Genomic DNA, 72,089 nt, shown 5'->3' on the forward strand with positions numbered 1-72,089 from the left:
AAATTGTATGTTCACCATTTTTTAATCCTAAAAATCAATGAGAGGAATAGCTGCAACCCACTTGACTTATTTAAGAATGCTGTGGGCATTCTTATATTCATTCCCACATTGATTGCCCGTAGCCCAGGGGTACACAGAAAAGGTAATAAAGACAGGAACACTGAGATAACATTTTCAACAACCAGTCCACATGCACACTCTTTATTGTACAGGTCCAAAGGGACAGATGGGGAAAATGATGCAAATCAGACTCATCTTGTCACATTCATCATCAAGGATCCTCATGTTTGCAAGTCCTACAATAACATCTATAATTCAAACAACACTGAAATTCAGTTAAAACCAAATGCATATCCCACTGGTATCTAGGGGTTGAACCTATCTCCTCTCATAGAACTATAGAATTTAATGGCAGATAAGAACCACTTGCTCTGCCCATTTTTTAACCTATGGTAATCTCAAATCGTATTTGATCCTTCAATCTTTGTAAGGATATCCTTATGTCTATTCCAAGCATGTTTAAATTACAATACTGTATTAGCTTCTACTACCTCTGATGGAAGGCTGTTCTCATGTACCTTGTTAAAACTCTTGATATATTTAAAAGTTTCCATCATGTCCCCTCTTTCCCTTCCTTGTTCTAAACAGGGTTGGATTAAGGGAATGGAGGCCCCTGGGCTAAGGCCCCCCCCCCCCGCCCCGTGATCCGAGCCGCCCCCAATGCACTTACCTTCTTCTCCTGGCATTGCAGTCCTTCCCCGGCGCGCTGTATGCTCTTTACTGAGGAGATCTCGTGAGAATGAGACTCACAAGATCTCCTCAGTAAGGAGACTACAGCGTGCCGGGGAAGGACTGCAATGAAAGGGCTCAGCAGCATTGATCGCGCCGGGGGCACCCCAGCCCGATCAATACTGCTGCTGAGCACTTTCAATGGCCCCCTGGATGCCCGAGGCCCCTGGGCTGTAGCCCAGTTAGCCCTATGGTTAATCCGGCCCTGGTTTTACTTATTTTTACTTATTTCTTCTGCTACTGATTCCTCTCCCTATAAAACCAAGCATCTGACTTGCCTTTTTTATTGATTTATTACATTACTTACCTGCCTTCAAGTCACCTGAAATAGTAACTCCTAGATCCCTTTCTTTCTCAGTAGTTTCCATTATACTGCAATTAATACAATATTTAGCCTTTGAGTCTTTGAGACCAAAGTGCATGATTTTGCATGTTTGGGCATTAAACTGTAGTTGCCATGCTCTTGACCATTCCTTTAGTCTACCTAGATCATTAATCATTTGTTTTACTTCTCCTGGTCTGTCTACCCTGTTGCATATTGGTGTCATCTGCAAAAATGCATACTTTCCCTTCAATACCATTTGCAATGTCACCAATAAAGATACTAATAAGCACTGGTCCAAGTACAGATCCCTGAGGTACTGTATTGGTAATCTTCCCCTCCTGTGAATGCACTCTATTTACTACAATTCTTTGTTTTCTATCCTGCAACCAAGATCTTATCCATTCAACCATCCAACCATCCAACCATCTCACCTCCTCTAAACCCTTTCTCCTAATGCTTGCTCCCACATCAGTCACCTCATCAACCTGTCCCTCTCCTCTGGTACCTTTTACTCCTCCGTCAAACATGCCCTGGTCTCCCCCATTCAAATGAATGCCCTCCTTTGATTCTGCCTCTCTCTCTCTTTCTAAATACTGCCCCATCTCCCTCTTCCCTTATGCCACTGAAACAGGCCTCAACATTTCCTCAACAATCTCCTTACTGTCAAATCAAATGGTAATTCCTACCTACTTATCCCTCTTGCACTCTCTGAGGCATTTGACACCAATTGACCACTTTCTCCTCTTCAAACCCTCTGCTCCCTTGGCCTCCATGGAATTGCACTCTCATGGTTCACATCCTACCTTACTAACCACTCCATCTCTGACTTCACCCCTTACCATCATCTCCCCTCCCCCTTCCTGTCAGCATCCCAAAGGGTCTGTCCACTGCCCACTAGACTTCTCCCTCTACACTTCTTCTCCCAGTGATCTTATCAGTTTCTTTGGCCTCCAATACCATCTCGATGTTGACCCAAACTACCTCTCCTTTCCAGTCCTCTCTCATTCGATCCTCCCTTGCATCACTTATTTTACATCAGACATCTCCTCTAAGTTGCCTCAGCGCTTTATTAAATTGAACATTGTCTTGCCCCCTTCCAAGTTTCTCTCTCCGCCACCCTTTCCTTTTTTCATTGACAATACCACCCTCTCCACTCTCCCTTAAGTAACCGGCTAGGGTGAAATCTTTAACTCCTCCCTCTATTTCACCCCCAACATTCAGTAGCATTCCTAGTCCTACTGATTCCATTTTCGTAATATCTCCAGAATCAGGTCAATTCTCACCTTGGAAGCAACTAACACTTTCATCCATATGTTTTATTAAGTCAGGCACTGAGAGATAAGATGCAATGTATAGAGATAAAAAAAATATTCATACTCAAATATAGATATCACACTAAAGACAATTGAAAAATATATCTAAACCTTTAATTATCCACAATATACATTAAAACACAGATATTCCTACCCTTATAAATACAATATAATATTATATGTTCATTAGTTACTTAAAACCCAAATCTATGCTAAAGTCCAACTTAGCGGCTATTAAATTATAGTAATTCATAATTATATCACACTACTGTTGCAAAGTCTCAATGTTCCTCTCAGATTATCCCAGGTATAGCATATGATTACGTTGCCCCACGTGCCTCCTTAAATATGTTCAAAGCACTCTCGGTTTGTATCTTTAGGCACAACTAGGTCCCAATTGCAGGCAAGTGGATTTAAAACTACTTATTCATATTTACCCACTCCATGGGAACCTACCTTGAGAACTTTGAAGGTGAATCCTGATAATCCACATCTGATGTAGAGGAGAGAGAACTTTCTAAGGTGGCCACCAATGTGCAATATTTTCCAAGTAGCTTACTGAGTATATCCTTAGAAGTAAAAGCCACTACAACTCAATGGATTGTTCTCTAGACTGAAGCTAACCAGCATAGCTCCAGGAGACATAGGGCTCCAGCTGATGCGTGTCATTCTGAATAGAACTTTCTCAAAGCATCACTTCAATCCATCCTCATTGCTGGTGCCCATCTCATTTTCCCCAATCGTCTCTCTACCGCTGCTGCCCCACTCTGTACCTTACAAAATCCACTTCAAACTCCTCATACTCACCTACAAAGCCCTCAACCAATTCTCTGCACCCTACATATCCAACCTTATTTATACCCACAGTCCCTCCTGCCCACTCCGCTCTGACAATGGCCGCCATCTCACCTCCCCACTTATTAGCTTTCCCACTCCTGCATTCAGGAGTTCTCCCATGCTGCTCCCAACTTTTGGAGAACAACCGCGTCCAATTAGACTACCCACCTTCTTCATTCAAGCCTACCAACTCTCCCCCACAGCACCAACCTGGGCATGTCTCCTTATTTTTTCTGCCCTTCCCCACTAGAATGCAAGCTCTCACAGGCAGAGCCCTCTCTCTTAGTATTTTCTTTATGCTATTATGTAATTTTGCAGACTGTAATTTTGTGTTGATATTTGCAGTTATATCATTTTGTTGTTTTTGTATCTATGTCATTTTGTTGTTTGTTCAAACCCCTATGTACGTGCTGCAGATCCCTTGTGGCACTTTATAAATAAAAGATTATTTTCTAATTCTAACATTACATGTGTTACTTAAATACTCGAAAGACACTGAAAGAGAACATTATGGAGGAGGTTGAAATCTTATATTTTACTGGGAATACTTACTGCGTGATAGAGATATCTTTATTTCCTAGAGTTCTGGGGGCACTCATAAAAGTGTGAGAGTGCATTTCCATTTGAAAACTGTCCAATATGTAATTATGAGAAGGAAAAAAGTATTAGAAGATGCACTCACAGTACTCCTGAATCTGTGAATTAACCAATTCCTGAAATACAAAAAAAAAATTTAATTTACAAAAATTTCCACTACTGGGAATATGATCTTAAAGAAACACCCTAAAATAGCCTATTAACCGAGTCACTAAAACTGTTTTTAATATTGTGCAGTACTAATTACAAAATAGTTTTGCCAATAAGTTTATTATAAAAAAAATATTTTTCACTATATTTATTGTTTTATGATGAGTCATTAGAATAATCATAACATAATAAACATATAGCACAACCTACAGTTATTACAAGGTACTGCACCCTTGTAGATTAAAATGCATATAATACACAATGCTAAAATAAATAAACTATTGTAAATAATAACTCTATAAATTGTGAGTTCCGAAGTGACCAACTGAAATGTGAGTGTTCTGATGTCATCATGTCAGTGTTCGATAGGTAAGCTTGTTTATTATAAGAATTAATGTAGCGCTTACTATAAATTACAAGTCACCTCAAATGTCCATTGAACTCCACAGTGACTTATAATATCCTTATACATTACAGTAGGGGGTACAGTGTCCTATATATTATTTCTACAATAACTTTTCAATATTGTATTTCTTCACAAAGTTGTCTCTCTAATAGCAGTTAGAAAACGGGATCCTCAAAAATAAAAATATTTTTCCCCAACCTTAGCAAAATTATGTGTGTTTTTTTTCTGTTCTTTGACAGAAAGTAGTGATAGAAGTGGTAACAAGGAAAAAAAAAATATGTAATTAAAAAAAAACAAAAAAAAAAACAGTAATTGTATGCATGTATTAACACTATACACCAGTCTACAAAGATGTTTTGAGATCAAAGGAGTGAATTTCAGAAGAGCTGTTAGCAAAATCGTTTTTTTTAAATGTTTTGTCAGAGTAAAGTGGAATAAAAATGAACCCTTTATATATGACCGAGAGACAAAGATATTACCTGCAAGTGTCAGCAAGTGAATATAACTTTAATGTGGAATAGGTGCATCCTAATATGCTCTGCTGCAGTGATGGGCACCAGGAGGCTCTAGGGCCACATGTCGCCCTTCGAGACTTTATCTATGGCCCTCAACTCCCTCCTATTTTATTGTTTGTTATAGATTGTAACACTTATTTAAAATGCCCACTGATATGTTATTGCAGAAAGGTGTCTCTTTCTGTTGTAAAATGCATTGTTTTAATTACTTGTATCAGGTTGTCTATCACTGCTCTACTGCATACTTGCCAACTTCTGCTCATTGGTTTCCGGGAGATCCAGGGGGAGGTGGGCGTTTGGGAGCGGGGCTTTACAAATTGCATCAATTTGGCTCCACCCCCTAAGCAAATGTCACCATTTTGGCCAATAACAACAGGGGGCGGGGCCACAATGATGTGAGCTTGATCCAGGAGGTTGCCTTACTTTCCCGGGATTCCGGAAGGACTCACAGAAATTCATGAGTCTCCCGAACATTCCGAGAGAGTAGGCAACTATGCTCTACTGCGTGCCACTATCAGAGTTATAATGCCTATGTTTGCCCAAACAAGACATGGCTGCTAAATGTGATCTTGATACAATCATTACGATAATCTGAAAAAACATAGAGGTCTTTTCATAGACTAGCAAACTTCGTCTAGTATATTATATTTTTCCATTGCTGTTAAACATTGGTAACAATAGTGCAGATGTATCAGCCATTTTATGTAAGAAAAAAAGATACTTTAACTGAAAACCTTGCTTTAGCACATGTGCAAAAACCTTGACAAATCTATACTTTTGCTTAAAAGTATCATTTACTTACAACTGTTGCAGTCATTTACTTTTAATTTATTTTATTTAATACGGCATTGATCTAGCATTTATTTCTATGTAGTTTAATGCCATCGTTTTTGTCACTCTAGAGGTTATTTATAGTTGAACATAAAAGTTGTCCTTTGCATATATGCTAAATATGTGTTTGTACACTTGTGTGAATGCATCTTAAGCTAATAAACATTAATCATCATCATCATAAACTCTGAAATTGCACCAGTCCTGTGTGGAAAATACACTTGGTAAGGAACGTATTTGAAAGATAGGCGTGTGCCTAACTTGTGTCTGCATGACCACCCTGTGCTGCTTTTTTAAGTGAAAGCCCCTGATTTGCCTCTCGATGTATACATGGACGTACGTTTTAGATGCATGGAGTCCAAAATACAGGCGCAAGTTGTGCACATACACAGTGCAAAAAACTCTATGCGACTCGTAAAATTATAAAATGCTGATGCACTTGCGTCCAGCTCTAAATCAACCACCATTTGTTCAGTTGTTCAGTCCAACTCTATGAGACCTATGGACATTAGCATACCAGGTCTGTCTGTCATTGAATGTCCTACCATCCTCCTGCAAAGTCATATTCACAGGATCAGTGATAATGTCTAACCATCTTCACTTCTGTCCACCTCTTTTCATGTGGATAAAGCTTACATCACATGCAGGCAATATTAACCCATAGCTTGCCACTTTGTACTCGAGTCATTACTTCTTCTCATGATTTTAAACCAATTATTTTATTAAATAATTTGGGTAAACTCTGAACTAAAGCCACCAATCTGAAGATATATCGGCGCCTGAGTGAGGAGATTGAGGACAACATCGTGTTGACCCTTGATTTGTCTGAAGTTGCCTCTCCAACACTGCAACAAGCTAAAAGACAAACAGGTGATGAGCCTCAGCAGCAGCCAATACAATCCCGCCAAGAGATCCCGGGCGTGAGATGGCTGATTCAGTTGCTCAATTCCTGGTCAGAATATCTGGTTTTATGGAGATCCAAACACGGCATATGGGCCACATAATGCATCAAATTAACACTAATAATGTAACAATGCCTTAAATAGAATGGCTAATGAAATGAGCAATTGACTGCAGCATTGAACAAACTCTGTTAGGGAGAGGAGCTCCAATATAATCTCAATGGGAGCACAAATTCAGCACGAAATAATAACATGCTTACCTGTTCCATCTTCATCTGGTAAAGCAAGTACTCCCAGTGCACCAGCAAGTTCAGGACCCACAATTCCTCAGGGACCATTTTGAAGAAAGTGCATGGGGAAAAATATCTAAAATAAGAATATATAAATAAGGCGATCTTTAGGTGCCTTATTTATACGGCAGGTTGGCCATTCTTCTCCTCTCCCCTCCCACCTTCCCTTTCCTATTTTAGTTCTTCCGCTTTGACTTGATCTTACTCTAACCCAGCCTTCATACAGACCTTTTTCTTTTAGGCTTTAAGCCGGCTTATATCCAGCCAGGTCAGATTCTCTTGCAGGCACATTTCTCGGCCCTCCCACCTCGAAAAGCTAAGTTGCTCACAAGCTCAGTTCACGCACCCACACACTGAGGACCTGATTTTGAGTTAGGAGCAAAGCAAAGGAGCAAATTTACACCTTGGCAACACCATGTTGCATTGGAGGGGGGTAATTTTAAAATGTGGGGGCAGATTTATAGTTGAGGTACAGCATGTCATAGATCAACTTTAATTTCAGTGTAAAAATAAAGCTATCAAGTTTTATCAGTCCACTCACATTTGTATTACTTTTATTATCAGTCACAATTTTAGATTTATGCCTTTGTGATGCGTTTGACGCAATACATGTTTTATATAAAAGCAACACTTTGAAGTGCTCATTAAACAGCTGAACGAAGACGCCTCCTTTGCAAACATGGACAATATCTTTTGTTGCAGACCAACCTTGGTCTTGAAAATACAAAACCAAGGTTGTTGCTACCAGGCATCTGTCCTGCAACTGCCACTCTTAAAGCCGTCCAATAAATTGCCAGGAGTCACTAAAAGGCTCTCAAAATTCATAAGGGCCGATTCAATTCCTCTATGTTACGCTGCATTTACAGTAAAAAAAAATCTGCACGGGATTTACAAAGAAGCCGCGGACGTTTTTATTTTCCATTGTCTAAAAAATCGTGCTATTCAATCATCATCGTCATCATCATCATCATTTATTCTGCAGAGCTTTACAATTGGGAACAAACATTTATAAGACAATACTGGGTAATACATACTGGCAGAAAGGTAAGAGGGCCCTGCTCGCAAGCTTACAATCTATGGGACAATGGGAGTTTGAATCACAGGGCCACGTGCTACATCATATTGCACATTAGACCAGCTACAATGCAAAGATAAAAAGTATTCAGTGGGCTGTGTGATCAGTCACACAGCAATGTTGGTCAGAGGGTGGTTGTCTTGTGTTAGCTGTGTAGAGGGTGGTAATAGGGTAACCTAGGGAGACTAAGATACTGGTTGAGGAATATTATAAACTTGTCTGAAGAGGTGGGTTTTCAGAGAACGCTTGAAGGTTTGAAGACTAGAAGAAAGTCTTACTGTGCGAGGGAGGGATTTCCACGAAGTGGGTGCAGGCCAGAAATGTCCTGTAACTGGGAATGGGAGGATGTGATGAGAGTGAGAGACGTAGATCTTGTGCAGAACGGAGGTGTCGAGTCAGGAGATATTTTGAGACAAGTGAGGAGATGTATGTTGGTGTAATTTTGTTGATGTTAGTAGAAGAATTTTATATTGGATTCGTTGAAATACAGGCAACCAATGTAGAGACTGACAGAGTGGCTCAGCAGAGGAAGAATGGTTTGCAAGGAAAATCAATCTAGCCGCTGAGTGCAAAATAGATTGTAGGGGTTCAAGTCTGATTTTGGGAAGACCAGTAAGGAGGGAATTGCAATAGTCAATGCAGGAGATGATGATTGCATGAATTAAGGTTATTGCAGTGTCTTTTGTGAGATATGTGCGTATTCTGGAAATGTTCTTTAAAAGTATGTAACATGATTTAGATATAGAGTCGATGTGGGGAAAAAAATGATAGTTGTGAGTCATGGATTACACCTAGGCAGTAAGCTTACGGGGTGGGATTTATGGTCATGTTATCAACAGAAATATAAATGTCAGGCAGGAAGCTACTTTTTTTGGGTTGGCATATTATTAATTCAGTGTTTTGAAAGATTGAGTTTGAGTTGGCAAGAAGACATCCAAGATGAAATGGCAGAAAGACAGTCAGTAACGCGAGACAACACAGATGGTGAAAGATCAGGAGAGGATAGATTGATTTGTGTATCATCGGCATAAAGATGATACTGAAATCCAAAGGAGCTTATTAGTTTTCCAAGAGAAGTGGTGTAGATAGAGAATAGCAGAGGAACTAGGGCTGAGCCTTGTGGAACTCCAACTGATAAAGGAAGCAGAGCAGAGGTGGATCCAGAGAAATTAACACTGAAAGAGCGAATATATAGGTTGGATGAGAACCAGGATAGGACAGTGCCTTCAAAACCTAATGATTGTAGCGTTTGTATGAGGAGAGAGTCGTCATCAGTGTCAAATGCAGCAAAAAGATCATTGACAACCTTAGTCAGCGCAGTCTCTGTGGATCAAAAGCCTGACTGAGGAGAATCCAGTAGGTTGTTTGCTGTAAGAAAGTGTGTGAGGCGAGTGTAGGCAATTCTCTCAAGAAGCTTGGAGGGGCACGGGAGCTGAGAGATGGGGTGGTAATTTGAGAGAGAGTTTGGGTCAGAATTTTGCATTTTTAAAATGGGAGTAATCACTGCATGCTTGAATAGTGATGGAAAAATACCAGTAGAGAGAGATAGATTACAGATTTTAGTTAGAGGTGGAATAAGCACAGGAGACAGGAACCTATCAATTTGTGAAGGAATGGGATCAAGAGTACAGGAGGTAGAGTAGGAAGATGAGAAGAGAGTAGAAACTTCCTCTTCATTTGTGGGATCAAATAAAGAGAGGGTGTCAGAGGTGCTACAAAGAAATTGAGCTGTTTGCTTGTCGAGGAAGATGATACCATTTCAAGTATGATCTTATCTATTTTGTCCTTGAAATAGGCACTGATGGTAGTTGGAGGGTTTGGGGTGGGAGTATTGAGAAGAGATTTGAATGTGTTAAAAAGGCATTTGGGATTAGAAGCCTGAGCATAGATGAGAGAATGGAAGTATGTTTGTTTTGCAGTGTCCAGAGAATTTCTATAGGAGTGGTAGATATCAGTATATGTGATGAAATCATTAGAGGTACAAGATTTACACTAGCGAGTTCTGCTTTCCGAGAAATTTTTTCTAGAGTTCGTGTTACTGTAGTGTGCCACGGTTGGCAACAAAGTCTACGCGGAGTATGTAGTGTCGCTGGAGCCACTTGATCAAGGGCAGTTGCTAGGATTTGGTGAAAATGGGCTACTGCCGATAAGGGGAGGAGAATGTAGAAATTGGGGAGAGAAGGTGTTGGAGAGAGGTGGAAAACTGTAGAGTTGATATTCCTGTAGTTGTGAGGAGTCTTGGGGAGGGTAAAGAACTGGGAGTGAGCGAGTAGCTAATAAGGTGATGATCCGAGAGGGGGAAAAGAGTGTTAAGGAAATCAGAAACTGAGCATAGTCTAGAGAAAGCAAGATCAAGGTAGTGGCCATCCTGATGAGTAACGGATTCAATCCACTGGGAGAGGTCAAGTGAGGATGTTAGAGAGAGTAGTTTGGAAGCAGCATTGGAATGTGGATTAGCAATAGGGATGTTGAAGTCACCCATGATGATGGTGGGGATGTCAGAGGATAAGAAAAGAGGGAGCCATACAGAGAAGTGTTCAAGAAATTGTTGGTGTGGTTCAGGGGGGCATTCAATTTTAAATCATTAAACATCACCCCTGTGCGTTAATAATAGGTGAATGCGAATTTGATGAGAGAGGAGGGGAGGGTTTTACCGGCCATTTTGAAGGTGTAATAAAAATCGCTGACGAAAGCAACTGTCATTAGCAGTTGTCTCCTGGCTTCCTGGTGACTCCATCAGATCTGTGACTACTTGTCAGTTGTGTAAAACGTTCTATTACATTACAGTACACTATACACCTTATACTTTCGTCATTGCACTACACAAATCATTTTAATCTATACCAAAGTACCACAAAAATCACATTACTACATACATACATACTATTCATACACAAAACACACATACATACATACATACATACATACATACATTCATACATACACACGTAATAAGTCATTTGCACTTTACATAGTTGAAGAAGTTTTCTTTCCATAGTTGTTACATACATATATACACACACACACATTTATTAAATTGGAATAGATACTGTAGTTTATTTTTAATAAATTTAGCATTTGTATATAGGTTTATTTACTATGTTTATTGTTTGTTGCATAGTGTAGTTCTAGTATTGCATAGTTTCCAAAGTTTAATTAGATTATCTGTTCGGGATTATTGTAGATAGTGAGAAAGCTTTAACCAGGTTATCTTTTCTAGTATTTTCTTTTTAATTTTGCTTCGGTTTATAAATTGTCTCCTCTTTGAATGTTTTTTTTTTACAAAATCATTTAATAATATGATTTTAAAAATAATTTGTTGGCACAGTCTTCCTCACCGCATTAACATATAACTGATGCCCCCTTTAGCTTTTCCCTATATTTTAATAGGAGCCTCAAACCTGTCTGTACTAGTTTTGGCAAAGAAATACGAAGTGTAACATTTGAATTAAATTGCGGGTTACATTATCTCGCTCCTAAATTAGCACAAATAACGGCAACAATGGGTAACACAGTCTTAAAAAAATAATTGAATCGCCCCATAGGATTTCATAGAAATATTTTTAGCCTCTCTTATGAATTGGGACATTAGGGGCCTCATTTAGAGTCGGACGCAATGTGCGTCTCAGACGTGTAGGAGTGGGAGTGTGCCGCAGCTTGGTAGGGTATTACGAGTAGTAAGCAACCCCAGTTACATCCCACCCGTAATACCCTATCGAGCTGTGAGCAGTTCCTGCAGCTAGCTAACTACTTGCGCCACCTTAGGTTAAGCCCTTTTTTGACGTGTGTTCCGTCTGCGCCTCACTGCGTCTAGGATTTACTTACGGGTCACACCTTCACAATTCCGCGATACGCCCTTTCTCTCGTAGTTAGCCGCAAGCTGTCGCAAGTGTTAATTGCGTCCAAGATGCAGTCGGAGATGGTGCTTGCTGCACATACGTGATGGTGGTTTTTTGGTCGATGCGCCCTAAAACGGACTTTGCGTCCGACTCTAAATCAGACGCAAAGTTCACATCCCAAAATTCCATGACATCACCATTTAGCATACCATTAACATAGATGTATTTGCACAATGATAGATAGAAAGATAGATAGATAGATAGACATATATAAACATGTATGTATCTATCTCACTGTGTGTGTGTGTGTGTGTGTGTGTGTGTGTGTGTGTGTGTGTGTGTGTGTGTGTGTGTGTGTGTGTGTGTGTGTGTGATTATTTATATGGTGCCACAAAATGTACACAAAGCTTACATGACGTACAAATTGGAAAGAACAGCTGCTTCAAATATTAGAATACAATAGAAAAGAGGCTGCTGGTCCAAGGGCCTTACAATCTAATTAGGTAGCTGGAGACATACACAGACAGATGGGTAAGTAGAATGTGCTAAACATATCAAACAGTTCTGATTGAGCTTGGTACTAATGTCAACCACCGACAATGTAAGATTTCATTTTAGATTTAAATACAGTTGGTGATAGAGTTTGATGCAGGGCCAGAGGGATGGAATTCCTGAGGTAAGGAGCAGTTATAGAGGAAAAGGGTTTATGAAGATATAAAGGCTGATTTGTAGTCAGGTGCTGTTAAGTGTATTGCTTTAACCCTTTTATTGTCAGTGGTCCAGAGCAAGAGCTTCTCAATTGGCGCTACCATTTTTTGTATTTTAACGCTGCTTTGAATTCACCCGATTAAGTTTTACCTTCTACTCCTGTCAAACAAACGTTTTATTTCCATGTTCTAGTACAGATAGGATTTTATTTATTGATTCCATTGCCGAGTTAATAAACTATTTTTATCTTTTATGAACTAGAGGGGAACATTGTTTAAAATGCACTTTTGCATGATTGATGACTATTTAGACCCTTTTACAAAATTAGTTCAGCCCACCAAATACCATATACGTGCACTTTATTTGAGGCTTGGTTTATATTTTTGGTAGTGATCAAAAAAAATTAAATATATATATATATATATATATATATATATATATATATATATATATCTATGGCAATTGGTCGTTTGTAATAAAAGTGGAGGTGTTGCCTGCAACAACCAGTCAGATTCTAGCTATCATTCTCTGGATTGTAGTAAATGATAGCTAGAATCTGATTGGTTGCTATGGGCAACACCTCCACTTCCTTTTTAGAGGGCTTTATACATCTGCCCCTAAATCTGATACTGACATATAAATATATATATCATCTTTGCCACATAGGTAAGTGATCAAAATTAAAATTTTCAGCAAACCTTATTCCTACTGCTGTAATATAAGCAATATAACGACAGCAAGCCTTGTTTTACCAAACAGTTTTACTAAAATTAATTTCATTTCATAATTGCATATTTTGAAAACATCCATTTCTTAATTACAGCTAAAGAGACTACCGATATCTGCTGAAGAAAGTTATAGGAGCATAATTACCATGCAGATTCCAAAAAAAAATCGGAAAATGTTCAGGTTGCTATAAAGCTGAATTGCTCTTAAGTACGGCCACATGCAGAGAACAGCTCATTGTATTATTTCAATGAACTTGTATGTGGGAAATCTTGAATTGGCTATAATAATCTGCCAAGTGTGAGTCTGTGCGCAGAGGTCAATTTTAGATAATATCTTCATATTCTACGTACTCGCAGTGTGTTCGGATTGTCTAAGGGCACCTGCCTGTTCTGGAGCCCATACGGTTCATCATATTAGCTTCTTTCTCTGCAAAAGCTCAATTAAATGTATTCACATTGTAGCCTAGATTTGGCCTAGCTAGTGCATGCAGCGTAGCACTGATGAATAGCGGTATAATTTACATACCAAACCACCATCATCCACATGAAAGAGAAAGCACCGTGGGCAACTTTACTGCAGCACCTTAATTGCTGTAGCAATTCAAACCAAAATATTAAGAGCTGTAACGTACAGGTCCGACGTCACCGGTGAGCAGCTGTCTCTAGTCACTTGTGTGCTCTGGTTTACTGACCAGGTTTACAAATATAGATACATGCTCCAACCCCATTGTGTTCAAAGCTACGAGTTGTCTGCGCTGTCTGTATTGTCTATAAATGTCCTCCCACATACTTACATCACTCTGTAGGTCTCTACACTGGCTACCTGTTTTCTATTGAATCCAATATAAAATACTTTTACTAACCTACAAGGCCATCAACAAAGCTGCATCAACATACATCTCCTCTCTTGTCTCAAAATATCTCATAACTCGGCAACTCCATTCTGCACATGACTCTATGGAATTCTCTCCCTCGCACAATAAGACTCTCCTCTGGTCTACAAACTTTCAAGCGTTCTCTGAAAACCTACCTCTTCAGACAAGCTTATAATATTCCTCAACCACCATCTTAACCTCACCACCTTAGCCTATTAACACCAGTTACACAATTTCACACAAGACAACTACCCCCTGACCAACATGGTTGTGTGACAGGATCATTTAGCCTATGAGTCACTTTTACCTTTGCAGCCTGGCTGGGCCAAAATGCAAAATATAGACTTAGCCTTAGCCTCATGTGTCAAACTCCCATTGTCCCATAGATTGTAAGCTTGCGAGCAGGGCCTTCTCACCTCTTTGTCTGTTTTACCCAGTTTGTTTATTAGTTTACTATGTTTGTCCCCAATTGTAAAGCGCTACGGAATATGTTGGCGCTATATAAATAAATGATGATGATGATGATGATGCGTACAGCCAGAGGGTGGCTGCATCCGCAACCACTACTGAGGTCATTTATCTGCCATCAATAGATAGGCCAATGATCACTATATAACTCTCCAATCAAAATAAAATAAAAGTCAAAATCCCCATCACAATGTGTATTTGTGAATGGGACAATGACCAGCATACAATTTACCTCAAGCAGAGCGAAAAGGAACTTTAACATATTGTAAGGTGAAGTTTTCATCATCATCATCATCAACAATTATTTATATAGCGGCAGCAAATTCCGCAGCGCTTTACAATTTGGGTAAAACAGTAATAAACAATACTGGGTAAAACAGACAGAAGTGAGAAGGCCCTGCTCACAAGCTTACAATCTATGGATCAATGGGAGACAGATACATGAGGTTAAATCTACATATTGCATAGTAGTCTGATACTGATATGTTTGTAACCACCACATAAGTATCACAGCATTTTAAAGAACAAATATGTAGATACCTGGCTATAATATATGAATGATATTTTTTGCGCAAACATAAAATGCAACCTACGAAGAAAGCCCTGCTCCAGAAGCTTACAATCTAAAAAATGATGCAAGACAAAGAGGGTGTTATTGAAGAGCATATATTGCAGGGCAAAGGTCACTGTTTTCTGTTATGCATTGGGTTTTTTTGTTTGTTTTAGCACGTAAAATGCTGGCGCTTGGCAAGTCACAGTGGCGATGGTGTAAGTGTGAATGATTTCTGTGGGCGAGTGGATCTTGGCCTTCCATCAGGCTGTTTCAGAAGGAGCAATTATTTGGCAACACAGTAAAAAAAATTGCAAAAAGAAGTTTTGTTACCGCACAAAAGTGATTTAAAACAGTTACAAAGGGTGGTGACAAGGCAAACGTAAAGGCATTGCCCAACTATCAAAGTGGCATAAAGTATTTGTACTAAGCCAAAGACTGCAAGTGGAAAATATTATTATCTGTTGCCAGACACTTTGTGTAAACTTTTATAATTATTTGGCAGAGTTATTAGAAGGTATATAAGTTATCTTGTGTTTCAGTAGTCCTTTAAGACAGTTAAACCTGTCACTCTCAACCTGTTAACATGACAAGTGGGTCCAGAATGTGGCTTTGGGGTCCCTTGATTGTCAGATATACAATCAATTTTATTGGGAACTGCTATTTTTGTGGTCCAAAAACAATGACACACTGTCAATTGGGGTCCCAGCTAAAAGTAATATGTGCATCAGTGGTTTAAGACATGAGTAGGTGACGGGAGAGGACAGGGTCTAAGAACCTTAACACAAAAAGGTGATACATTGAAACCCATCTTGTCACATGATTTACTTTATTACTAAAGGAATAGGATACATAGATAGATAGATAGATAGATAGATAGATAGATAGATAGATAGATAGATAGATGAGAGAGAGAAGGAAATGGGTAGATACATATGAGAGAGAGAGAGAGAGAGAGAGAGAGAGAGAGAGAGAGAGAGAGAGAGAGAGAGAGAGAAAGAAAGAAAGAAAGAAAGAAAAAGATATATATATATATATATATATATATATATATATATATATATATATATATATGTATGAGATAGATTGATAAATAGATAGATAGATAGATAGATAGATAGATAGATAGATAGATAGATAGATAGATAAAAAGAAATGGTTAGATACATATGAGATAGATAGATAGATAGATAGATAGATAGATAGATAGATAGATAGATAGATAGATAAGAGAGAGAGATTGATAGATTAGATGCACTGCAAAAATTATACGTAGACCAGTAGAATAACTGAGCTCTGTTCTCTGTGTAGCACAGCAGATGTTTCTCACTGCACCCCACGGTCTTACTAGCTGTAAGTTATGCTCCAAGCCCAATAATACGCTGTTTTATTTCCTTTCAACGTATGCTTTTAATGTACACCGTGTCTGGAGCTTTTGTGGCTGCCTGCTCTACCCTCCACGCTTCCTGTACTGAATACACACACTCTACCGACATAGGATATTTTATAGAGAAATATCATTGTAATTATTTTGTAATATAACATTTGCAGTCTGTATACTTGTAAAACGGGACAATCCACCTCCCTAAGACTGGTAGAGACTGATATAGTGAGAACAATAGTTTATTGTGGGCTGTTCTGAGTTATATTACGGGAAGTGACATATGTGAGTATTAGATGCTTTCATTCAGTCTCTTCTTTTTAAATAATAACATATACTGCATGTGATAACTATTGAAGTGAAAATAATTAAATGTGGGTAATATATTAATATATTTTGTAGTTATGTTTCGGTTCATTTCATCATAGATTGACCATTTACCAAGAACTACACACTTTGAAATCAGTTACTTAAGGATCTGGTATCTAGCAATTAGCAATGTATGATAATTTGATTATATAATGGATGGGGGTGGGGAGTTATCACATATGGAATATAAAATATATTTCATTGTGACTGTGATTGAGAGCAGGGTGCTGTTGAACTTGAAAGAGAAGAGGTACAAATTGCAGAAGCATTTATCCTGGGGTCCTCGGTCCTAGATCTAATCCTGTCAGATGCTTGTACTGAGAGCAGGATTCGGTTCTCCTAAGTAGTAGCGCAATTTAATAAAGAGCACGGCCCCTATGACACTCTTTGTGATGCCGTGATATATATAGTGCTGATGTGGTCTATTTCTCTGAACATTCATGAGTCAGGACTTGAAGGTTAGAGATCGAACACCTTCTCACACCCATAGTCACTCTCCTGAATAATAACCCCTGTGATTAATCACAGTCTTCTTTACAAATTGATCGCCAGTGCACTATGGGTATGTGTGAAGTCCGATAATTTTATATATATATATATATATATATATATATATATATATATATATATATATATATATATATATATATATTTATATATATGTATACATATATATATATATATATATATATATATACATATATATATATATATATATATATATATATATATATACGTTTACATATATATGCTTTATATATATATATATATATATATACTACATGTATATTTATATAACAAATATATATTTATATGTATGTCCTTTCATTTTCTGCTCTCATGACTATTTTACTATTTCTCTCTCTCTGTCCCTTCATTCCTCTCCCTCCCTCTCTCTCTCTCTCTCTCTCTCTCTCTCTTTCTCTCTCACACACACTCTATTTTTCAGTCTCTCTCATTCGCTTTGATATTTTAAAGCAAATTTTATTTAAAACTAACTCCAGCGTCGAATAAGTATCAACAGTCTCTGCACAGACAGTTGCACAATACAAGAGAACAGTAATCCGCTGGCACGTTGGAAAAAGCATTGACTTTAAATTCCAATTTGAAGGAGAGGGGGCTTGGATTGTGTCTATTTTTTTGGCAAATAATATCTGCAGTGTGATACATTGATTGATGGTGTATCCACACACTCCCTGAGACAGAAGTCCTCCCTGCAGAAATGGGGGGGGGGAGGATCTCCCGCAAATAATTAGCTAAACACGCCAAAAAACAAATCCCGTTTTATGTCCAATTATTCAACTGTATAGTGATATCATAAAACAGAGGTAATCCAAATGGTCGTCTTGCTATCTAAATACCTTAATCATTGAAACTGGCAGTGGCTCTCATTATTCACTCCCTCTAACCGGTTACCGGTTGAAATACATTGCTTCGCCTTCCCAGCAACGAGGATCCAGGACACAGTAAGGAGAATTAGTGGTTCAGTTCAGACCTCTTGTGAGCCCTCCTTTCCTCCCCAATAAAACCAGTCTGGGCGGAGACAAATCTCTCTCTTTTTCTTATTCATTTGCAAACACCATCACCAATGCCAACCCTATTCAAAAAGTTGCCCTCCTGAACCAGACTCTGCAAACATTTTTCCTTCCTACCAAAGACATAAATTAAACCAATTGCAGAGCGTTCTGGATGAAAATAATGTGCATAAAAATGTTTGTTTTGCATTCTGTCTATCCATGTATTATCTACTGATTAGTATTATTACTGTTAATGAATCTTTTATGCTGGCAGTGAGTTATAAAAGAAAAAAAACTCAAAACACCGTGTATATGTAATAAATGTGTATGTGGTGTACAGAATGTAATAAGAGCATTCAAAGCGATTGAACTAATCAAATTAATTGATTTGTCCTATGAGCTCAGGTATTATATTAGCAAACTTTACAGTGTCGCTATTTGCCACATAGGTAATATTCAAGGAAATTTATTTTGCTGTTCTCGCTAATGTGTATGAGTGTTTGGAAGATGCTCTTGTATGTAAAACAGCATAAAATAAACGATATTTGTCTGCAAAATAAATGAAACGGTGAAAGAAGGAAATTACCAGCTTTGTGCGCAATACAGAGCAGCCATAGACAACTTCGGGCTATTAATCTGCTGTGGAACCACAAATCTCAGTAGGCTCTACCAGCTAGAGGCTGCAAAGTAATGCTGTGACTTGTAGTTCTGCACAGTGGTGGAAATACACGTTACCCAACCCTGACTTAGGGCATTATTTTGTTTTAGATCTTGAAACGGGTGAAGATTTTCATACAAAGTCCCTAAAAGCTTTGATGATAGTGAAACAATGTTTCCAAAGACAACACAGAACACAAAGGCCAGCGTGTCTGCATTATCATAATTGGCTCTTTTCCAATGTGAACGCAAGAGGTCGCTGTTGTGACCCAATCCTGAAAATATTGTCTAAATTGTTAATCACCGGTTGATGTATGCAACAATCACAATTTCAAGTGGGTTTAAAATAAAACACACACATATGGCAATAGATGCACAGTGCAGTAGCAGGAATATCCTGAGCAATACGAATTGCTCATTGAAATATTGTATTATTACTTAAACATTATTTACAAGAGCAATAATGTGGTCATTATTCTATAATATTTATTATAAAGCTACAGATTGTTTATTTTCAAAACGAGTGAAGCAACATATTTTAATTTTTAGATTGATTTTATAAAATACTGTATTGTGTATTTTAAAGCAGTAGTCACAGCTCATTGATAGCGATCATTAAATTGATCATGGGCTTTTGTCAACTAGGGTAAAACCTTTGTAACTGCCCTAATCATCTATATACATATCTATTGGCTACTGAACCGCAGACCTTATGATATCTCATACATCATTCAATCTGCAAGGTATGTATTTCTAGCTGAAAATATGTCACACAGATATATCACTGATAAAATACTACAATGTGTGTATTATATAATAACAGTCTAATCACTGAGCGAACTTTCCCTTTCTGCAGTGAATTCCTAATGCAAAGTATCAGAACAAAAAAATATCCTGGGTAGGCCTCACAGTGAGACATTTACTGAATATTATTTTGATACCTATAAGTATATTCACGTGAGATACTGCTGTCTTCTTTTAATCTGCCAACAATAGATTGCCATCTTTATTTTAAACTTTTTTCCTCTTGTTCTTCTACATTTTATTAGGATTATTATTTTAGCCCATGAGCTCGCGCAATAATCGACTGTGAAAATCTTAAGCAAACAAATACTTTAGGAGGTCACCTCTATTGTCTATGGGACAAGTAAGACGGAAGCAGTTAGTGGCCTAAAACCCACAATGACTGTCAGGGGGTCTGCATTTAACACATATATTGAAACAGTGTGTTTGTTTAGACTCCTGGAGCAGACAGAATTACAAGGCACCAACACATGGGATAGCAAATACAAAAAAAACCAAACGTATGGCGATTACAAAATCACATTATCTAAAAACGTCTATCTATCTATCCATCTATCTACCTATATGTATTACATATAGGTGGTTTGAATTTGCAATTTTACTTCTAAATTGAATTACTAAACTGGGCATGCTGCTGCCTGATATATATATATATATATATATATATATATATATATATATATATATATATATATATATATATATATATGTGTGTATATATATATGAATGTATTAATATATATATGTATATATATATATATATATATATATATATATATATATATATATATATATATATATATATATATACATGTGTATATATATATATATATATGTATATATATATATATATATATATATATATATATATATATATATATATATATATATATATATATATATATATATATGTGTGTGTGTGTGATTGTCTGTGCTGAGCTGCCACTTTAACACTTTCAGGAGGCAGCAGCATGCACCACTTGCAATGCAGAGAGCTGCACTGGGAGTGATCTGAAGGCAATAGATAGCAGTGGAGGTGAGAGCCAGTTACATATTAATCCGTGTGCTGGGGGGTGTTGCAGGAGGGATAGATAGTGGCACACACAGGACTACAGGACTTGAAATGTGATAATAAGCACAGCTGCTGGGTGCGCGGCTCAGCCAATCACCTGGGGGGGAGCGCTGACGTCGCCGCGCTCTGCGTCACACCAATGGAGATTGAGCTGAGTTGGAGCAGAGAAGTTTGAGTAAGAGATAAGGAAGAGAGTGCCCGATCAGCATTGACTCCGACACTGCAGCGTCTCCTCCACTGAGGAAACTGGACTGATCAGGCAGCCAGAGGCAGGAGTGCAGCACAGAGCAAGCACCACATCCTCTTCTGGGCAAACATTGCACCCTGCATAACTGTTTCACGCTGTCTGTGGATACACTAAGCTGACACCATTTCACTGTGGACATTACACCCTCTTTCAGACATGGGAGACATGGGAGACCCTCCAAAAAGTAAGCAGCCTTTTTTTTTTTTTTTTTTTATTCCTATCTGGAATTGTCTTCTCCTTGTCCAAGACTTCTACATGGTCATTGCTGAACTTCAGAGCACAACTTGCCCTGGTGTCCCTGTCTGTGTCTGTGTCACTGCAGACTCTCTCCTCTGCTGTGGCTGCACAGCCTAATTATTGGGCATGGGGGGTTGCATTTCATAATACAACACATGTCTCCATCAAAAGGGGGTCTGTTTTGCATGGAAGTTGCAGCCATTGATTGAACTGAAGGCAAATGACAAATGAAACGGTGTGTGTGTGTGTGTGTGTGTGTGTGTGTGTGTGTGTGTGTGTGTGTGTGGGTTTTTTTTAAGCTGCCAATGTCTTTGCTCCTGTGTTTTATCTGACAGCAGTCAGTACACAGAGAGAGAGAGAATGCTTAATTTGAACATCCCTCTCCTAAATTCTATAATTTCCACCCTTAAACACTGTCATGCAGGGGCAGATCACTTACCTGATTTCAGTATATAGATATATATATATGATTTTGTACAGTGCACACTGACAATCCCAGGTCTCAATTTAACACATGAACCGCCTCCTCTTAAATGAGTCAAGGATTTTGATGGCACACATCAATTATCATCTAAAAAGTGAGATATAGTTTTGTTTTGTTTTTTGTCCTTAAAACCAAACACACACACACACACAAAAACACACAGCCTCCCAGTCACGCCCTGTAAGAGAACGACACTAAAAGTGTGTTTATCTCTGTAGGAGAGTAAACGTTAAGTCAATCATGTTATTTATTTGCCTTGCAGAAAAACGACTGATTTCACTATGTGTTGGCTGCGGTAATCAGATTCACGATCAGTTTATTCTGAGGGTTTCCCCGGACCTGGAATGGCATGCAGCTTGTCTCAAGTGTGCAGAATGTAATCAGTATTTGGATGAAACGTGTACTTGCTTTGTTAGGGATGGCAAAACGTACTGTAAAAGAGACTATATCAGGTATGCACTTTAAACCATTTTTTTTAAAACTATCATATACATTTTTAAATCGGGTTTTTACCAATTAAAAAAAAAACTTCTTTCTTACTATTTTTAGATTATTATGAATACATATATTTTTTTTATTTTTGCTTTCTCTTATTTAATTTTTCACTTTTCTCTGTTTGCTTTGACTAGGGCTTTGGCCTTTTATAATATTTATAAATTTGGTATTTAGATTTGACTGCTGCCGTGGGACTCTGCATTTGCAATGCAGATTTGCATAGAATTGATACTTAAACGTGTTTTGTTATTTTATTAAATTATAGGCATGGATAATTGGGATCCCCATTTAGTGATAAATATACCCCACGCATGGGCACAGCTTGATGCTGTCGTATAAATATTAAAACAATTCTGATCATATCTAGCATGAAATCTTGAATAAAATTATAAATACCAAAAAATAGCTTGTAGGTCTGTATGAGTGTCTACTTCTCTTATCTTATCTCTGCTGATGAATTAGAACAGATCAAATTGCCCATCATCTGGTCCCAGACAATTGGGATATTTAGATAATGGGAACTGCTTCCTTCCGAACATTAAAATCTGGAAACTGATAAAGTGCTTTAGATACCAATTGTCACACAACAGACACCCAGGATAAAGTTTGGATGCTGTTTATCCTGCATTCTTTGATAACTCCTTCATGTAAATCCCCCTTTTTTTAGTTGGAGTTTTGAATATAAATAACAATTCAAATAATATTAAATAAATGTGATCAAACCAATAGAACACAATACAGGACATAAAATAGCTTCAAATTTTAATCGATAAATCTAACACTAGATTTAAACATTTTAGATTAACTAAAATATTATATAGGTCGAATAAAATCGTTTCACAAATAATGTTATAGTTGAGGTGTGTTGAGAGTGAGGTGTTTATTTTGTATTTAGCACAAATAAATAAAATAAAATAAATAAAATAGATCGAACAGTGTAATAGTATTTTGCCAATCAATATCTGTGCGGATAACGCGTTTATAGGATAATATTAACTATACGGCAGGGCAACAAAATATAATTTAATATAATAATATCATTTATAAGGTGGTTACTTTTTAGATTGTATCATTTATTGTGATGTTAGGTAAAGATTGAATTAATATGATGTAAAGATCACATAGTGTGTGGGGGGGGGGATAAAAACAAACTTTTGTAGACGTTTTATTTTTATAAAACAAGTTTTTTGTTTAGATTCTAGGCCTGAACTAGATCACAGGGGTAAAGGGACTTTTCTTTGTAAATAAACGATTGCCTGCCATGGCAGGTTAGTATATTAGCCTGAAGCCTTATCATTAATAGAAGAAAGAGTGACCATATAGTACTTTTTATCCTAGTTATACAAGTGCAACACTAAACGTGAGGCATTGCCTTGTATATTAAATGTGTGATTTGGGTTATTATTTTTTTTCCTTGAAGGAGTAGATTTGGCTTTAGTGTCTGGAGCAGATTATATGCACAGAAAAAATAGCTAAATAAATAGAGATATGGGCAGTCCAGATAAGAGCAAGGACTTTCAAGGAGCCACTTGTATAATGTGCCCGGAGTGTGTGACCTGACACTGAGTATTTCCTTGTGTGTGTTCTCTCCCCATTGTCACCGGCCTCGCCGTGCAGGTTGTATGGGATCAAGTGTGCCAAGTGCAATATCGGCTTCAGTAAGAATGACTTTGTGATGAGGGCCCGCTCCAAGGTCTATCATATCGAGTGTTTCCGATGCGTGGCCTGCAGCCGCCAGCTCATCCCGGGAGACGAGTTCGCTCTGCGGGAGGATGGCCTCTTCTGTCGGGCGGACCACGATGTGGTGGAACGGGCCAGCCTGGGGGCCAGCGACCCTCTCAGCCCCCTGCACCCTGCAAGACCCCTGCAGATGGCAGGTACTTCTTCAGCCATTGGCTTAGCATGTGTGTGCTGCTGTCATTGTACCTGGGTATCTCAATGTGTTGCAGGATCGCTGTGGATGTTCAGAAATCTCCCACTGGTTACCCCACGCAGATATATATTTTTTTCCTGTGGGAAAATAAGCCCCCATGTCAATAGTTTACAGGCTCACCCCTTCCTAATTACCCCCCCTCCCCCTCCTATACAGGAAGAAAAATGCTAAAAATATATTCATTAAACAAATTCTAGATGTGTGTGTGTGTGTGTGTGTGTGTGTGTGTGTGTATATATATATATATATATATATATATATATATATATATGTGTGTGTGTGTGTGTTTGCACGTTTAAACATATACACTCCTTACTCACACACACACACACACATATATATATATATATATATATATATATATATATATATATATACATCTAGAATTTGTTTAGTGGATAGATTTTCAGAATTGTTCTTTCTGTATAGGAGGTGGAGGGGGGTAAATAGGAAGGGGTGAGCCTGTAAACTATATACATATATATATATATCTATCATGTCCCGCTATCACTCCAACAGTAGCTGGTGGGTTAACTTTTTTATTTTAAAGAAGTGCTCATGTACAATATGTTAGATTACTCACTTAGACAATGCACCAGTATGCCTACCTGTGTTTATTGTTTTTCACATTACACAGGTTAACATTCATCTTTTTCTCTATTGGGGCCTTTTATTTTTCGGGGTGGGATTTCTCTCTCTCTCTCTCCCCCCTCACCTCACCCCCCCCCCCCCCCCCTACCCCCAAGTACCCTCCTCAGCAGTATGTAAGGGTAGACTTGAGGAATGAATGCAGATACTTAGACTGTAATTTTAAACTGTCAACAAGCTAATCTTCAGTAATTGCCAGCTGAAGTGATCCTGCCGTTTTCAAACCTATCTTGTGATTTGAGGAGAATTATATTTTAGATTCGGGTGCTGTAACTCCACACTACATCTAAGAGAGGATGTGAAATCCTCGGCAGGGAGAGGCAACTGTTTGGCCTTTCTTCCTTCTGCAGCTTCCTTGTAAGCAGTGCACAAAACCGCAAGGATCATATAGCACAGTTTGGATAAACTAGTTGTTATAATCGAAAAGGAAATTTTCCACTCCATTTCTGACTAATTGAACGGAGATTGGATACATTTAACCAAGTCAACAAAATACCTCAGGGGGGACGAGAGGGGACACCAAATCTGTTTCATACCTCACCTGAGCCTGCTAGACACACAAAAACATTATTTACCAGAGTTGAAAGGCATATACAGTGTTTTGGGTATCTTTTTGCAAACAGTGAGGATTATAGTGTAACCACACACCTAGGAACCAAAGCGTTTATTCTACATGTGCCGATTTTTTATTGTTGTGCCTTATCAGCTTAACACAATATTTAAGGAGAAGCAGTGTTTACCCTTTGTATTGTTTTTTTTTATATCTCGTTTTAGCAACTCTGAATAGCTCCTCTTTATTGCAGTTTTTCCAGGCAGCTTAGGAGTCTCTTATTTATTTAGCAAATGATCATTTTCTAAAACTACTGAGGCATTTGTGTGAAAGTATTCTCAGTTTTGTAGATAATCACAATTATTTAACCATGGCAGTGCCGAGGGGGGCTTGTAACGCATCCCCAAAAAATAATAAATAAGAGGGGGGTGGGGGTGTGGTACTCCCGGAAAGGGCTGGGTAGTTGTATGGGTTTAGGAAGTGTAATCTATATTTAAAATATGGTTGATTTTAGGATTTGCTGATTAGAGCTAGTGGCGATCACTTTGAGGACTTATTTTATGATTCGTTCATTAATTTTACAGCAGAACCCATTTCTGCCCGGCAGCCCGCCCTCAGGCCTCATGTCCACAAGCAACCAGAGAAGACCACCCGGGTCCGAACAGTTCTTAATGAGAAACAGCTTCATACCTTGCGGACCTGCTACGCTGCCAACCCCAGGCCCGACGCTCTCATGAAAGAACAGCTAGTGGAAATGACTGGCCTCAGTCCCAGGGTCATCAGGGTCTGGTTCCAAAATAAAAGGTGTAAAGACAAAAAGAGAAGCATTCTGATGAAACAGCTTCAGCAGCAGCAGCCCAACGATAAAACAGTAAGTGGGATCCGCTGCGGGTGTATTCACCAGAGCTGGTGTATACAGTAACACAGAGCTCAGCTATTAAACGTGTTCATAGTACGCTTCCCTTACATGGCGCGTATCATACGTCTGCTTCACTGCAAATAGGCGTAGGCAGGTCTCCTAAATGAAAGGCTAAGTAATAATGTAATAATAAGACCGGCAGAAAATACACTGATGCTCTATAGATTTGGAGTCCTATCAAGGGCTAGGTGGATGGTTTTGCCAATATTTGATTAATAAAATAAAATGTATGAATATCAAAGTCCTTAATAAGTATCCATCTTTATCAATGCATTAATATATATATAGTATAGAGTATGTGAATTATATATCTATGTCTATCTATATATATATATATATATATATAAATATATATATATATCTATGTCTATATATATATATATATATATATATATATATATATATAATCCACTATTTCTTTGTACTATATTTACTCTGTAATTCTTCATTCAACTTCCAAATTGTGGCTTTAGAAAAACTATTCCGGATTTTCAACATTTTCCCCATCAATCCTCACGAACATGTCTGCTGTTTTAATTCCACGGTGTTCTTTACAATAGCTGGGAGCTATATGTCATACGCATAGGGGCAGATGAGTGATCTGTCAGGCTGTACCTCACCTTGTAGGTAGTCAGCCTTTTTTTTAATTTACCTATTGCGCTGAAGTGAGCTCCTTAATTAATATTGTCACCTGTAGCCATGATGGGAACACACAAAAGTGATCCCTGGTCTTAAGTGTGGCTATAATCTTGTCATAAGAACTTGCCTGTTTTCTGCCAATTTGTACCATATTTTAAGTCATAAATCACGATAGGATCTGCAAAGAAAATGATGGCTTCTATTAATAGTGTACGCTTGCCTTAATCGTGTTTATTACATCCTTCTGCAGCAACGTGACATAGGTTTAGGATTAATCTAGTTTGCTAGTAGATTACAGCATCATGTTATATATTACAAAGCATATTAATATTATACATGTTATATTGTATTACTAAGGGCCAGAGGAATGTAGTTTGTTTTATTATAATTTTTGGGGATAGTATCGTAAATGAAAAAATGTTTTATTTATAAATTCTTCTTCTTCTAATATTTTCTAATATTTTATTCTACTGTATTATTGCCTAGCATAGTAATGTTTTGCATTATAATATTGTATTGAATGATTAGATAGCATAGTATAATTCGTGTCATAGTATTGCACTAGTACTAGTATGTGATATTGTATTATTAGGTAGTATTGTATCACTAATTATTATAGATTAGCATGAGTTAGGTTATGCAAGAGATGGGATCTAGTTTTTTTTTGGATATACGTCGTGTGTTGTTGCATTTAGTAAATACTACGCGTTGTTATTTGTGTACTGTGTCATTACAGCACATTGACCTGCCATGCTTTACATTGCAGAATATTCAAGGGATGACAGGAACCCCTATGGTGGCTTCTAGTCCCGAGAGACACGACGGCGGATTGCAAGCAAACCCGGTAGAAGTGCAAAGTTACCAGCCCCCGTGGAAAGTCCTCAGTGACTTTGCCCTGCAGAGTGACATCGATCAGCCGGCCTTCCAGCAACTGGTGAGTTGTCACTTATCAGGCAGCCTGGCCGAGGGGAGAGTGGGACTAGCTGGGGGAATTGTTCTATTTTATCAAATTAAACAGGAGAAAAAAAAAACTGCGTTGAAAAAATATTTAGTAAAACATTATTCCTCCAAGATGAGTTGTGACTATGGCAAGTCAATATAAATACATATTGTGCCAAGATGCTTTAAACATAATAACGTATATGTATTGTCAGAATAGATGTTAGATACTAGGTTTCGTTTTACTGAGGTATGCGGCTTGTGTATTCTGAGCTGCAGTGGAGGTACAAGACATGCTGGTACTTGTAGTTCCCAAGCGGCTGGAGAGCCACAACCTGGCTTTAGTTGAAGTTAATGAATTCTAAGGGGAATATGATTGCACATTAATTAAGTGGAATATGATTGCACATTAATTATGTATTGTAGCATAACAATATTGTGGTGTAGATGACCTTTTCAATAGTATGTTGCGTTCTGTTTGTCTAGAAATTCCTTTCACACTCTTTCTCTTTTGTTCTGCTTCTAATATGAAGACCTGTTTCTCACAGGTTAATTTTTCAGAAGGGGGTCCAGGTTCCAATTCCACCGGCAGTGAAGTGGCCTCGATGTCCTCTCAACTCCCAGACACCCCTAACAGCATGGTAGCAAGTCCCATCGAGGCATGAGGAGAATGAACTCTATGGTCTCCCACCCCATTTGTATTGGGGGAAAAAAAAGCGGGACATCTATTGGCTCGGACTTCAACAAAGTATTTGACGCACCAGAGCACCCAGGATAGTCCATCTGATGCATGGAGGCCATCTGGAGAAGATGGCATGGTAGCAACACTGTGAAGACAATCATTGGGATCTTACTAGGATTGAACAATATCCAAAAATGGTCGTAGGAGCATTATCGGTCCAGGACAAACAAAAAGGGCATAGAGGATTTATATCTGTGGATCTCCAAAATAAGCATTAATATATTTCCCTTATCACATCTCACAGCACCAGACCAAGATGGAGAGATAGTAGAGGTGATCTGAATCCGAATGGTGCTGTTTATCTATGTAACATCACTTAATCATTGCCTTGCCAAACAGGAGCTCCACTGAGTCTGAGACTGTAGACCAGCTAAATGGACAATGACTGCAGGGATCATAGAGGATTACAGGTGGAGCTGTTTTACATTGGTTAGCAATGTTTTAAATTGACTCTAACAAGGGGAGCTGTTAAAAAAAGAAAATCCAGGTCTCACTTAGCATGTAACTGTTTCTGAGATCCCCCTCCTCATTACACGAAGTCCAAAAATTACAACTAAAACATTGCTTTATTTTTTAATTTTTTTATCTGCCTTTTATTATTTGGGTTTTTGTTTTGTTGTTTTTCCAAAAAGACAACTCTAGAAAGCATCGCAACAACAAGGTATACCTCTATTTTGCCACAGGCTCTCTCTGGATTGTGTGTGATTCTTGACAAAGAACTTTTATTTCCCCCCCCCAAAGATGTGTATAGTTTTTGGTTCAAACGACTGTTCTCTCTCTGGAAATAAGGAGAAAGGGAATCATTTTGTTTGCTATTGCATTGCAAAAATTATAAAGTAATTTATTATTTATTGTCGAAAGACTCGCCACTTTTCATGTTATTTGACTATATTTTTTTTGTTTGCTGAAGTAAAAGAAAAAAAAAATCAAGAAAAAAAAAAGTCTGTATCGTGGTCTCTGAATTAAATGTCGTGTTGTGTGTTCGTTGTCTCTTCCTATCCAACGTTCTGTAAAATAAATGTAACGTCTGGAATTGACCCGACAAGAAACGCTGCAATCTCTAAGTAATCAGATCTGCACCTCATTCTACCTGTAACACAGTACAACATGCCCCCCTCCACAGTACAGTGCCTAGAGACACACCACACACCCCAATACACGCTGTGTGCGTGTGTATCCTCTTACCCTGCTACAATACAGGCCGATATCTCCAATACAAGGCAACTCAATAGAATCATCCAACCTCTGTTTATTTTAGATATTTTTTTAGAAAAGAGAAAAAAATGCCATTGAAATGTTATTTGTTTTAGCAATCGTGAGGGCTTTGGTTACTTACAAAGTCAGGTGTAGTCAATGTTTGTCTTTTGGTCTGTTATCAGGGTCATTGGCAAATCCTCATTTATTTACATTTAACTGATAGTAGAGAAATATTTTTGCTCTGCGGTGCTGTTTAAATTTCCTCTTGCCTTTGTTGTCTAGGACGTGTGTATTTAGGTTACTATGACCTATATTAGACAACCTGTTGCTCTATAATTATTTGAGAACCAGAAGTTCCAGCATGCAATGTCAGAGGTAGGCTAGCAGTCTATGCTGGAGTTTGTAGTTCTACCTCTCTTATAGACTCTAATGAAAGGGTAGGACGACAGTTCAGTAAATAGGTGGATTTTCGTCTTAATGTGAAGTTGTACTTGTACAAGATGTAATCAGTGAGTTTTAAAATTCCTTCTAAATCCACCTGCTTCACATTGTCCAGACCTTATATGAATACATTGTGGGAGAGATTCTATTGTTTGTAAACAATCTTGAAAACGGATCTAAAAGAATATGAGAGATGTAATTATGTTCTGTTTCAGTCCTCGCATACACAGGCTCATTTAAGTGTTTGTTACGTTATAGAAATGTATTTTGCAAGCCCATTCAACCACGTGCACATACAGAAACAATGAGCGATACAGTTGATACATTGTATCGCTTGTTTAATAAACGTTCTGACGCTGCAATGATTGAACGCTTGAAAACCTCAAACATTCTCCATTGAAAGGGGATCTACAATAATGGATTGCAATGCAGTTATATTGTTTGATTTAAAATGAGTGAATTAATTTCAAAATCAGCAGGTTTGAGAGGAGGATGAGAAATTGAAAATGTAACCTATTCTGTTGGGTTGATTTTACTGTATTATTCCAGATTTTTACATTTTGAATATGATATACCTAACGTAGCACCTTTTAGTTTGCATTTGCTTTAAGAGACGTATTTCCTAGTGCTATACTATATTCAGATAGTGAGAGTGATGCAGATATGAGCGGCAATCTATGCAATTAGTATTTATAATTCTTGTTACATTATATATGTATGCATTAATGCAGGTGACATTTCGTATATCATTCATTTGTTTTCTAATTACAGTGTTTTATTAGAAACTTAGGTAATGGTTTACACATGTATGATTATTTATTATTATTCTTATTATTATTGATCTGAATTGATTGATTTTCCTTTTAAATATATTTGTATTTGCAACAAACGATTTTTTTGCACTTGGGCCATTCTGTGGCTCTCCAGCTGCTCCGGAACTACAAGTCCCAGCATGACCACCGATCTGTGACCGTATAGAGAAGCATGCTGGCTCTTTTGGTTCCACAGAAGCTATGACTAGGTTAGAGTATTCAGCAGTAGATGAAGACTCGTTTATTAAGTTTAAACCACCAACTGCTGTCTATTTATCTGATAGGTTACAATGGCGAAAGCCACATACAAAATGTAATCTAATTTTCCACTATGGTGTTGATCTTAACATTGCAAATGTCCACATACAATTCTTTTTAAGTTTAGATATTTTGTACAATAGGCAGTGATGTGCTTACAGCTACATTTAACGGGTTGTACCTAATCTGCCGTTGTTTTTAGCATAAATAAATAACAGGTATTAGGCGAAGTCGAGGGCGATTTTTGGAAAGCTCTGACCCCCTGGGCTGTCTGAGGGGCTCCAGGAGGGGATGGGTTAAGCCGGATTGCCAGAAAATTGGTGGCGGGGCTGGAAGTAAATCCTGTTTACTGATTGTGGCAGATTGTTGTTTTCTAGATAAAAGTGCAAGCCACTGAATGACAGTGTGTGAGCGGAGGCGCCACAAACATAAATTTAGCTGCTAACATTGTCCCAGACCCTAATGGGGGATCTCTCGGCACCTCCCAGGGACTTCACAAGTGTAGACAGAGGAGGAGAAGGGAGAAGGAAGGAGCTTGATATGTGATGATTATGGAGTCGGGGTGGCTGCTTTTCCTGCTTAAAATGGTGTAAAGTTTGCATTTACTCCCTGCCCAGTGCGATAGTTCTATAGTTACTGTTTTAAAATACCTTGGTGACAATAGAAACTACAATACGGTACCGTGTACTAGTGTAACAGACCTTGGGCTTGGCCATTGCATTCAACATTAACACACGCGCACACACACACACACACACACACACACACATATATATATATATGCTCTCCGTTTGAAACACAATATATTTACATACTTAAGAACAATAATGTATTTATTTAATGCAGCACGTGATTCTGATTATTATATATTTTGACTGTTCTTATATTGAGAGGGTCACATAAATCTTCCTTGATAAGTAGCCTAGTATATGTTTTATGTCACGTCTCTTCATTCAGCTAACTGCTTCATTTCTGTATAAGTGTAATATAGGCTCACTGTTCCAGGAAATTCATCTAATATGTTATTCAGGTTCGCTGGTCTAATACTGTGCTCTATAACTAAAGAACCAGGCTCACTACTCTAGTTATACTCTAAAACGCAAATTCAGCTCACTGCATGAGTAGTGTAAATATAATCCAGGCTCACTGCTCCGGTAATGTACTATGCAATGCAATGCAGGCTCACTGTTACAGTACATTACTGTATACATCTGATGCAGTGTGACTGCACCAACAATATATTCTAAAATGTAATTCTGGCTCACTGCTCCAGTACTGATATATATATATATATATATATATATAATTCAGGTACACTGCTTCAAATTTATATCATGTCTAACAAAAATCAGACTTACTGCTCCAGTACTGTATTGTATAAATGTATTTCAGATTCACTGCTCCAGTACTGTATTGTATAAATGTATTTCAGATTCACTGCACCAATTCTGTATTGTATAAATGAAACTCAGACTCAATGATCCAGCCATACACTGTATAAATGTATTTTAGAATCACTGCTCCAATTCTGCACTGTATGAATATAGCTTAGACTCACTGATCCACTAACACACTGTATAAATGTATATCAGACTCACTGCTCCAGTACAGTACTGTATAAATGTAATTCAAACTCACAGCTCCAGTACTGTACTGTATAAACATAACTCAGACTCACTGCTCCAGTACTGTACTGTGAAAATGTATTTCATACTCACTGCTCCAGTACTGTACTTTATAAATAAAACTCAGATTCACTGATCCAGCCATACACTGTATAAATGTATTTTAGAATCACTGCTCCAATTCTGCACTGTATGAATAGAACTCAGACTCACTGATCCAGAATTACACTGTACTGAATAAATATCTCAGACTTACTGATCCACTAACACACTGTATAAATGTATATCAGACTCACTGCTCCAGTACTGTATGAATATAACTCAGGCTCACTGATCCAGCATTATACTGTAATGTATGAATATAACTCAGACTCACTGATCCAGTAACACACTGTATAAACGTATATCAGACTCACTGCTCTAGTACTGTACTGTATGAGTAGAACTCAGACTCACTGATCCAGCAGTACACAGTACTGTATGAATATAACTCAGACTCACTGATCCAGCATTATACTGTAATGTATGAATAGAACTCAGACTCACTGATCCAGCAGTACACAGTACTGTATGAATATAACTCAGACTCACTGATCCAGCAGTACACAGTACTGTATGAATATAACTCAGACTCACTGATCCAGCATTATTCTGTAATGTATGAATAGAACTCAGACTCACTGATCCAGCAGTACACTGTACTGTATGAATATAACTCAGACTCACTGATCCAGCAGTACACAGTACTGTATAAATATAACTCAGACTCACTGATCCAGCAGTACACAGTATAAATAAAACTGCTCGCTACTCCAGTACTGTATAATATAATCCCAGCTCACTGTAGCTAGTGTCAGCTGGTGCTGATTCCCACACATGAGACGCCTTCATCCTAAATCTTCGAAGCTCAGGATTTGTACTAGTAATTCAGTCCCTCGGGAGAGGAAAATAGGGTGTCAGTGTGTGTCTTCTCCCTTCCTACAGGAGGCCGATCAGTTGGGAGATCTTGAAGGCTAATCCAAACAAGTTTGACTTGTGAGGTCCGCAGTCTAGACAGAGCTGGGGACTCGGCGGCTCCTTATCTGTCTTTGGGATCAGCCTAAAGAGACTCTCTTTAATGCCCACAGCTATGAGATCTGCCTGTAAGAGAAGGCCTGGAGACACCACTCCTGGATAACACCACAATACAGGCACAAAATCATCTCTGTGAAACCCACACTTATATAAAGCACCCGGCGTTAATAAGATTGTGCAAACAGTAGCCCTATCTGGATTCCTTCAAAATCTATGACACCCTAAATGAGGTGTTCATTATAATAGTTAACAATTACAGGAAAGCAGCCCTTAATCTTCCACAATTAACACCACCTCAAGATACATCATCTTGAGTCTACTGGGTAGAAAAAAGGCGATTAAATGCAGTATCAGTTTAATAATAGTAAATCAGACTAACGGTAAACTGGGGTATCACTAACCAATTAGTGCATAGCCTAATGCTTGTGTCTTAACATCTGATCCTTACTTCCAGCCCATACCTATAAATCAAATTCACTTATAGAACCATCTGCCTAATGTGTTTCTGCAAAATTGCCTTTACCCATTACAGCCCTTGCACTAGAGTTTACCTGCATAATAATTGCTATATTTACACTATCCTCTCTCCCCTCCCCCATCACTTAGAATCCCCAGTGATAAATTAATATCATAAACATTTTTATAGCCGTGGCATTTGTATACATTTGAGCACCGTGGCTTTGAAATGCTTTTAACTGCTTTTATATATAATTAATACGCACATTGATATAATTGCTGCAAAGTTAGAACCCCTATATACACATACAGGTTCTGAGTTTCAAACGAGGCAACACTTGATTGATGATCATAGAAAGTCTTAAGCTTTTTTTTTTTTTTTTGTGTTTTCCGAAGAAATCTTTGTAAATCTAAAGTTTACTTTTTTAAAGTCGCGGTCACGATTAAAATATGTTGTTTATTTAGTTCTGTCACAATTACACGGTGTTGTTTGAAAAGCTGCGCGCCCAGTATGTATGGAGAATAGTCATTGCGAATAACTGAGATGACCCACTTTAAAAAAAATTAAATACCCCCCCCAAAAAATCAGCGGGTGTGTTAATATATAAGATATATCGTACCATTTTTGCAAACGAGGTTTTTTTTAAAAAAAAATATTCCACAAGATCATAGCAACATTCTTTACTTAAAACCACACACATTGTAAAAATGATATATATTTATATTTGTCATATCTCCTTAGATTTATTTGTTAAGCTTTGCGATACAGACTAAGATGTAAGTTCATCGTAAGATAGCAATGTATAAAATAATGAAGTCTGGCACAAATAATAGCTTTAAAACGATAATTTTGCTTTAATTAGCAAATAAAATTAAAAGGAACTGATCTCGATTTAAAATTTGTAGGAAACAGGCACACTTACTTACATCGTTCTATACATATAAATATAATACACATAGTAATGTACATAGCAATATAAAAAAAAATTAAAAAATTCTGAAGATTTAGATTAAATCATATAATTAATTTTAAAGAATTCCACATAAACCACTGTCTAGTATTAATTTAGCATGTGATCAAGATTGGAACTATGTCTGTTTAAAACGTGTCTTTTAAATAATAAATTGGGATAAAGTCAATTGTAAACATTTATCTAGCAAATATTATGCACCACGTCTATTCGCAGTTGTTTAATATTACCTCTGGCACAAGGGGCACCTTAATATGCAGTGACAGAAGTCCCTTTCACAAGATGTTTATATACACAGTGGGCTAAAATAACCATAGAAATTGAGTAGTGCCATTAATGACACGTGTACAAGCGCATATACATTGGTGCAAAAATACAAAGGATTAAAAAAAATAAATGCTGAATTGTTATGGAAAAAAAAAAGCATAAAGGGTAGTCCATTTACCGTTCATAGCTAGGGCAAAAGATCTACACTAACGTAATGTTTCTTAGAAGGATAATAGAAAAGAGATGCGCCTATTCCTCTCTTAATTCACTAGATGTGTTAGAAATGCGTTTTATTCTGCAGTTTGTAAGACACTCTTTTTTTTTTGCCGAGATGATGGATTTAGTAGCACATGACACCTAAGAAAAGTAAATGTATTTATATGTCATATATCAAAAAGGTCACAAACAGAGAGCAGATTATTATCTAGCTACCAATTTTTTACTTTGCTTTAGAAAGGATCAAGGCTACATTACCCTCGATTGTATTATTATCATTCACAAGTTATTAAAACTGTACCACGATAGAACAGAAACTGTGTTAACGCTTTCCTCACCAGACTATTCCATTTTTTTGTTTAAGAAAACAGCAACAGGCCACCCATGGCTCTGCAGTTGTCGTAGGACTACAAGTCCCAGCTTGGCTGGATGGAATTCTGGGATTTGTAGTTCCTCGACAGCCGGAGAGCCATATATTGCTCTCTTTCTGCTTTAGGGTTTAGGCTCAGTGTCTATAGCTTGTTGTTCTCTTTTCTATGTATCAATTGTTGGGGGGGGGGGGGGGGGGTCTATAGTAATGTGAGAGATAGACAGATATTATAGTAGATTGGAATCAGGAATAAAAGATTTACATCGTCTGATTATTTATTGACAAAGGAGTAGTCAAAGCATTTAAAATAAATATTAAACCGCATTTCCACATTTGCATAACAAACAGTTTAAACAGTGATGCAGTTTGTATTTGCTTTTTAAACACAGGATTGTGTACTGAAGAAATCACACAGGTCATACTGTTCCTGAGAGCAGTAGAGTACATTCCATGGCTGGAAGACAATAAAATAAAACATATTATTATTATTATTATTATTATTATTATTATTATTATTATTATTATTAATAATAATAATAATAATAATAATAATACTTGTTTTTACAAGATAAATACATACTTCACCTTCTTCTGCAAAAATTAGAGATAACAATTAAAATACCCAAAAAATCATAACCATATGATAAAGAATAGATAGAATTTATCAAAATATTTCACGTTTAATTGGCATAGATGGTGAGACAATCCCCATCATTTATTTTTCAAATGCAAATAAAGATAATTTTGTATTCGGGGACTATTTATTTCTTGTGAGATTGATTTTCTATGGAAAGATAGGTGAGGGTCTATAATAAAACAATATTTTCAAAATGACTGTAAGGTACATGGGGTGGATAAGACGGGTAGTTAGGTTTACTATTTTAAATGCCTGCCTTGACTATATCACACAGCAGCACAGTGGAGTGTGGGATTGTTACACTAAATACATTGGGCCTGATGCTGAGTTAGGAGCAAAACAAAGAAAAGGAGCAGATTTGCACCCTGAGAAAACCATGTTGCATTGGAGGGGGAGCTAAATTTAAAACGTAGGGGCAGATATATAGTTGGAATATGGCATGTCATAGATCAACTTTAATTTCATTATAAAAATAAAGCTATGAAGTATTTGTGTATTACATGCAAAAACAGCCAGTATTTACTTGCGTGGAAAACAAGAAATCAATTTGCACCCCTTGTATTGTAACATGGTTTATCCATGTGCAAATTTGCTCCTTTTTTTTGTGTTTTGCTCCTAACTCAGCATAAGGCCCATATTGTTTATGAGTGATAGGCAGATATGGTAGTGTGAGAACCAATATACCCAGTTTAATTAGATTGTAAGCTCTCAAGAGCAGGGCCATCTCTCCTCTTGTCTTCTTGTCTAGTACACCATCCACATGTGCATTCTTGTATCATGCCTCTTGCTTGATCCGTACAGTACTTTTTTGTTATATACACTTTACCTATCACATCCTATGTCAAGTACTATGCTTAATTTCTTGCTATTCTTGCTTTTTGATCGTCATGTATTTTGTCTTTGAATTGTATTTTGCCTGTGTGTCCTCTATGTCTCTGTACTATGCTCTGTATCTCCAGTCTACTGCACTGCAGACATTTGTGGTGCCCTATGAATAAATGAATAATGATGATAATAATTTAATGCACATATACTGTACTATGCATTTAAAACTTTCAAAAGGATTGCACATGGTAAAATCACTACTGTGTATATATATGTCTAAAATTCTGCCAATTCTATGCTATGGTTTAAGTTTCATCCAGTTTTAATTAAATTATTTATGAAATAAAATGTGTCGGTGCAATTTAAGAAGTTGGCCATACATAGATATTGAAAAATTGGGCACATTTTATAAATGGTGCTTCCAAAATGATCAACATGCCTGAATATGAACTGATCGAAATTAATAGGATCATTTTTTTGCATGACCCAATATCCGGCCAGTAGATGTTTGTCGACCTTCATCACATTTAGCAGTAGAACATAGATATTAATTTTAAAAATTAAATAAATTGTAAAATAAACAGAAATACTATAGTAAGTTGGAGATATATCTTATGTGTCAGCTTGATTGGTAAATTTTCCCATGGGAACCAAAGTATTGAGAATTTTGTATAAGGATCTAGGTCAGTTTCTATCCTACATTCCATTAGATATATTTTTTTTAATTTTATTTTAAATCCTCTGAGAAGGTTGTTATATGGCAGGATGACGAGATTGCATGTTGAGTGGCCACACAAATCATTTTATAAATTTGGTAAAGGATTTGCTTACTCCAGGATTTGAGCAGCCCAGTAAAAGTACTGGGCCTGACTCATGTTTCGGTAGCAACTTGCACTCGTTTTAAGAAAGCGCACAGAACTTGTGCAGAGTTCTGAGTGTGTTCAAATCCAAATGTATCTCATGATGCGTTTTGATTTGAATCTGGTGTAAGTTCTGTCTAACTGTTACTTGGTGTATGTAGACACACAGAACTGACTACAGTATACGCTCTGTTCACATCAGAATACATAAAAAAAAAAATAATTACAAAATAAATGAACAACTCTTAGCAGTATAATAATTAATAAAAATATGTAATATTTTTTTTTTTTTCTTAGACATTAAGGGCTTAATTTAGAGTCATACGTAAGTCCTTCTGTTGAGTGCAAAAAGCACTTTTGGACAAAGATCCATCTCTCCTTGCACTCCGACGGAGGCGGATCTCCCCTTGCACCTCTCTGTACTTAGAGAGGTGGAACGGGAAAGGCAGTGGGCGACCCCAGCAATGTAAAGGCGTGTTCACGCTCTTTACATGCTATTTGGAGTTCAAAGCAGCTGCAGATAGGTCTCTGGGAGACATTTCTTTTGAAGGTGCTTTCAGCTGGTTCAATATGCAAAAACAAAGTAAAAAAAAAAAAAAAGCATAACAATTTCCTTTTTATACACTTTTTTTTTTAAATGATCTGCCTTACAGGGCGCTGTGCATTATACACTTGGACGCCGGTCCAAAAGGTGTGTTTGTGCAATTTGCACAATATTCTAAGTCACACGGATCTAAAGATCTGTACCACTTTAAAAACGGTGTAAATTCCGGGATGCAATATACACGTACGATTTCAGTGTAAATGGCGTCCCACTATAACCGAGGCCCTAAATACCTAAATCAAGATGTTTTAATGCCTACTGTACATACAATGCACTTATATAGTCAATGTTACGTGCATACAAAAGTTCTGTGCTAGCCAGTGGCACATATATGTGTAGTGTATAAAACAAAGACTATGCCGTGTCAGTCATCATGATCAGTTGGCACTTACACCTAGCCTGTAGCTGATGCAAGTGATATGGGTAATAAAAGAGAATTTACAAGACACCCAGGACTTGAATTGGCTGCATCTGTGCACACCCCCAGCATGCCTTGCTATACATGCCTTACCCCGCTTTCACGGTCTGTATTCATACTGAAAATCAAGATCCAGCGAGCTTTTGCCCTTCTGCTCCACAGGAGCTTTCTGTCCTCCCTAAGCTCACCTTAGGACACCTGCGTTACAGTTTGACAGGTGTACCGCCCCAGTCAAACCCCCCACCTGCAGCTGTCCTCGGAGCGGGTCCTGCAGTTTGGCCTATCGCTCCTCCGTGTAGTCGTCTCTGGAATCAATCATCCAGCTGTATTTTTCCCTCTAAACTGCATTATTTGGATTTTTTTATTGTCATAAATATGAGTTGTTAAGGAAACAACTCATTATGTAGGTGTGTAATGAATGCAGCCCTTCAGCAGTGGTGGAACAAGTGAGGGCCTCTTCTGCCCATGTGCGGTGAAGTCATGAGCAGTTCTTAACTGCATGAGCTGGACCTGCGCATGCACAGAAGAGGCCCCTGCTCTGCTATTCAAAGATATAGTCTGTTTGCGGGGCACTCCCCTAAAATTTTGCTATAGAGACAGGCCATGCCTTTCTCTGCCACTGTCCTTCAACATGGAATGTATCTGTGCTTTAACTCTGTAATTTCCAGGCCATACGGCTTATAGGGTACATTAGATGCAAGAAGTCTGTTTAAAGTAGACTGGATCAACATATATTTTCATGTCTTATTAGAATAATTGGGAATAAGAAACAAGAGGAGACTTAAATATGATGATACTTACAGTAGTGATAATATCTTTATTTGTTATGGTAACCTCACCCTCAAATCTTCAGTTCAACAGAAGAATGCCTTTTTTCTAGCAGGTAATATGCATATCAACCAATATACTTCATACAATACAATCATATTCTCAGAGTTTAATTTGTGCATTGCATCCACTTAACTTTTTCCCACAGTAATTTGCAGATTATTTGTTTACTATCATTTGTTAAGATTCTCATAATATTGCACTTTTCCAGTTATCTTGACTTCTCCTTAGTTCTTTACACTCCTAGCTTCTTCTCCCTCCTCTGTCTGTCCCCTCTCAACTCCTCCCTCCCAATTTCATCCCCCCAACTCTTCCCCCCAATGCTTGCCATAATTTACCCTTTCAACCTGTCCCTTTCTACTGGCACTTTTTCTTTCATCTTAAAAACTCTCAACCCTACCTCTGTGTATAACTGCAGCCCTATTTAACCCACTTTCTCTCCTCTCACTCCCATCTCGACCCTCTGGAATTGGCGAATAAGCTTCTGTCCTCTATATGTCTACCAACAGTTGTAGAGTTGATTCTCCACTAACTCTTAATTTTCCTTGACCTCACTACTGCTTTGGATACAGTTGACCGACCATCCTCTTCTCCTTTGGCCTTTTATACAGTCGACCACCCTCTTCTCCTTTGGCCTTCTATACAGTCGACCACCGTCTTCTCCTTTGGCCTTCTATACAGTCGACCACCGTCTTCTCCTTTGGCCTTCTATACAGTCGACCACTGTCTTCTCCTTTGGCCTTCTATACAGTCGACCACCCTCTTCTCCTTTGGCCTTCTATACAGTCGACCACCCTCTTCTCCTTTGGCCTTCTATACAGTCGACCACCCTCTTCTTCCTTTGGCCTTCTATACAGTCGACCACCCTCTACTCCTTTGGCCTTCTATACAGTCGACCACCCTTCACTCCTTTGGCCTTGATGCACTCTCCTTGTTCACTTCTTTCTGAACTCTCCTTCTGGGTCTTTACTTCTGGCACATCCTCCCCTCCATTCCCACTATCTGTCATGGTCCCTCAACGGCCTGGTTTTGGCCTTCTTTACATCACTTCTCTTGGTGCACAAACATGCACCTTCTGCCATCACTATTACCTCTGTGCAGATGGCATCCAAATCTAACCCTCCTTCCCTGACATCTCTCTTTCTCTTTTATCCCATATATCTAACTGTCTTTCTGCTATCTACAAATGCATGTCGCTACACTACGTAAGGCTGAACATACCCATTTTATTGAGCCCTCAGATAACATTATGAGTGTGATCAGGACACACCATGAATAGTTTCATCAGCTAGCCAGTGAGTTAATGCATAGCTGGCCGGTTATACCATCCGATCACAGACTAATCTGCTAATTAATCATTATGAATGCAGTTTGCTTACTCTATGACATCACAAAACTAGGAAGAGGACAGAATGGGAAATTAATCATTATATTGATGGCCACAGGATGTCTACCACTGATGCAGAAAAGCAATTCACACATTCAGCAAGTTAAAAGGCACATAACATTATTTGAAACCAGCAATGAGCATTGGCCCAATTTAGACACAGTGTATTATTATTATTATTATTATTATTATTATTATTATTATTATTATTATTTTTAGTACTATTCTTTCTTTGTATGCTATTACATAAGTGTCCTCACACACAGGTACACTTTACCTGTCTGTCATCAACGAACACAGCTCAAGCAATTTTCCAATGCAAAACATTCTTAGAAACCACTTAGTTCCTTGGACTTGAGGGCTATATAGACTCAGCTGCAGGCTTTCCAAGCATAGCACTTATGGATCATCACTAGAAAATACTTATGGTAGTGCAGTCTCATATATACAGAACAGAACCAATGGTAAAGGAGAGTAATTGCTTAAAGCCGCGCACATGTGCTGACAGATCACTATCCCTGATCCCCGATTATGAGAGATAAATTGAGAGAATCATTATTGTGCATGGTATAAAATGAAGATGACCGTTGACCTGTGTTTGCAAACATCTTCTAACAGGACTGCATTAGAGCTTGGCTCTAGGGGCAAATAGTCAGATCTCGTTCAAATTGGCCACCTATGTGTCATTGCCAAATTAAGCAATAATTCATGAAACAGGGACAGCCTTTGTGGGGCCATCTTTAAACTGCTTTCAAAGTATCTGGTTGTTGCAGGATGGTCTGACTGAGAATTATCAGTTGGTTTAAAAAATAGAAAAGAAAAGAAAAATACCCCTGTTCTGGCTATCACAGCCCATTTCTTTGACTCATTGGATACCAAAAAATTTAGCAGTCAGTTAAGTTGGGTACACACTACAAGGTTTTTGTCCAATAATCGGCTCAACCAGCCGACATACGACCACACGTTCAAAAGTCGGGTCAGTGTGTGTAGTGACACGATGGTCGAAAGTCTTCCCAAATGGACGATTGTCGCCTCATTTGGTTGGTCGTACTGATAAATATTTTTGTCCCAATCTCGTTTCCGTTGTGTAGTGTGTATAATCTTCCGACCGATGTCTACGAAATTGCAATCATTGCTCACGACAACATGGCTGTAAAAAGTCGCTAAAGGGACGTCCGCTCTTCCCTTTATCTTCTAAAACAAGGCTAGTGTGTATGCAGTCCATGGACCGAGCGATCGGACCATCGATCGCATGTAAAATCGATTGGCATAAAAAGTTGGTGGAAAATTCTGTAGTGTGTACCCAGCTTTAGACGACTAGCAGGCACAAATTAGCAGGCAGTAAGACTGGGTACACACTACAGAGTGTTTTCAGTCGATTTTCAGGCCAATCAAACGAAAAACGTGAATAGTGTGTACACTGCAGCGATGAACGATTATTGTTCCAAAATCCATTGTATCATTTCATTTGATTTTTAAACCAGACTAAAAATGTCATTCAGTGACGGAACAATGCCGTTCTTATTCTGCAGTGTGTATGCACTCAGGACCGGCAGTGTGCATAGATCTCTATGGAGTGTCACAATTTTTTCAGTAGATGTTTATAACAGATGAAGAGCACAGAACAGATGGTAAGTCTTGTAAAACGTGCTTAGAGTGTACACATGAATCAGCGTGCTGATCAGGACTTTTTTTTTTTTTTTTAATTGCTAAGGATATCGCATCTAGAATATTGCTAAGGATATCGAGAAATTTTGTATAGTGTGTACCCATCCTTAGGAACTCTTATGGCTTGATTCTAAGTTAGGAGCAAAGCAAAGCAAACAAGTAAATTTGCTCCTGGACCATATTACAATGCAAGAAGAGCAATTAATTAATTAATTTGAATTAATTTTTTTTTTTTGCATGCAAGGAAATACTGTCTGGAAATACTGGCTGCTTTTTTTGTGTAGCAAACAAATACATTATAGCTTTATTTTTACACAGTTTTATGCCCACACCAGATTTAGATTTTCCTCATATATTATATCTATTAATGTATTCATTTTATGAGGGGGTGCTCTTCCCACTTATTAAATACAAGTTTATATTCTTTATTTATATCAGCAAGGTAGTTTTCACCTTTCTTATTCTTCCTTATTATTGGCCTTTTTTCTGTGTGATCTGGTTGAAAATAATACCTTGCTGATATAAATAAATAAGTTTTAAACTACTACTAATAAAAGTGGTTTTAATTGTAATTAAACTTACGTAATAATTAGTGGACTGGAATACCTTCTCGTGCAAGTCTGGTCTTGATGTAAACTAGCTTTATTTTTACACTAAAGTTGATCTAGGACATGCCCTATCCCAACTATAAATCTGTCCCACACATTTTAAATGTACCTCCGCCCACCTTGGTTTTGCAAAGGTGCAAACTTGCTCCATTTTTTGCTTTGCATCAAGCCCTTAGACTACAGATCAAGAGTTAACTCTTAAGATGCTGCCAGTACATTCAGCGATTTTGACAAACAACAATTGCTGTTTTGGACCTGATTGGCTTCAAATTGAAGCATACATGGGCCAATGAAGATGATCAATCCAGATTAACATTTGATTTTAACAGTAAACATTAGCGAACGATTATGGCATCTGACTGTGTGCATGGTCTGATTGTGTTAATGATTCCCTGTTGGACCACACATCTTGTTTTGTCAGATATGTGTACGTACATGTATGGCTAAATGTAACAAAGATCCACCTGTCACTGGTTAGGCAGAGAGGCCAGATAGAACTGTGTATGGTTACCCTAGTGATAAATAGTTGGTATTGTAAATTGCTATATTTCAACCATAATGCTGCAGAAACATAAATAATAATGATTTCATTTATTATATAGGTTGATACAGACACTCAGTGGCGGAACTACCATTGGTGCAGGAGGTGTGGTGCACCGGGGCCCATGGAGATAATAGGGCCCGCTGCACGGAGAACTAGAGAGCTGTGGTCACTGGTTAGGCAGAGAGGCCAGATAGAACTGCGTGTGGTTACCCTAGTGATAAATAGTTGGTATTGTAAATTGCTATATTTCAACCATAATGCTGCAGAAACATAAATAATATTGATTTCATAATCATATAATTAAAGTAAAGTTGTATATAGTATATAGTATAAAGTTGTATATAGTTGTATATAGTTGAAATATGAAATTTGTTGTCAAATCCATCTAAACTTTGTCTGTTTTTTTTTTTTTTTGGTAATTTGTTTTTTGTCTGTTTAGATCTAAGTGTTAAATAATACATGCATAGGTGTATTTATATGGCCCAGAGAGTACTTAGCCCTTTATATACCAGGGGATAAGGCATGAAATAAATTGGACATGACTTTGCTCTAGCCTAGCACCCAGCTTTGGGCAAACTAATGCACAATGTTGTAATAGCATTCTGCACAAACATAGACACTGCTCATAATAAAGGACCCCCGTTGTCCATCACACATTATAATAATGTATAATACATTATTGATTATTAAGGCGTTCTTTTATGGATGTGTATTTGCTATATCCCGTCCTGTTACTGTGACGTATATTTCGGCTCCACAGCACAATTTCTGTTGGCACACTTAGGAACGGAAATGTTTCTTAGGAAGTAGCAATTAAGTTTATAGGATTCTACTAGTCACAAATCTTAGTTTCATGAACTGAAAGGTTTAGGAGTAGCTGAGTCAGACCTGGCCATATTTTTTTTTATTTTGGCCTAAGCGAAGCATTTTACTCATTCTAATGATGCTACATACGGCTGGATATTATTTTACAAATGCACAGAGGAAGTCTGCCAATGAATGAGGTAGATGATGTTGTTTAAACCCTGAACCAATATTTCAGTTGCACTGATATTTTTCTGGCCATAATATTTTACTAGGCAAGCTGAATATGTTACAAGAGCAGTCAGCCTGACTAATATTACTTGTGAGATACAGGCCTCTGTGCGTGAAGCTTGACATGTGTGCTTTGGCATGCAGCCTAGATGTAGGAGGTTTATTTTATATGCATTTGTTTATGTTTCATGCTGTGTGTGATATTGGGAAGATTACACCCCGACAGATAGAGCAATTTGTTTATTGTTATTATTGTTGTTATTATGATTACTATTATTATTATTATTTTATTAAAGCACTCAATTTATTCAACTTCGTTATGGTTTACTTGTAAACTGTTAAAGAAGAACGTCACACAATATAATAAAAACTGGATTTGGTAGGGTTTAGTGAGTTAAAATAAAAAACCTAAAGTAAAACTTACCCCTTGAACAGATCGTCTGGGGTCTTGTAATAGCCCCGTGCTCTCTGTTCTGTGCATCTCTTTTTCAATGAATAAAACAGAAAGGGCGCAATGAACAAGAAAAATAAAAAATAAAAACGTATAGACAACAAAATGTAAAGACAACAAAAATGTAAAGACAACAAAAATGTTTATAGCTCCTTTTCAATGAGGCTCAAAGTGGATTTATCTTTTAAAGGTACGATAATGTCATTAGGGTTTATTGGCCAAAAGTTGAATATATTTTTTTAGCTATGGAAGTCTTTATTATATAAGTTGATACAGATACTCAGTGGCGGAACTACCGTTGGTGCAGGAGGTGTGGTGCACCGGTGCCCATGGAGATAATGGGGCTCAGCTGCATGGGGAGCTAGCGAGCTGTGGGCCCCGGTTCCCTCCTCCCCGCTTTTCGGCACTGGGGCCCACGGCTCGTTAGTTCCGTCTTTGCAGATACTGAACTGAAAATGTTCTTTTCCTCCTCTATCACCCACTTTTTTTTTATCAGTGCTTGACACTTACTAATATAGGGGGCAATGCTTAGGATAGCTCTCTATATACAGTTCCCCTTATGGTGGATCTAAAAGTGACTTAAGGAAAAAATATTTTCATGAGTCTGATTGATCTCCCGAATAGACAGTGATTGTTTCTATTTCATAAGTGACAATTGACACAAAATATCCATATAAAGATTTACCACAGTACATATCTAAAATATACATATCATGCAATGAATATCTACTGTAGAGAATATGGGCATCATTTAAAGTTGAACGCAATGAAAGCATACTTGCATGCACATCTCAAGGTACAGCCAACTCAGAAATGGTCACATAAAACAGGCATACAGTGAATATACTTAAGACTAATTTAATGCCATGCAACTTGACTGTGTTAGTAGTAAATGCTTAAGTTACATTCTACTATAATAATATAATGATCTTGTCATAAGGAAAAGAGAGGATAATGTCTTGCCTGCTATTAATTTATGCAGAAGTCATATTACTAATTAAAATGTAATTAAAAATATAAACATCCTACATCCGTTGTTTACCAAAAATTAAAATTTTGTCTACTACTTTTCCCTTGGTTAAAGGATTATGTAATCCTTATTCTGGGAGAAATGTTTCTCCATAAGAGGAGAATGTGTACATGACAACAATTGCAACAATGTGGATATAATAATAATAATAATAATAATAATAATAATAATAATAATAATAATAATAATACCAATAATAATAATAATAATAATAATAATAATAATAATAATAATAATATTAATAACAGAAGGCAGTTAAATAGTTAACCCCATGCACTAAAAACAGATAAAAAAACAGATAGTTTTATTTAATGCAATTGGCCAGTAGTCACTGAATAGACTCAAAACAGCTGGGTGTTCCATGTCAAAGAGGTGGCTCAAAACTGCAAGCAAGCCAATCACATTACACATTCTCTGGCTCACATCCAATCACATCGTTTGGCTTGAAAGCCTCTATGTTTTAAGCCAATTCAGTGACTCTCAGTCTTAAACAGAGCTCCCCTTTAACAGTGTGAAGTTTTCATTGTAGAAATTGAACTGGGATCCAGGATGCAATGAATGCGGTTGCAATGATTGATTTAATCCAGAATTTAAATCAGAAGTTTTTTGAAATCTAACACTGTGTAAGCCATATAAAAAAATAAGCTGACTCCTCTTTTTGTGTTTGGTTAAAGTAATATAATTTTAGCCATATGTAAATATAACAAAATAGATACTGACAGAACTGAAACATTCTATGGGGGGTATTCAATTGTTGCTCCGGGCGCCGCCGGAATGAGCGCGTTAAAATTATTACCGTTTATACGGTAATTACTCGCTCAATTTCAGCTCGCAGCTCTCTGAGCAGCGAGCTGAAATTGAGCGAGTAAATTACCGTATGAACGGTAATTACGCGCAATATTACTGTATAAACGGTAATAGTTTTAATGCGCTCGTTCCGGCGGCGTCCGGAGCAACAATTGAATATGCCCCTAGAACTATAAATAGTTATACAACTCTCAATATATTTTTACTGGTGGTTTTCTGATGTAGAGAAATTAAGTATTTTAGTTACAATGTTTCATTCTATCAATTAATGAGAATTAGTTTTAAATATATTTTTACTGAATTGTCTTTTTAACTCCAACTAATACAATCAAGGGGACACCAACAATAGGGGGTTCCTCGTCTACAGGTTCAGGAGGTGAGAGGGACCCAGTTATGCTGGATGAACAAGCCGCCTCTGAGGCTCTTGCTCCACCCAAGGCCTCCGCACCGCTGTCAAAAGTGCAGAGTGGAGATTGGTTTGGAGTGTCACATACGGTGGACCAGCCATGCTCTGTCTGCTTTTGATATTTATGGAATTAGATTATGTTTACAAAAGGTCCAAGGATTGCCCATGATGGCTCTAGGCTTCTCTGGAGCACTTCATCATCATCATCATCATTTATTTATACAGCGCCAACATATTCCGTAGCGCTTTACAATTAGGGACAAACACAGTAAACTAATAAACAAACTGGGTAAAACAGACAAAGAGGTCAGGAGGCCCTGCTCACAAGCTTACAATCTTCCCGGGGTAATTTTGTGACAGCGATGGGTACCAAATTCTATACTCACACCATGTAGTCTTAAAGGAACCCACTTCTCTTTCATTGATATTGAATTCATGCGTTGTGCCATGAGACTGGTGGATAAATAGAAACAGTAAGTATAGTCCAGACAAGGGTTTATAGATGCAGAACTGTTATGTTTTGACTAGCAGCCATTTACTATGATCAATCAGAAAGGGACAGTCTATACAGTCTGTTACTATCACACACTGATGATGAGACTAGCTGTAAACAGTACAGTAGCACTGGAGCACCCTATTTGCTTACAATAAGTCACCTCAGCTGAAAGTAAATTATACTATAAATTCCAGAGATTTAAGGTGCCAGACACACTGTAACTCTAATGCTAGGTCTTAGAGCCAAGCGCAAGGAACACTATCCACTCTGACTATTAGAGATGGACAAATTGACGCTTCTGAAGTTCACCCAAATTTCAAGGATTCTGCAAATTAAATAGTTCACCGGATAATAAGACCAATCATAGTGCATGAAACATAAAGAAGCCAACAGGAAGCATCAATCAATGTCACATATATTACAGTCCTTCTGACACTTGTACTTCCTGTATTGTACTAGAGGTAAAAGTCTGCGTGATTCTGCCTGTCACTGACCCTATTAGCTATTACTGTACACTAATATACACAATCCATTGGTTTGACCTATAGCTGTACAAACAATTCTGCAACATTGTCTGATTTTCATAGGGTTACTTTCTAATTGTTCCCCCTAACTACTTAGCACTATTGTTACAATACATAACATGTCATATACTAATTCTCATCAGCATCTAAAACATCATCTTTTATTTGTGTTCAATTATCATCAATGATCAACTCATTAAAACACATCTGACTATCATCGTCATCATCATCAACATCATCATCGTTGGCAGATCACCACCAGCACACATAGGGAATGAAAATGTGCATGGTTATGATTGGTGGGGTTTAGAGGGCGGCAGATCATTGCTCTGATCACTCTCATTATTATAGCTCAATGATTGCTCTAACAGGAAAACGATAGGCAAAATATTGCTAATGTTACCATCATATATAATCTAGCACTGTGGCAAATGATTACACTTTATAATGTTGGGCAGTAGGGTGTCTAAGTGGTTAGCACTTCTGCCTCACAGCACTGAGGTCATGAGTTCAATTTCTGACCATAGCCTTATCTGTGTGGAGTTTGTATGTTCTCCCCGTGTTTGCGTGGGTTTCCTCCTACACTACAAAAACATACTGGTAGGTTAATTGGCTCCTATCAAATTGGCCCTAGTTTGTCTGTCTGTGTGTGTTTTAGGGAATTTAGACTATGAGCTCCAATGGGGCATGGACTTATGTGATTGAGTTCTCTGTACAGCGCTGTGGATTAGTGGTGCTATATAAATAAATAATCATGTGATAAGTGTATTCCTTGTGCAAAAGAATCTGTTGAAATCTTATAAAATATATCTTCCTTGTCATTGTCACTGTGCTGTTCATGTACCAATATAACTGAGTTACTTACCATTTTGTCCCCACTACTAGTCTCCAGCTCAATAGGGACTTGTGTTCCCACAGACAAGAGAAGGAGAAATCAACTGGAGTCTTGAGAAGTGGAGAGGGTTAAACAGTTTTGTGGTGTGGTTCTTCTTTTGGAAAGCCTGGAATTGCTGTTTTCATTAGACTGAACTATTTGGGGCATGATTGTGGACAATTTGCCTAACAGCACTGCAAAGTTTAATCTCACCTGTCGGAACCTGTCATGTCCAGGTCCTCTCGATTAGCCTGCTGAAAGCAGAGAGACTCTATGGCATGACGCCTGCCTCTCTGTATGGAGCTGCAGGATTTTGTGGCTCCTTATATATGAGTGATAGTAATTGTTATAATAGTAGGACATGCAGTTAGTAAAGAGACTCCATACTAAAACAGGGGTCAACATCCATCCCCAGGAGGAGTACAAAAAGGCTGGTTATACTACTAGGTTGTCTGTATAAATATTTTTGCCAATGTTATTGTGATCTATGGTTATGTAGTCTACTAGTTGTGACTGTATCTATGTCTCAGTACGAGCTATTATTGCAGCAGCACACAGATATCCAGTACCTAGTCTCATAGTACCTAACAGGGGTATGGTAAAGCTATAGGCTAAATGTGCCTCCATGATCAATCCTGATAATCATGACATTTTGGTGGCAACTCATCCCAGTGCGATAGTGATCTAAGGCTGTGAGGCCAAAAGAGTGCTAAACCCCTTCGATCCTACAAAGACTGCCAGCCAGTCACAAATAACCAAAGACTGCCAGACTCTTTTACTCAAGAAATGACTCACATGAGAAAGTCTTGTTTTAGCTCTGAGATATAGTTGCACAAGCCCTGGAGATATGAGATGGACTGATTCAGGCCATTAAGGAATGAGAAATCGTTCACCTGCAGGATTATCATGACATAGAGTTGGACATTGAGGGACACTAAGAGAAGGACCAAGATGGTCCAGAATGGACTCTGCTAGCCTTGACAGACAAGTGATCAGTGTCACTTCAACTAGGCTGAGGGAAAGGTAGATTGCACTAGGAGTCTTTGACTCACAAGCAGAGCTGTAAGCAGTAATCCAAATACATGCAGAAGTGATGGTGCAGCTACCCAGGGATGTACTCCAGTAAGGGTGTGGGCAGCTTAGCAAAACCAAATAGACAAGAAAGTACATTCACCAACACCTACAGTCATTGGAGAGTGCTCATGTCATGTACAATTGGGCAGTGCTGGCTAGCTACCTTTGGTTCAGCCTGATGGGAAGGGTTTCAGAAGCCTACAGTGCTGTGTCTTGTGAAAGTTGCCTCTATTTTGATGCCAAGAAAGAGGCCATACTTGTTCAGTTTGTCATCATGATAGAGTATGGAGTATAGAGATGGAATGCTCAGCACATATCTATTTAGCTACTTTACTACACCAGTGTAGGGCAAAGGGAATAGATGCTGAGACTGTGGTGCAGGTGTTGGACATGGTAGTTTGGGAGTAATTCTTGCCTGATCGAGGTTCAACAGGAGATAGTGAACACACTTAGAATAGGCCAATGATAGTCAATACAAATGGATATTGTGACTTCACAGTGAAGAAAGGGCTTTAGTTAGAGGGGGTGGGTCGACTGATTGGTGATCAGCACAGCTAAAAAGTTTGTGTCAGCCAGTGCATTGTGAAAAAACACTGGGTCACATCACAAAGTATTGTCTGGGTTTATATATAACTAGTGGTGCTAATGACAACTTCAGGAAAAATGTGATTTATGATACTCTTTGTGTAGATAAAGAAAATAAAAATGTCAGAACTGATATATATACATATATATATATATATATATATATATATATATATATATATATATATATATATACAGATAAAAATAAACAGTGCGCACAGCATCAAATCTAATATCAATAAATATAGATATCGTGCCAGTTCATCATATGTGAATGTTCCACCAGAAATCCAACACCAGCAGATTGTATTCTGCGCGTCCTTCCCTTTTTTCACCACCCGATCTCCACAGGGGAAACAGCAAGATCCTATAAATTCAAACAAAAAGGGGCGCTTCCATGGTGTATTATCCAAGTAAAAAGGTTTATTCAAAGGAATAAAATTTGCACGTACCACAGGATAAAAGGTTTCAGGCATATGTTACAATACAGCTCACTTCTAATCTCCATACACGGACATCAGAGTCGAAGTAGCATACATCTTTTTTTGTTAAATTGGCTTTAATTTCTAGTTTGGTATTACTAAGCGCATACAAATCCTTCTTTACTAATTCCCCAAACAGATCAATGTAAGTTCCCTTAGATTCGAAAGGATAAAAATTCGACTAGTGATTAGTCTGTCTTAACACAGAGATGTGTGTATATGTTAGTGAACGAGCATTGTTCTCGTTCACCTGTGAAGGTAATTACAATTACCCTTGAAATAGGTGAGCATTTGAATGGAGATCCACACCTCATGACGAAGTCCTTTGAGATGAAACGCGTAGAGGTGTTCTTGGATCTAGGCTGATGTATGCTACTTCGACTCTGATGTCCGTGTATGGAGATTAGAAGTAAGCTGTATTGTAAATGTTATGTGTGTATTGTCGCTAACTAATAACGATTGTCGAACCTCGAGTTATGTTTCCAAAGCACAAAGATTTATTCGCAAATAGTAGAATAAATATGCTCAAGCGAAGTAATAGTAAATACAGCCGTTACTTATCGCAGGCGCTCTGGATCCAGTGCAGTCATTCAATCCTGAAGTCTGGGGACAAGGTGTCTGCATGCTGGATCACAAGCTGCTGCTTATATACACAATCAAATACAGTAATACAATGAAGATGGTATAGCTTGCATCTATTGGTTCAGGTCTCAGGAATGTCCAAGGGGTTGTCAATCATTGGCTGGTTCATCCTAAGGAATCCAAAGGAGGGGGTCATCTCTGCAGGGGGTATGCTCTGCTCTTCCCGCCAGGATTCCTTAGTCTTAAGTAGTTCATAATTCCCTATCATTCATAACTTGTGTATGCAGTCTGCGATTCCCTCGCAGAGTGAACCAAACAGTAGGATATGTACCAAGGTTCATTATGATACCACTCATGATGTTATTCCTTCAACCCGTTCCGTGTATTTCACTAATATGCATGTAACTATGATATAATATATAAATACTACTATATTTCGACATAACTGACTATGTGTTGCAACTACCATTAATGTGTACTATTTTATAAGTATGCGTGTTTGTGCGAATGTATGGTAAAAAACCAATTACTGTTGCTGCCACGTGTAGTGGATGCGTACGCCCTTTCACGCCGTAGCGTATCGTACGCATCTTTTCAGACAAAGACAACAAAGTTTTGCTAGACTTTAATTGAAATGACTTTATCCAATTTGCTGACTTCGACAGCTCCACCCTTTGATAGTGTAATAAACTATCACCCAATCACCGTTTCAAGTTCAGGATTATACAATACTTCTTCACAGATCATGATCTCGGTATCTGGTACCACCCTTTCAGTCTCTTTTTCAGTGTTACTCCTATGAGACCGTTTGCCACACTTCAACACAGTAGGAACACATTTGACAACTAAACCAATTGCTAAGATGACACCCAGTATAAGGAGAAGGAGCTTACCTACACTAGCAACCATCTCCTGTACCCACTTACCCAGACCGGAGAACCATTTCACAGGGTTCAACCACGAGAACCAACCTGCCACCTTTTCCCCGACCTCATATAACGAAGAATTATGGCTCTTTCGAAATTCCCATTTCAGCTGTAAAATTTCATCCATCTTCCGGTCTATAACCTCTTTAGGGTCATCAGTATTATTAGTAATGTACGTGCAACATTTGACACCGAACTGGGTGGCCAGTGTCACACAGTACCCACCAGTAATAGAGGTGAGATAATTTAGTACCAGTCTATGTTGCACCAACTCCTTCTTGTACGCTTGTAGCTCCCTTCCAGTATACCTGAAAGTGTCATCGTACATCTCGGTGATATTATCTATTAATTTAGCTAGGTCTTGGATATATTTAAAGTTTAATGTTCCCCGAGCGGTCCTGGTGAGATCTAGAGCAACCATTACTTGGAAACCAGCAGTTTCACTAATCAATTTTGTAGCTATGGGTTCCTCACCAGGAATCATATTTCTCTTGCCACGGTGTTCATACTGTGTGTGTATGTATGGTGGTGATGTAGTCTTGTGAATATCAACCATTTCTTCATGAGTAATGGTCATGATTTCAGGAACCAGTTTAGCTAAGAAACACAAGCCCTTGGAACTCGGAGTCACCCAGGAATAAGCTTTCCTCCCACAAACAAAATACACATCATCAGGGAGAACATAAGGAGCAGCATGCCCATGAATTATATCACACAGAGTTTTGATAAAACCACCCATGCCCAGTGTCTCCATTTGTTCTAGACACGTGTCGGCATTAATGACATTTTTACATTTATCTGTAGAGACTTTTCCAATGGATACCTTCTTATGTTTGGTTATACGCCCTAATTTGTGACCTCCATTAACATTCCTGCCTAGTAGTGACCTTGTGAGTCTCCCTCTAAAATGAGTGTGACGAGCCATTGTCTGATCTGATAGGTCAGCCTCCCAATTCTCCAGGCGCTTTGCATGAGATATGTTTAGGCACAGCAAAGATCTGCCTATGGAGTATTGTCGAAGCATCAGACTAGGGGACCTAGTGTTATTGTACCTCCCTTCTATGGGCCTCCCACCCCTCAATTCGAGTATTTCAGATATGTTTAGAGGGAATGGCACTAGTCCTATATTATGCTGCCCTTGAGAGCACACCCAACACTCGGTTCGGTTTAGCACCTTACCCACCAGGGAGTGATAATCCTCCAAAGGATGCCCGCCTATATTCAGAGTACTGGGGGGCTGGCATCGTTGGATGCATCTCTCTTCAACTAGGGAGTCGCAGAACTTGCAGATACAATACTCATCAGACAATAGCCCCTCACACTGCCTCCGAGTTCCTGAGCTAGCAGACCTTTTCATAACCCCTGGACCAAGTTTGATAATGGGCTGCTCTGAGTATCCTATTAACTTTTCTTCGGCCTCCATTTCATCCGTATCACTCCCAGAACTCTCCTCTGTCCTCCATCCTCCTTCACAAAAATAGAATGTCCTAGAAAGAGTAAAAACAAGGAAAATCCTGGAACAAAAGAAAAACAAAAACCGCCACTCCATCGCTGGAAAGATAATTCTGAGGCAACGTCTCTGGTTCAGGTGTCTCGACTGCAGGCTTTAGGTCTCCCGCAACAGGCTCACAAGTGACAGCTCTATGTCGTCGGTCTTAGTTTTATCTTGCACTTTCTCCGGATTATGGACTCTCCTGCAGTGGGTGGAATGGACCCAAGTGTCTCTCTCTGCAACCTTCAGTGATGTAGTACTGGTCAGCAGCACTTGGTACGGGCCTTCCCAACGGTCTGTTAAACAACCTGAACATAAGAAATTGCGGATCATAACATAGTCTCCAGGTTCAACATCATGACAGTTCGTTTCTGGCATACCAGGTGACAGTATTTTTAGTTTTTGTTGTTGTTGTTTTAGCTGTCTACTCATTCTTATAAGATATTGTACAGTCACTTCATTATTACACTTCAAGTCATCTTGTGGACTCACGATCAAATGAGGTTGTCGTCCGAACAGTATCTCAAAGGGGGACAGATTAAGAGGAGGTCTAGGAGTGGTTCGAATGCTATGGAGGACCAACGGCAAAGCCTCAGGCCATGCCAACCCAGTTCCAGCCATTATCTTACCCAGCTTTTTCTTTATAGTACCGTTTACTCTCTCCACCTTACCACTGGCTTGGGTTCGGTAAGGGGTGTGAAGTCTGCTACTGATTCCCATGAGTTTACACATATTTTGGAAGATATCACCAGTAAAGTGGGTACCCCTATCACTTTCAATGATTCTAGGGATACCGATCCTACACACAAAGTCTTGTACAATTTTCTTGGCAGTGAACACAGCAGTATTAGTGGCTGCCGGATATGCTTCTACCCAACCGGAAAACACATCAATACACACTAACACAAACTTTAGATTCCTGCACGGTGGTAATTGGATATAGTCAATTTGTATTACCTGGAAAGGTCCGTCTGTAGGAGGGATGTGGGATGGCTCAGTTGGAATAGTTTTCCCAACATTTTTCCTCAAACAAGTAAGACATGACATTGCTTTCTTACCAGCCTGAGAGGAAAATCCGGGAGCACACCAGTATGCTCTCACCAGTTTGCACATACCTTCTTTACCCAGGTGAGTCAGGCCGTGTGCTGCTTCAGCCAGGCTTGGATAGTATGTTCGGGGAGCTACAGGCTTACCTTGTCCATCCCTCCAGAGTCCTGAGGACTCTTGACCACATCCCTTCGCCTTAAAGACCGCCTTTTCCTGCAGGGAACACAAATCTTGCATTTCAATTAATTTCTGCATGTCTAATGTCTGAAAAACCATCATAGTCTCGGTCAATACAGTCATAGGTTGCCCTGCTGCCCATTTAGCAGCTTCGTCTGCCCTGTTGTTGCCCAATGACACTGGGTCTTCTTCAAAGGTATGGGCTTTGCACTTTATGACGGCTACTGTTCTGGGTAACTGTATCGCTGTCAGAAGTTCTTTTATGTGTTGTGAGTGTGCCACTGGTGTACCTGCTGCTGTCGTAAAGTTTCTAAGACGCCAAAGGGCCCCAAAATCGTGCACTACCCCGAAGGCGTACCTAGAGTCAGTATATATATTGGCTGATTTACCCTCTGCCAATTCACACGCTCTTCTTAGTGCTACTAGTTCCGCCACCTTGGCTGAGTGAGGTGGGCCAAAGGGTTCAGCTTCTACCACATCCTGATCGTCTACAACAGCGTAACCAGTACATAGCTCTCCTGTCTCTGTCTGTCTATGGCAACTTCCATCTGTATAAAACGTAAAATCTACATTTTCTAAGGGGGTGTCACGTATATCGGGCCTTGCAGTAAAGGTCTGATTCAGGTGTTCCATACAGTCATGCGTGTCAGTATTCTTGCCTAACTCATCATCAACCAGGGTCTCCTCACCTCCCACCCTTTGTGTCTCTAGAGACACATACGGAAGGTATGTAGCTGGATTTAAGGTGCTACATCGTTTGATGGTGATGTTTTAGGGTGCCATCAGGGCTAGTTCCCACTTTGTGAATCTAGCTGAAGAAACATGTCTTGTTTGGGCTGAATTTAACAGAGCTGATACAGCATGGGGTATATAGATAGTTGAATTGTGTCCTAATACTACGTCCTCGCTCTTACTCACCAGAAGAGCCATTGCTGCTACACTTCTGAGACATGTTGGGAGTGATCTTGCCACATTGTCTAATTGTGCACTGTAGTATGCTACCGGTCTGCTAGCGTCACCATGTTTCTGTGCGAGGACACCTGCTGCACAACCATCAGCTTCTGTACAAAATAGCTCAAAAGGCTTTTCATAATCAGGTATTCCCAATGCAGGTGCTCTAGTCAGACTATCTTTAAGATTAAAGAAAGTTTGCTCTGACTCTTCTGTGTGTACAACACGTTCTGGTTTCGAGGAAGAGACTAGCTCCTGCAATGGTAATGCCAGAATAGAAAAACCTGGGATCCAGGATCTGCAGTATCCACAAATCCCCAAGAAAGTACGAATCTGCTTCTGGCTCTGCGGCAGAGTCATGTGTTGTATGGCCTCAATTCTGTCGGTTGTCAGGATTCTTAGCTCCTTAGTGAGGCAGTGTCCTAAGTATTTGACCTTAGTCTGACATGGCTGTAATTTATCCTTTGCCACCTTGTGCCCTGTTTGTGAAAGATGAAGCAACAACAATTTAGTATCATGTAAACATGACATAAAAGAATCAGAGCACAACAACAAATCGTCCACATATTGAATTAGAACAGACCCAGTTTGGGGTTGAAAGGATTACAAACAGTCATGTAAGGCTTGGGAGAAAATACTAGGGCTGTCAATGAACCCCTGGGGTAGTCTGGTCCATGTGTATTGCACTCCCCTGTAGGAGAATGCAAAAAGGTATTGGCAGTCAGGGTGAAGAGGGACTGAGAAGAAAGCAGAACATAGATCAATGACAGTAAAATGACTGGCAGACGGTGGAATCTGCATGAGGATTACAGCTGGATTCGGCACTACGGGGAATTGGCTCTCAACAACTTTATTAATTCCCCTTAAGTCCTGGACTAATCTATAGCCCCTCCCCCCACTCTTCTTCACAGGGAAAATGGGACTATTTGCTGTACTGGCTGTACGAATTAAAATCCCTTGTTGTAACAGCCTCTCAATAACAGGATATACCCCTAGTTCCACCTCCGGTTTTAATGGATACTGTGGGATTTTTGGAGCTATCCTACCACTTTTTAGATTGACCATGACAGGGGCTACGTTTGCCATCAGTCCAATGTCCTGTCCATCTCTGGTCCATAGGGAACCTGGTATTTCCATCAACATCCCCTTTACTTGAGATGGACTTTGTTCTATAACAGGAGAGTGTAACATTAACCTTTGAGGGGTGTCCAATATATCCTGTACCTCATGTGCGACCTTCTCCGGTATATCTAAGAACACACCATCAGAAGTACAGTATATGACATATCCCATTTTACATAACAAGTCTCTCCCTAGCAAGTTAGTAGGAGCCGCTGCAGCCAAGAGAAACGAATGCTTAGTATGCAGAGGCCTGATAGTAACTTCCGTGGGTTTAGTTAGAGGATAATGTAACACTTTTCCCGTTACCCCCATAGCTGGAATGGTTTTACTGGTCACCTGTAGATTGAAAGGAGAGGTTATCACAGATCGGGCCGCCCCTGTATCTACAAGAAAAGTTTGTTTCCTACCAGCTATGTCAACTATCATTTTTGGTTCTTCACTCTGACTCTCAGTTAACCTCACTGGCTGTAGACTACAGGTATGACCTGACCCCTAGCGCTGACTATTGATTTCCCGCACAGCATTTGCTGCCGTAATATGCGCGGGTAGTTGTGAGTCTTCTAGTCTATGTGAATCCCTCCTTGGAGGATATCTATGTGACCCACCCCTCTGTGTATTGAGTCTTTCCTTTTTACAATCTCTCATGTAATGTCCTTCCTTGTTACAGTTGAAACACCTGATCACTTTAGGTTTCTTGTTATATGGGTTGTATGCTGGTGGTCGTGTATGCACCCTTTCTAGAGCCTGTATACTTACCGTCATTAACCTATCACTTTTCTCCTCCCTTTTTCTAAAAAGGTTTTTGTCATGCTCCACAGCAGACTCCCTAAGAGAGTCTAACGTGACGCCTCTCCAATTAGGTAATGTGGTTTGTACTCTCATCTTTAAATTTTCTCTAAGGCCATCCATCAGTACCCCTACAGCTACCTCTCTGTGATGTGGGTCCTCACTTATGTTGGATATCCCAGTAAACCGTGTTATCGCTGCTATAGCTCTAGTGAAGTAATCTGCTGCTGTTTCACTATCCTTTTGTTTAATGGTGAAAATCTTACTCCATTTACTACTACTGGAAAATAGATGGCTAAGTGTTTGACAATTTGTTCTATATTCTTTTGGTTAATCTCATCAGTCAAGGTGTCATCTTCCTCCAACAAACAATCTTCAATTAATTTTTGTATGTTAGTATTGGGAGGAAGACACGCCCTCAACACTACACACCAATCCTTATTAATTGGTTCGTGGGCATTTTCTTAAGTCATTAACAAATTTCTGACACTTAGCCATCTCTTTTCTAGGATATGGGAATTCAGTCATAATGGAACGTAATTCTTATCTAGTCCAGGGACAATGCATTGTAACATTTCTTAAAGGAACTACACCATCCTTATCCGGTTTCCCATTGGGAACTGATATTGTGCGGACCGGGAACGCACCCTCTGGTACACTGACTTCAGGGGACACTACAGGATTTGCTGGTTCTAGATTTAGAACGCTTTCACTCCTAGTGATCACGCTACTCTCACCTATCTCAGCCATTTTCTCGTACTTGCGCTGAGCCTCTAGTACACTAACAGCATGGGCAATGGCCGAAATCACAGTGGGTTCATCTTCATTTTCAGATACACTTGATTTAAACTAGCTTAAAACAGGATACAACTTAGCAATTTTTCTATTTTCAGTTTTAACAACGGCTGTACTTACCCCTCCCGCCACATAAGGTGGCGGGGCGTGCTTGCGCTGAGTTCGCCACGCTTCTTAGCGGTTACATCCACCTTGCGCGCGCTTTTCGCCACGCCTACTTCCGGTTTGCATTCGCTGCTCTGCCACGTGTTACCTTCCATTTGCCACAATTTTAAACAATCATTATGTTTATTCCTCACTTTCGTTGAGGTAATCAACAATACTTTATCTTTTACAGTATTTAGTACCTCTGCATTAAAACTTCCTATTGTTGGGAAAGGCCTATCACAAGCTTTGGTCATCTTGACCCACGTGTCACAATACACAGTTGCGTATGCACCATATTTCTTACACATGAGAAACCTCGCTCAACCAATAGGGCCTTCCTTAGGCAGTACACTGACCATCTCTAGCGTATGCTTAGCACCCATGTTGAACAATATACCAACTCTGTTGCTACAATCACAGCTAGAGATCTCTAATGCTCGGTGAACGTATTTCCTTTAGCCGTGTTCACTCGCTTTTCTCGCACCCGGCGAGGATCCCTAATACAGAAATATCACTGTGGGCCCCAAGGGCTACCAGCTCCTCGATACCCTGGCTCAACCACAAAATCTGCTGAGTTTATTATAACTGGGAGAACAAAGTCAATACAATCAACCAGCCTTTCCAATATAATTCCTCCTAGCTGCTTCACCAATTCTCACTAAAGATGCGGTTAGATCGCACTGCCTACCAATACTAATTATTAGCAAACCTTGCGATCTATTGGTAGTGCTTTGCGAAAACCCGGTTTTCGCATTCGGTATACCTGCCCTGTATACCGTCCTCCAGTTGGGCAATCCGCCTCGTCAGACAGCAACTGAGCATAATAAATAATGAACAGTGTATCTACGTTACAACATCACACACTATACACCTTTTCTGCGCAGAAAATCAAAAGTTCCCAACAACAGTAATAATATCTCAGAGGCTTTCACAAGTAATTATACTATACATGTACAATAAATATCAAAACGATTGTTTAACCACGTGGCAAGTCTACCGGAAGTTCGCGTACGCACAGCAGGAAATACACATACGCTAAGCAATGAAATACAGTTAAAACGCACAATGACAGAAAAAAGAAACAGTTTTCTCTTTTGTCCCTAGGTTCTAGTTAGCGTGCCCTAGATAATGCAAAACGGACATTCGGTTTCGCAACACAGAGTAAAATTCAGGTTTTGAACACCATGCGTTCTTACCCGTTTATGACGCGTCTCCACCCTTTGTTGAGGAACCGAAATCCGTTGGTCTTGCGTATCATCGGCAACGAAACCTCCAAAGCTCACGAGCCCCAAAATTGTTATGTGCATATTGTCGCTAACCAATAACGATCGTCGAACCTCGAGTTGTGTTTTCAAAGCACAAAGATTTATTCGCAAATAGTAGAATAAATATGCTCACGCGAAGTAATAGTAAATACAGCCGTTACTTATCGCAGGCGCTCTGGATCCAGTGCAGTCATTCAATCCTAAAGTCTGGGGACAAGATGTCTGGATGCTGGATCACAAGCTGCTGCTTATATACACAATCAAATACAGTAATACAATGAAGATGGTATAGCTTGCATCTATTGGTCCAGGTCTCAGGAATGTCCAAGGGGTTGTCAATCATTGGCTGGTTCATCCTAAGGAATCCAAAGGAGGGGGTCATCTCTGCAGGGGGTATGCTCTGCTCTTCCCGCCAAGATTCCTTAGTCTTAAGTAGTTCATAATTCCCTATCATTCATAACTTGTGTATGCACTCTGCGATTCCCTCGCAGAGTGAACCAAACAGTAGGATATGTACCAAGGTTCATTATGATACCACTCATGATGTTATTCCTTCAACCTGTTCCGTGTATTTCACTAATATGCATGTAACTATGATATAATATATAAATACTACTATATTTCGACATAACTGACTATGTGTTGCAACTACCATTAATGTGTACTATTTTATAAGTATGCGTGTTTTTGCGAATGTATGGTAAAAGACCAATTACTGTTGCTGCCACGTGTAGTGGATGCGTACGCCCTTTCACGCCGTAGCGTGCCCTTGTACGCCGTAGCGCACCGTACGCATCTTTTCAGACAAAGACAACCAAGTTTTGCTAGACCTTAATTGAAATGACTTTATCTAATTTGCTGACTTCGACATAACATATGCCTGAAACATTTTATCCTGTGGTACGTGCAAATTTTATTCCTTTGAATAAACCTTTTTACTTGGATAATACACCATGGAAGCGCCCCTTTTTGTTTGAATTTATAGGATATATATATATATATATATATATATATATATATAAATATAATGATAATAGTAACAATAATAATAATAATGATAATAATATTGTAACATAATTATTTTCATAAGCCTTATCAAGGACAAGGGCAACTTGTATAGTGGAAAAAGTCACCTACAAATCTATAATACTGCAGTTGATTGTTAGAATAGAACTAAATAGAATAAAATTATTTTTGAAAAGATAAAGCAGACAATTCTGCACGTACTGTTTGCACAGCTAGGTAGAAAATGGTGAATGCATTTCACCGATTTGAATTGGTGATTCAGAAAGAATCATTTGCTGGTATCAAATGCACGAGTTTGTTGCGATTCATGAATCAGTAACCACTAGTACTTCAACAGCTTACAGAGAATTTTTACTGAAAACTACTTTACAATTTCCCTACTTTAACTACAAGTTTTCATTTTGTCTTTCATGTATGTTTTAAAGTGTCAGACATAGGAGGTAATTGATGAAGTGTACTTGGTGCTTATTGCAAAATGCCAATGGTTTTGCATTGATTCGCACAGATGATAAACCCAGAGCACTTGAAGGTGCACACCTACCCTCCTCTCTCAGGAGATGCTTTTTGCAACCTAGAAGTGTGCATTTGTGTGTAAACAGGCAGAGAAAGTCTCCAGAGACATAGAGACTGATTCAGTTTGGGACATTCTCCAGTTTGCGTAGTGTATAGTGTGGGAAATCAATCTGCCTAAGTCCAGTGAGTGGGTATACACATATGCTCCTATGCAGACTTGCATGATTCTAGCACTTACACCCACCTGCTACTGATCTAACATTTACACCCACCTGCTACTGATCTATCACTTACACCCACCTGCATCTGATCTAGCACTTACACTCCTCTGCATCTGATCTAGCACTTATACCCACCTGCTTCTGATCTAGCACTTACACCCACCTGCATCTGATCTAGCACTTACACTCACTTGCATCTGATCTAGCACTTACACTCACTTGCATCTGATCTAGCACTTACACCCACCTGCATCTGATCTAGCACTTACACCCACCTGCATCTGATCTAGCACTTACACTCACTTGCATCTGATCTATCACTTTCACTCACTTGCATCTGATCTATCACTTACACTCACTTGCATCTGATCTAGCACTTATACTCACTTGCATCTGATCTAGCAGTTAAACCCACCTGCATCTGATCTAGCACTTACACTCACTTGCATCTGATCTAGCACTTACACTCACTTGCATCTGATATAGCACTTACACCCACCTGCATCTGATCTAGCACTTACACCCACCTGCATCTGATCTAGCACTTACACTCACTTGCATCTGATCTAACACTTACTCCCACCTGCATCTGATCTAGCACTTACACTCACTTGCATCTGATCTAGCACTTACACTTACTTGCATCTGATCTAGCACTTACACTCACTTGCATCTGATCTATCACTTACACCCACCTGCATCTGATCTAGCACTTACACTCACTTGCATCTGATCTATCACTTACACCCACCTGCATCTGATCTAGCATGTACACCCACCTGAATCTGGTCTAGCACTTACACCCACCTGCATCTGATCTATAACTTACACTCACTTGCATCTGATCTATCACTTACACTCATTTGCATCTGATCTATCACTTACACCCACCTGCATCTGATCTAGCACTTACACTCACTTGCATCTGATCTAGCACTTACACCCACCTGCATCTGATCTAGCACTTACACTCACTTGTTTCCGATCTAGCACTTACACCCACCTGCATCTGATCTAGCATGTACACCTACCTGCATCTGGTCTAGCACTTACACCCACCTGCATCTAATCTAGCACTTACACTCACTTGCATCTGATATATCACTTACACTCACTTGCATCTGATCTATCACTTACACTCACTTGCATCTGATCTAGCACTTACACCCACCTGCATTTGATCTATCATGTACACCCACCTGCATCTGGTCTAGCACTTACACCCACCTGCATCTGATCTATCACTTACACTCACTTGCATCTGATCTAGCACTTACACTCACTTGCATCTGATCTAGCACTTAAACCCACCTGCATCTGATCTAGCACTTACACTCACTTGCATCTGATCTAGCACTTACACTCACTTGCATCTGATCTAGCACTTACACCCACCTGCATCTGATCTAGCACTTACACACACTTGCTTCTGATATAGCACTTACACCCACCTGCATCTGATCTAGCACTTACACCCACCTGCATCTTATCTAGCACTTACACTCACTTGCATCTGATATATCACTTACACTCACTTGCATCTGATCTATCACTTACACTCACTTGCATCTGATCTAGCACTTACACCCACCTGCATTTGATCTAGCATGTACACCCACCTGCATCTGGTCTAGCACTTACACCCACCTGCATCTGATCTATCACTTACACTCACTTGCATCTGATCTAGCACTTACACTCACTTGCATCTGATCTAGCACTTAAACCCACCTGCATCTGATCTAGCACTTACACTCACTTGCATCTGATCTAGCACTTACACTCACTTGCATCTGATCTAGCACTTACACTCACTTGCATCTAATCTAGCACTTACTCCCACCTGCATCTGATCTAGCACTTACTCCCACCTGCATCTGATTTAGCACTTACACTCACTTGCTTCTGATATAGCACTTACACCCACCTGCATCTGATCTAGCACTTACACCCACCTGCATCTGATCTATCATTTACACTCACTTGCTTCTGATATAGCACTTACACCCAACTGCATCTGATCTAGCACTTACACCCACCTGCATCTGATCCATCACTTACACTCACTTGCATCTGATCTAGCACTTACACCCACCTGCATTTGATCTAGCACTTACACTCACTTGCATCTGATCTAGCACTTACACTCACTTGCATCTGATCTATCACTTACACCCACCTGCATCTGATCTAGCATGTACACCCACCTGCATCTGGTCTAGCACTTACACCCACCTGTATCTGATCTAGCACTTACACTCACTTGCATCTGATCTAGTACTTACACTCACTTGCATCTGATCTATCACTTACACCCACCTGCATCTGATCTAGCACTTACACTCACTTGCATCTGATCTATCACTTACACCCACCTGCATCTGATCTAGCACTTACACCCACCTGCATCTGATCTAGCACTTACACTCACTTGCATCTGATCTATCACTTACACTCACTTGCATCTGATCTATCACTTGCACCCACCTGCATCTGATCTAGCCCTTACACTCACTTGCATCTGATCTAGCACTTACACCCACCTGCATCTGAAGAGGTGGAACAGGGAGGGAAGGGGCGTGCAAACACAGGTCAATTACACTAAAGGCGTGTTCATGAAAATATGAAAATGCTATAGGACTGGTGCAAGCACACACTGATTATGATGACTTATCGTAAGTCATATGTATATGCTGATGATACTTCTCGAGGTGTATCTGTCTGTGTGCCAAAATGACCTAGATTCTCTTGCTCTTTTTATTAAAAGTAAGTTACTCCCATTCTGCGTCCATCTCTGAATCAGTGTAATTGTCACATCTAAGTCCAACATCCTCCCACTTTTGTAATATCAATTTAGTTCAAATAAATTTTGGGAAACTAGGCATAAAACATATTCAACCATTTAAATGTTCATGAGGGTAAAGATTTACAGGGGGAGGGGGCTGTCACACCTACACCTGTCGCCATCCTTGTCTCTCCTACTCCTTTATTCTCAAGTGCCCGCCCAAGGATCACTCATTTCAGTATTTTTACAAAACTGTGTGTTTGAAATAGTGAAGATGTGGCATATTGCAACCAGTCAGATTCTAGCTGTCATTTTGTAGAATGTACTAAATAAATGGTAACTAGAATCTGATTGGTTTCTACAGGCAACATCTCCACTTTTTCAAGCACGCAGTTGAGTAAATATACCCCATTGTCTTCAGTCTTTAGCATGGGAATATATCAAGACCAAACCTTACTATATTTTCCTTTCATATTTTTACTTTGGAGAACAACTATTCTGCTAAATTTTAAAATAAATTTCGGTTTATACTACTCTTTGCCACATTTTTGCACCCCCACAGATTTTGCGCGCCCCCAAACCCTCCAAAAACCTTGAGCCCTAAGCTTCAGCCTAGTCAGCCTATAGGATGACGCAAGATACGGCACAAATGTACAAACAAGAATCAGGCCCTAAATCCTTAGTGCCACAGAGAAGGGGCCTGATTCATTAAGGAAAGCAAAGCAAAAAAAATGAGTAACTTTGCACCTTGGAAAAATCATGTTGCATTGAAGGGGGAGGTAAATTAAAAATGTGAGGACAGATTTATAGTTGGGGAAGGGCATGTCCTAGATCAACTTTACATTTCAGTGTAAAAATAAAGCTATCAAGTATTTGTGCTCTACATGAAAAAAAGTAGTCAGTATTTAACTTATGTGCAAATTAATAAACTAACATGCACCCATTGCATTGTCACATGGTTTAGTCCAGGAGAATACGTACTCATTTTTTTTTGCCTTACTTTCATTAATGAATCAGACCCAAGATGTTTAAATGCTTTTTTTTAACCATTAAGGCAGCAGAAAATGAACAAAAATGGTTGCAGGTCCTTTATCATTGGGAATAAAATTAAGGAAAAAATATAATATAAAGCATTTTAATCTCTAATTTCTGGACCATGACAGTTATTAGGCTGTTATACAAATCTTGTACTAAACAGAAAATGGAAATTTAGCAGGGGAAATTTAGATTTCAGTTATTCAGCACACCAGCGTTTACACAGATAACAGCAAAGCGAACCTCAGTTCTATGCATTTCATAATAAAGCAAAGTATACGTCTCTTTTCTCAGCCACACAAAGAAACAGGCCAGACTCAACCAAAATGTTTAAGAAACAATGATATTCACCCATCTCCTGCTTATGACACATTATTGCACACACTTCAGTATGGATGATTGAAGTGGGTTGCAGTGAAAAAACTGTCCATTGTACTGAGATGTAGATAAATAGCAGGATTGGTGCAGTTCTATCAATCTTATACTGCACAGAATGTGAAGCAGAATTGGATCTGACACAATGAAAAGAAGCATTGTGATAAGCTGAGTGTATACTGGAATTTCACTATCTCTCTTTCATAATTCAATAGCTCCTTACATAAAGAAGTTATGTTAAATATTAGAACTTTAAGTACGGCTGTTTCCAGTAAAAAGTAAAAATAATTTCCTAATGTGTTTTTTGTCGACACACAAAAAAATATGTGTTTCAGTACAATCAAATAACTTTTTATTAAATGATCATTCCTTATTTAAATAAAATATATAATATTGCAAATATTTATCCATGAAATCTACCTGTGTTTTTGTTATATTACTTTAACTATTTAATAGATAACAGCGGTCTTTCAGTTATCTGCACATGGATGTCCCTAAAGCTCAACATGTGCAAAACAGAGCTTATTATCTTCCCTCCTTCCAGAATCACCACCTCCCCTCAAATCTTCTGTTAATAACATCACAACTTCCTCAGTCTCCAAAGCCCGCTGCCTTGGTGTCACACTTGACTTCCCACTCTGCTGTATTCTTCACATCCACACTCTCCCCCAGTCCAGTCGATTGCACCTTAAAAACATTGCCAGAAAGCGTTCCTTTTCTTACTCAACATGCTACCAAAACTCTTATCCATTCTCTCATCATCTCCCGTCTTGACTATTGCAACCTCCTTGTACACCTCCTTGTATCTGACATTCCCGACACCCATATATCCACACTTCAATCCATCCTAAATGCTGCTGCAAGTCTGATCTTCCTTTTTCACTGCTGTAAATCTGCTGCACCACTTTGTAAATCCCTACACTGGCTCCCTGTGTCCTCCAGAATCCATTTCAAATTACTCACCCTTATCTACAAAGCCCTCACCCCTGGATACATCTCAAATCTCATATCAAAATACTTAAATACTTTCCCTCCCGCCCTCTTATATTTACCACTGACCTGCGCTTGTCTTGTCTCTGGTAACTACCTCTCGCCTCTCACTCGTGCCTACAAGACTTCTCCGGAGCTGCTCCCAACTTATGGTGGAATTCCGACGGAATTCCCTCCCACGCCCAGTCAGACTTTCCCACGGCCTTCAAATTTACCTGATGAAACTATTCACATTAATATACTCTCACAGCTGTCCCAATCTCCACTCTGCAGAGCCCTGTGGCACCTTACAAATCCATGATAATAATAATAATAATAATAATAATAATAATAATTTAAGAAATAACTTTTGTAGACCCTCCAACATTGTTCCTTCCACTTGAAACACAATTCCCTATACCCAAAAACCCCCCATTAGCAAGAAAGTTGTTTTTTTTAATACCAATTAATTAAGTGGGAAATTGGAAGATCCGCCTTTGCAGGAGCTTCTGTAAATCCGAGCTGCAGTTTTCTGGCTTTATATATTTTCAAAAATGTCGTCCAGGTGAGTGGAAGGGAACCTACACCTCCCATCATCCGTTATATGTTTGCAAGCAATAGAGCAACACAAAAGAGTATATGTTTCTTCCCTGTGACATCATCAGCAAGCTGCCTGCAGCATGTTTCCTTCAGCTAGAATTTGAGTTTTGACTTACTCAGAGCTGACAGTTGCGGAGAAGGTAACACAAAATGGATTTTGAAGTGGGAGGGGGCAGACAAGACAGTTCTTAAACTGTATTTACAAAATGTGCATTGAATGAGATACATTTTAATTAATAAAGAAATACATAAGTAAATTACAAGATTTCAGAATAGTATGATCCATTTGTCAATCAAACATCATACAAAAAAAGGCTCATATTCCCTTTTTTGCAGTGTATAAATTCCCAGTTTTTGGAGGAAGGAATCTTAGATTGTAAAGACCAGAAGGATGATATTAATTGTCACGGTTCTTACGATGAGACTCGGCAGATGTAGCGACCCCAAGGGATTCGAACAGTTTAGCACTACTCCAACAGGGCGCGGAGTCTAACGAGGAGACGGTGTTCACCAGGAACCGCCGCAAAGCGGTATGGGCTTAGCTGCGTCTACCTCGCATTTCGCGGTCCCTACTAGAGCACTGTACGGAAGTCCCTGAGAGAGTACAGACAGTAGTACCGTAGTAAGATTGGTAAATATAATAAGTAATGACAATGAAGATGCTGCAGTTCAGTGTAGCTCTGCAGACCACTATGTGGCGGAGAGTCCAGTAGAATGAGCGTTAGCTCTGCAGACCACTATGGTAAAAAGTTTAGTAGAATGAGCGTCAGCTCTGTAGACAAATGTAGAGACGATGTCCGGAGATGAGCGTCAGCTCTGCAGGCCACTATGTGGCGGAGAGTCCAGTAGAATGAGCGTTAGCTCTGCAGACCACTATGTGGTATAAAGTCCAGTAGAATGAGCGTCAGCTTTGTAGACAAATGTAGAGACGATGTCCGGAGATGAGCATCAGCTCTGCAGACCACTATGTGGCGGAGAGTCCAGTAGAATGAGCGTTAGCTCTGCAGACCACTATGTGGTATAAAGTTCAGTAGAATGAGCGTCAGCTCTGTAGACAAATGTAGAGACGATGTCCGGAGATGAGCGTCAGCTCTGCAGACTAGGATGGAAGAAAATAGCTGGAAGATAACAGGAAGCCACTTCTATCACCAGGAGGTGACTCAAAGAACAGGCACTGTAGGTAAGGAGGAAGTGCCTTTTAAACTAAGCGCCATTAGAATCCACCAATGAGAGGAGAACAGAGGTTTTAAAGAAGCCGTCAGGTCTGCGCATGCGCAGACCCGAATCCAAGATGGCGGCGCCCAGGACGGAGCGGAGCGCCGAAGCCAGGTAAGTTTGCCGGGTGTCGGGTGCGCTGCCCGCACACCCGGCGTGTGATATTAATCATTGAGACTAAAGAAGGGATTTTGTCATTAATCAAAATATTGATAACATTAATCTAATCAGCAAGGTGGAAACATTTGGAAAGGTTCTCACCTACCATGCTACCCATACACCCAGATCTTTTTGACTGGCTTGAACTCTGGATGATCTGATTTGTAACCCCATATAGGTGGCCAAAATGGATGGTTTTGGTTGTTTAGTGACCATGTAGAGTGACCAAGATCACGTGGCCAATGGTTGGCCCATAACCACACACAATTGCAGTTTAGGGTCATCAGCTGAGCTCTCTGCATAGATAAGCAGCTTTTTTCTTATCTGATTTTTTTATTTTTATTCTCGAAACTTGCGTTCAATCGGTCCATCTCTTGTGAGGACAGAACTTGAGAATGATCATACTGAGCTGAGAGTAAAGTTGACCCCCTGACCCCTCGCGGGCCTAGCATGTTGCGTTCCACAAGCGCCATGCAACTATGTCACTATCTAATTTAGGAAAAACATTTGTGGCAAAATTGGGCAAACCACTGGTGCCTGCTAATGTGGTCAGAAGATGACTTAAAAAACATTAGTTGTCAACTTCTGCATTTACCAACATGCCTGATAAGGATATGGTTGATTTTGATCCTAATATTATGGTGTATGGGGCATATTCAGGGCACTTACAATATCACAATGTGTGTGGCCAGCATTACTGTAATCCTTAACATTTACTTTGCTACTTGCATAGGATTCCTGCACAGGAGAGGTAAGTCAGTCAAACACTTTGAGGCCAATAAATTTTGTCTGGTGGCTGGATCAGATGTCTGTACAAACCAGTTGTAATAAAATCCCCTCCCCACTTGACATACTAAAGATGCTCAAATCTCTATTTAAACTAATCTGACATCAAATGTGTGGTAATGAGGATTCGGTTACATCCAAAGTGTTTTAGAAATTTTCAAGTGAAGAAAGGAAAGTCCAAGAAAAGCACATTCAGTTAGCACTTACTTTATAGATTTAGCATAAATGATTTGAGCTAAAATAGAAGTTGATCCAATATTTCATATAGATATTATTTGATTAGTAACATATTGACACTGATGTTAATTGTTTGAGTATATTAGAAAATCAATAAAATCAGCATTGAAATTTCAAACTTTGCTTAGCTTTGATGGTAATTTTAGTTTCTTACTCCTCTTTAGCATATTTCTATATTTAGAGTGTGTCTAGTTTATTTGTGGGTTAACATTTTTGG

The 72,089-nt window shown here is 38.9% G+C and overlaps 1 protein-coding gene across 3 annotated transcripts; it reads left to right on the forward strand.

Moving 5' to 3' along the window:
- The first annotated feature begins 21,098 nt into the window (after positions 1–21,098).
- ISL1 (ISL LIM homeobox 1) lies at positions 21,099–29,004 on the forward strand. Of its 3 annotated transcripts, none has more exons than XM_075183923.1 (6): positions 21,099–21,429; positions 22,229–22,418; positions 24,079–24,338; positions 26,177–26,463; positions 27,917–28,084; positions 28,651–29,004. In XM_075183923.1, the coding sequence occupies exons 1-6, from the start codon at positions 21,402–21,404 to the stop codon at positions 28,732–28,734; spliced, it is 1,017 nt and encodes a 338-aa protein (XP_075040024.1). In that variant the 5' UTR covers positions 21,099–21,401; the 3' UTR covers positions 28,735–29,004. The 3 variants fall into 3 exon arrangements, with proteins under 3 accessions (XP_075040024.1, XP_075040008.1, XP_075040016.1); XM_075183907.1 differs by having other exon boundaries at positions 21,101–21,429; positions 28,623–29,004; XM_075183915.1 differs by having other exon boundaries at positions 21,101–21,429; positions 28,638–29,004.
- The last annotated feature ends 43,085 nt before the right edge of the window (positions 29,005–72,089 follow it).

This window comes from Mixophyes fleayi, chromosome 1 (assembly GCF_038048845.1).
Source record: "Mixophyes fleayi isolate aMixFle1 chromosome 1, aMixFle1.hap1, whole genome shotgun sequence".
Lineage (NCBI taxonomy): Eukaryota > Metazoa > Chordata > Amphibia > Anura > Limnodynastidae > Mixophyes > Mixophyes fleayi.

Coding starts and splice junctions, on each gene's coding strand:
- ISL1 (XM_075183907.1), top strand. CDS start 21,402: ATGGGAGACATGGGAGACCCTCCAAAAA. Junction 21,430..22,228: donor CATGGGAGACCCTCCAAAAA/GTAAGCAGCCTT, acceptor TTTGCCTTGCAG/AAAAACGACTGATTTCACTA. Junction 28,085..28,622: donor AGCCGGCCTTCCAGCAACTG/GTGAGTTGTCAC, acceptor TCTAATATGAAG/ACCTGTTTCTCACAGGTTAA.